Consider the following 72,089-nt stretch of genomic DNA (forward strand, 5'->3'; position numbering starts at 1 on the left):
CACTACTGACATATTTGTGGAATATAAATACAAAGTTTTATTTAAACGATTGTCCATTTAGATTTAAAGCGTATCTCAAATCTACTAACAAGGCTCAAGGCTACAGGAAGTTCAAATAAATACACTGGCATTTCTAAAAAATCCTGAACTTGTACCTTTAACTTTGCTGTTCATAACAGCGACTACATTTTACCTCAAACTTTTACCGGTGTGACAAATTTATTTTACAAAGAGTGAATGTACCAAAAAGAGGCAAGTATCAGAAAAGAAGCAGCGAAAAATCGGTGGTAAATACTAGGAAAAGGCACATAACATCATTTGTTTTTTGTTGTTGTTTTTTTTTGTCTCACATTCTTGGCCTACTGCCAAGTTTCAACAGCTGTACATGGTAGCTTGACGTGAACAAGAGAGGAATTTCAACAGCACGTGATATTTAACGTATAAATTAACTGTAGCAAATCCAACCAAAGCGAAGAAATATAAAATTAAAAAGTTTTTACAATTTTGGAAAGCATAGAAAGAAATACATATTATTTTCTTATTCATGATATTAATCTATTTTGACGATTCATTTGCAAATATAACAGAGCCACTTGAACTGAAATCTTTTAGATATATTTTCAAATGTAATATGTTTAAAATCAAGAAACCCATCACATTTTAAAATATATAACTCATTTTAGAAATTCATTAGAAACAATCAATTGATTTTCAAGGTAGATAATCATTTATCTATCAAATATTCGTATTGCAAGCTTAAAACACAAACCATTGTTGTGTGCTATAACTGAAATGCAATTGTTTAAAAAGAAAATAAGCAATAATAACTGACCACGTGCTCCTTTGTTAAAAGGAGTAGGGGGCAAGCATAAGGAATAACTGGTAAGTAAAAGAAACTTTTTTTTAAAAATATTCCATGTGGGGTGGCATGTTACCCTTCTGCCATTCCTAGTTTAGAGCCTATGTAGCTGATTCTCTGAAATAGTTTTTAACGGAGAGCTTGGATTGTGATATTAAACTTATGTAATATTTAGTACCAGTAACTTATTTACGAATGGCTTGCCCAACTGGATATTCTAATTATTTAACTTTGAAGCATAAAGCATTCTCTTAAGAATGACTGACTTCAATTTTTTTCTAAACAAACAAAAATAAATCCACAGAAAATTAACAATATCTCGTGACTTTGGGTAATTTTCCACAATACGCTTTTTTCCATCGTTTGGAACAGGGTACCATTGCTTGTTTATACTATATTAATCACTTACGCTTATTATATTAGGGTCAGATTCGATTTCCCTGATGGCGTTATTCTAGCATACATGAATTTAAAAAAACTTAAAATTACACCCACTGATGGAATTTTAAAATTCACATGATAGTAAAAAAAAACTAATACTGGTTCACAATGTTTGCGTTTTACATTTAGACTTAAGATAATCTGGTACGTATATCTTTCAGTCATTAAGTAGATAAGCCTGGTAAAACGTGTGTTGAAGAAATATGAAGAAAAGACCCACGTATTAAAAGTTTTATTATACAGGCTTTTGCCATGTCTTTTTTTATTTTTTGTAAAGGTGCTTCTCAGTTAAAATAGAAAAAAAAGTGAGAAATGTGTATTTCCATTCTACAGCACTGAGGTTTACATTGGTCCCTCATGTCATGTAGGATTATTTTTCAAATATTTCCGACAATATTTAGGTTCTGTACAGTAGATTTGGCGTTAGAAAATATATATCTTTATATACATCTGTAAGCAGTTACAGCAGTAATGAGGTCAGTGGCCGAAAGGATAATCCCTGAGATACGCTTTCACTGCGTTAGGAAGCTTTAGGCTATTAACATTTTGGTCTGTTATAACAACATTAGAGCTCAACGTTGGATTAGCCCTAGCCTGAAGCTGCTTGTTAATCGCTAGACGGCACTGGTGTTGAAGAGGCAGAACTTTTTTGTACAATGGTTGGTATAAGCGAATTGGAACGTCTCTTCTTCCTGTACCATCTAACCAAACGCAGGAAGATCCTTTGGCAGATTGACTCAGCCTAACATAATACTCAACAAGCTGTACTACACAGTCAAATAGAGGCATGAATATTGTTATGGATTCTTCAGAGTCTAATCTAAACTGACCGTCTACATAATGAATTCGTACACTTGTTGGTCCACGTTCAGTTTGCACACTAAGAGAAAACAGGAAACGAGGATCAGAGCTGTCACGCAGTATGAAAGTCCCAACAGGTTTATTCTGCAATAAAACCGATGCTTGTTGCTGAGATAAACTTTCATAATAATAACCGCTTATTCTTAGTTTCTGAACGGTCCTATTGATACGTTGAAAATCAGCATTAAGACAAAAGTCCATATCAGCAGTAGGCGTCGTAGGGTAAGGAACTGTGGGCGATTGGTAACCGTTAACCAATGGAGAACACTTCGGTGAGTTTTTCAGTTCCGGTCTTTCAGTTTCAATAAATGATGCTGATTCTTTTGTTGATACCACCTGAACAGTTAACTCAGCTCCAGGGAAAGGTACGATAAATAATCCAGGGACTGGGAGAGTATTCTGTGCGAAGGAATCCGGGACCGAAAGCCGGGTTAACATATCGGCAATTATACTGACGTTAGGCTTACTCGGCACCTTGCCTGTTAGGCCTAATTCTGAAAATTTTCAATTTTCAAATAGAATAATTATTTCAACAGCCTATTGGGATTATTTAACAATATAACATACGCGAATTAGAATAGAACTTCCACCACTTTATTATTGGAATTAGTGATGATATATTTATATATGAGTCTTTTAATCGTTTGAAGTTTTTGGCACGTGGATACTATACAATAAAACCTAATCTTTAAAAATGGTTTGCTAAAAAAGGCAGTATTCAATGGCAGTGTATGCCGTTAATAGCTCTACAAAAGCCACCTAAAACACACGTCACAATTTTTCGAAAGCTCGGTGACACACACCATATGATGTATTCCACTAGTACTAACGTCTGTGCACGGAACAAATTTCAGGTCATACTGTGTCTCTACAAACGCTGAAACATGAATGAAAGTACAAAAATTAAAGACAAGTTACATATGTCTTGTAAAATATTTCCATTTCACATACACAAATAAATCAAAAGTTTGCGAGATAGTGAACAACTCAATTATTTAACAACTCGTGACATAAATATTAGGTGTATTTGAATTATTGTAGTGTATTACATATATAGACACTCGATTTTGTACTGAAAATATAAAATTATGTATATGTAATCTTGGCATATGAATAGTGAAATTATATTTCATCTGTGTTGAAATGCATAAAAGTAAACTATAAATTTTAAAAATGAATAATTTTATCAACGGAGACGTTAAAGATTATAACATTTAATGACTAAAACCCTTCTAGTTCATCTAAATGATAGTAAAGTGCAGCAACTGACCTGTAAACCAACTAAATTAAGCTGTATTTCTACAGGGTCGAGCTGAGTATAAAGCTGTGTCAGACTTAACGAAATGTTAAACCATTTTTGTATGACAGATCTCTCTATATCTGATATACTGTTTATGTTTATAGGTTAGATATATATCTATGTATATATACATATATACGAATATTCACCTACCCATTAATTATCAGGAAATAACGCCAATAGAACTATTTGATATTAAGAACCTTCACATTTGCACAACTTCGTTTCTATAAACGCCATACAAATTCACCATTAAATATCACATATTAACCTTACTCCACGTACTTTCTGCGGATAAAACCTTGTTCGTAAAACCGAGAAGCGGGAAATGAAATACTTTAACATCGCACAACTACTCTTAAATCAGCAATTCCACAGTTAGAATAGCTGTCACGTTGCATGTTGAGCCCTTTACTTAGAATCTAGCTGGACTGCGAATACGGTGGCCTCCCGTTTCCGAGAATTCCTGGGAGACCACGGTTATTCGGCACCGAAACCTTTTCTTTGAACTGACTAGTTCTTTGTTATAGGCATGCGCACAACGTTTATATAGAGTTCTCGGTAATGACGGGCCAAATATGGTAACAGAACCACCCATATTTGCACGAGGCACGATATTTTTTGTTGATTGGTGGAACTGATGTTCATTCATATATCGCGCTTCACTATCCATGTCATACTATCAGAACTATGAGAGTAAAATATTGTGGTATGACTTTGCAGAAACTGAGTTATTAGTAACCAAATGCTGGTAACGAACTCTAATAAATATTACTTTATGAAGTTAATAATCTGAAAAATCATTAAGAAAATTATGAGGTTAATAAAGTATTCAAAATATCGATGCCCTACTTCTGTTGCTTGGTTTTGAATCGCGGTTATTCGCATCTGATATAACCGTAAACGATCAATCAAGAAGAAATGTATATTCTGAGTGTGTGTGTGTATGCTTAAACTGGAAGCGTCAATATACGAGTGACAGTATAAAAAAAAATCAATTATGTAACAGTTTGACAGGAGATGGATGTAAAGAGTGAAATTAAAATATTTAACACGAGGAAAACTGAAATGATTGAGTTCGTTTTTCCTTTTTTGTCGCGTTTTTATTGTTTAATTTTATTGTACATCAAATATTTCTTTATGTTCTCGTTAATCTTGTATTTGTTGGTAAAAACAGCGCTTAGCACGAAAACCACTTGTCTCTAATATGTATATTTTAATATTTTGAAGAATTTGTCAATAATCGGGCACTCCAGGTACAAGATCTCGTGAACTTCCTGTTGACTAACTTTAAAAGTGATACACCGTTTTTATTGTATCCCGTTATAATACAATGTTGTTGTTGTTTTTTAGGGCTATTCAAATTTTGTGAATTCGGTTATAAGCTAGACGTGTTTAAAAGAATGTGTGTAAAGGCTGGATTTAAAATTGTATTGAGTGATAACTGAATTGCTATCGTCCTGATTACCAACAGCCATTCTAGTGATGTGCTATTGTGGTCTATTCATATTGTTGTCTATGTTTTTAATTTAGACGATTATTTTTCTTATTTGGCTTGAGGGAAATTTGATGTCACGTAAATGAGCGCATGATTCCTCGTCTGGATATTTCTCCAAAGTTTAACAACAGCTTGAAATGGATATAAAAAATGAGTTAGTTAATGAATAATAAATACATTATGTATATTTTTTCGGTAAGCCGATTAAAAAATCAGTGCTGTACGTTTGGAGTTTCTATTAGCAACGAAGTACAACAGATAAGAAATTGGCAAGCATGCCAATTTCTGTTTAAACGATATTTTTATGTGAAACTGTAGGATTTATAGTCAAATAAATAAAATTTCTTCATTGCCTATAAGTGGAGTAAACCTTGCATTCTCATTTTTAACAAAATGGTCTAAAAGAGCTCTCAAAGCAGTATAAATCATTACAGTAATATATATATATTTCTTGAGTGCAAATATCATGAAACAACACAAATTTGATTATCTATCGATCAAAATATCTATATCATAGCCAAATGTCTGTCATGCTTTGTATCTCCTGAATGGTTAAAATAGAAAAAAAAAAAAGTGTATCAAAATGCTTACTTTCTAAAGTACGTCAAAGAAAAGTATTCATTTTTTGCAATTCCTAATATTTCTTATCGATACTAACATCGATCTGTCAGTCTTCGTATGTGCTGAACAGCCAGTCTAAGAAGAAGGAAAAAAGCTTATTAAGAACGAAAATGTTTCTCTTTGTGAGGGAATTTTTCGAGAAAAACAGACTTCATTTGTCAACCGAATCAAAGAAATATTTCCAAGATAAGAGCGTGAAGAGAAAGATACATCAAGAAATGTGTTTAAGTATATATATATATGCATATATTTGTTGCTGTTCGGTTTATATTTATTTTATTTTTCTTTGTATTTTTCCTGTCAGTATTATATGCATTCCTGATTTTATTCTACCGTGTGTAATAAATTGATTTGAATTTAACTGAATAACTTTCCATTGACATTTCCTGTAGAAATGACAACTGTTAAAAAGCGCTCACTTCGACAGCGATTTTTCTTTCATTTAGTAAAATTACAAGGAAAGGTGGCTACTTAGCGAACCTGAGTCCACTGTATGGACTCATTGCACCCAAAGCAAAGCACTTTTGGCTACAATACGTTGCAGTCAGTATCCTTTGCTTAGAAAAAAAAAAACGTTTTTTCTTATTGAAATAATGCATGGAATAACGAAAGATGGTTGTAAACGGCCCACTAGACAACTATATTGCTTATATGTTCTGATCCAAGGTATTGAGATTAATGCATATTTATTCATCACTATTTTTAGGAACACTGCCGTTGAATTATTTCAATGGTTATCTGCTAGTTATTTGATAATGTATTATTTATAATTTTTTTGATTCTGCAAATATATTCTCAACTTGTCACGAAGTCCGTACAGCAAGTCTGCTTGGAAACGTTTATTTCAGTTTTATAACTATAAAGGTAATATACTATATAATATTAGCATAAGAAATTGAATAATCTGTAATCACAAATATTCATCACTAGATATCATCATGTTCATAGTAAGTGCTGAGTTCCTCATTCGTGTGATAAACTAATGTTGATGGTGCAACTAAGGAAAATGTGTACTTAGGGATAGATTGTTTTATTTATTTTACTGACGAGGTTCACAGAAGGTATGTGTGTGTTTTCATATAGCAAAACCACATCGAGCTATGTGGTGAATCCACCCTGGGGAATCGAACACCTGATTTTAGCCTTGTAAACCCTTACATTTACCGCTGGAACACAAGGGGTTCGGAAAAGTTGTGAAGGTCGATATTAATTGTTGTTAACCAAATATAATTATTAATTAGAAAGTATTTAATTTTAACTTTTATTATGTTCTTATTAAGTTTTTTTATAATTAGATACTTATTAGTTTTGTTTCATGAAAACTAATTAATATATAATTATAAAAATGAAACAGTAAAATATATAACATTAAAGCTCGAAAGTAAATATTTAAAAAATGAATTACTAATTAATAAAAATGACAAAAGTTTGGCATGGTTAATTATTTATTTATATCTATATGCACAGTTACGACAGAAAGTGTTCGTTCCCCTGTGTCCCGAGTGGTTTTTTGCTCATAACTTAAGAAGTATCACGATCAAGCTAATATAAGTATAATATATTATAAATATTATATTAACACACATCTACATATTTTTTTATGTAAATTAAACGACAAATAAACTGTTTATAAACAAATAACCAAAAATAGGAGGAGCAGAAAGTGTTCGTACAGTTCAGAACGTGTGAAAAAACTGATATTCCCGTAAAAATTTTGTTTAGTTTAGGGAATCTACATTATACCATTCCATTCCAGAACTAGACACTGGGTTCATAATTATTGGAATTTAGCCAGCAAAAAATTTACTTCCGGCAATTTAGCGCCGTCTCCGTCATTATCTACTTGGTCATCATGGCGAATAGGAAACAACTGTCCATTGATTTAAAAAACCGAATTATTGTAAAATACAAGTCTCGTGTGTCTCTTTCCGGTATTGCTACACAACCTAATGTGCCGAAATCTACTGACTTCTCTGAGAACCTTCCTCTTGGTTCTCTCTGGAATTTTGGTGGGGCGTCCAGAACGAGGGAGGTTTGCAGGAACCCTCCTTTAACACGTAATGACGTACAGAAACTGGTGAGGGAAACGGGTTGAAGTAAGCACCTCTACAGTTCCGAACATGTTACGCTCTTCTGGGTTCAAAGCATGCCGTCTTCGTAGAACTCCATATTTAAAGCCTGTTCATTTAGAAGCACGATTGAGGTATGCAAGAAAACATGTAGATAAACTCTTTTCCTACTGGAAGAGTATTCTTTGGTCAGACGAGACTAAAATCGAGCTTTTCGGGCACAATGATATTCGCAATATTTGCCGTAAGAAGGGGGAACGTAATCTACCAAAGAACACCGTTCCCACAGATAAACACGGAGGTGGCTCGATCATGCTATGTAATTCCTTCAGCTCTTCTGTTTAGGCAGCCTTCATCGCGTCAACGGAATCATGAAAAAAGAAGAGTACGTTGATATATTAGTCACTTATATCAAGAATGATGCTCAGAACTTACGGCTTGGGCGTCGTTGGATCTTCCAGCACGATAATGACCCTAAGCACTCATCGAAATATGTGCAATCCTGGTTGCAGAGGAACCATATAAGCGTTCTGGAGTGGCCATCGCAGTCATCTGATCTCAACCTAATTGAAAACGTTTGGCATGAGTTGAAGACCAGGGTTCATCAGTGCCATCCGAAAAACATGCAAGAGATGTAGGTCTTCTGTAAAGAGAAATGGAAGGAAATACCAGTCGAGTACTGTTAAACAATCATGGAGGACTATGAGGAGAGGTTGCGCCAAGTAATTCACCTGAAAGGCTACACAACTGACTATTAAAGTAGACGCACGAACACTTTCTGCCCCTGCTATTTGTTATTTGTTTATAAACAGTTTATTTGTCGTTCAATTTACACAAAAAAATATGTAAACGTGTGTTATTATAATATTTATAATATCCTGTACTTTCATTATCGTAATCGTGATACTTTTTAAGTTATAAGGACAAAACTATTCACGACGCAGGGGTACGAACACTTTCTGTCGTAACTATATGTGTGTATAAAATGCATATTTGCTGGTTTCTTTGGAATTAGACACAAAACTACACAACGAGCTATCTTTGCTCTACCCATTGTGGCCTGGCATGGCAGGGTGGTTAAGGCACTCGACTCGTAATCTGAGGGTCCCGAGTTTGAATTCTCGTCGCACCAAACATGTTCGCTCTTTGAGCCGTGGGTGCGTTATAAAGTGATGGTAAATCCCACTGTTCGTTTGTAAAAGACTAGCCCAAGAGTTGTCGGTGGGTGGTGATGACCAACTGCCTTCCATCTAGTCTTACACTGCTAAATTAAGGACGGCTAGCGTAAATAGCCCTCGTGTATTTTTGCGCGAAATTCAAACCAAACCTCTACCCACCACGGGTGTCGAAGATCACTTTTTAGCGTTGTGAGTCCGTTGTAAGTAGGAGAAGAAATGACATCCAAGATTTACACGCACGTTGCTACTGATCGTATGTACTCTGGTGAGCAAGAGTGTTTCCCATATTACAATGAACAATCTATCACGTTTTTAAGTCTAGCCCTCAAGTGACACAACGGTATGTTTGCGGATTTATACTGCTAAAAACCGGGTTTTGACACTTTGTGCTCAGTAACAAACAACATCTTATTGTCTGAAATTTGGTCAAAGACATGACAGTGACTTCACTCATCTTCCTTAGTGAGCAAAGATCTTTGGATCGCAACACAGTTATGTAATTCTGAAATGAGTTTGAACGTCTTCGGCATTTGTTCTGTTAAATCGAATAAGACATTTTTCGGCACCTTAAAAGCCATACTTCTGTCTGAGTCCATACTGTTTTCAGTAAGATTCCGAATATTTATTTTAGCTAATTTCGTCTTTCATGTAACAACAAGTTATATTCCTGAAAATAGTTTCATGTGATTACAACTTTCATTTTATCATAATAAACCAATAAGCATTTTAGAAATTTTAAGAATTTCAGAGGGTACATGTATATTAATATGGGTGTATAATTTTACACCCCAAAATTCATACTTTTAATTCTAAATATTTCTAATTGTTTCTTTGCGAGGGTAATTTAAGTTAAGAGTTTTGTTATTCACATTGTAGAAGTGACATCTATTGATAGTCGAAGGAAGAGTAGAAAGTAGCCATTTTGATTTTTAGGTTGTTTGCGGTGATTGAGGTAATCCTTACGTGTTTTAACGAAGTATTGCTATTAACATTAGAATAATAAACAAAAATGGGAAGAAAAAAGAAGAAGCCTGCAAAGCCTTGGTGCTGGTATCCTTGAAAGTTTGTATAAGATTATATTTAAGGTTTAACTAAAAACATCTAATTTGTTATTTTATTTTATACTCGAAAACATTTTTACTTGGTAAAGTATTTTTGTGTACCGTTTTCTCTTCTTTTGATTGTAGCCTAGCTGCTGAACTAGTGTTGTACTGTATCATAGTTTATAGCAGTGTATATGGTATTATTACTAGTGTTACTGATATTAATATATTACACTGTACATTTTTTACGCAAGTTTTCTTTCACCTAGAAGTAGAACTAGTAGTTGTAGGTATACTGTACTAGTATAAATTGTACCTTTTAAACTTACGTCAGTTAGTAGTAGTAGAATCCTTGAACTAAACTTCACTATCACCAGCTAGTATCACTATCAGACCATACAGATGTTTAACTCTCACTCTCATCACAGTGAATTTTTATAGTAAATAAACGGTGAAATGCTGTGTGACAGACCATTTGACCTAATTATGATTAATATTATTATTTATTCTGTTAGTGCATCACATTACACTGCTATTGTACAAATACTGCTATCCACTGGATTATAATGTTATTACTTGTGTTAGTGGAAATAACAAGGTGTACATACATTTCATAATATCTGAGAGTTGACGATGTTTTGCTTTAAAATGTGATCAGAGGAGTCACTAGTTTGAATAGTCATCCAGGTCACCTGTGGAACAATATATGGATTGAAAACAATAATCATCCATACAGAATTCTCCCAAAGTATTTTTATAAGCCATTTTGACATAGTTTTTCAAGATTTTAAGAGTATATTTACTCAATTTTATTACTGTTATTGTTGCAAAGTAATGAATGGCTTGATGTTAAGAATAGCAAATGCCAGTGTTGCTCTTCCTGTAAATCAGGTTGTTTTGGAAGGTCTGTTATATTGGTTTCTCGGATACAATGATTGTCATTGACAATTGTTAGCTAAAGCCTACCTTCTAAAACATGTTTGTGGCTGTGTTAAATTTGTAAGTTTAATAATCTAATATTACTTTTATCATAAATTTTAACTACTGATTTTAATAAATTTGTTAAATGGGTACATGATTTTCTTATTTTATTGGGATTTTGACATCAATAGTATTTGGTGTCCATGGCAAACTGAGTCAGAATGACTTTAAGAATATTTGTTCAGTGAAATTCAACATTAATAAATTGGGAATAAGTCTTTTATTAGTAAAACTTTTTGCCATTTTCAATTTCTTTTTGACATACCTATGTCTAATGCATATTTTGATCATAATCCCACTGAATATTGTTTATAAATGAAGCTGGTAACAAAGCAATAGAATATGTTATAATTGAAAAATATGGTGTGCTTTTAATTTGTATTGCATTATGTTACAGCATATGTAGGTCTTGGTCAAGTTTGAGGAGTGTTACTTTATGAAATGGTTTGTTGTTATTCTGAACAAATCTTCAGGTATTGCAGTAGAGAGTTTGATGATGAGAAAATTCTTATTCAGCACCAGAAAGCGAAACATTTCAAGTGTCATATCTGCCACAAAAAATTATATACAGGACCTGGTCTGGCCATTCACTGTATGCAGGTATTTGTTTTTTACAGTTTTTATTGTTTTAGGTTTTAATCATTCAGAGTTTAAACATATGAAAGGTGCAAACTTCATGTATTTCATCTCATCCATGCTTGTCAAATTCATTTAGTAAAGTGCTATAAATTTCAGTTGTAATAGCTTTGTTACCTTCAGATTTTGAAATATAAACAATTTTTACATATTTATAAATGTAGACAATTTAGTAGCACAAGTATTTTATTTATTGAGAATATGATTGTGCAGTTCTAAATTTTTTTTTAGGAAACTATTAACATTTCACAATATTTAAAATTTATTTGAACATTATACATCCTTTTATATTACATTTCCAGATTTTTAGTGTAATTCTAGTTATCAAAGATTTTGAATTGCAACACAGTAAGTTAATTTGGAAGTTGGATTCTTATGAAACTTAAGGAAAAGTTTAGTGGGAAATTGGTTTCTTCACAAAACAAGAGAGAATTTTCAGTAGCCATGACATTTGAAGTTATTTAAAGTGGGATTAGAGTAAATTAAGCTATGAGACATTTTTCCTTTTTATTAGTTATACTTTTGTGTGCCAACAACACAAAATGTGAAGCACATAGTACTAAATTTGATTTTAGTTTTATGGCTGTGTTTATTTGGTTTCTTAGTATGTTGAGTTTTTGTTTTGTTTCATGTGCTGAGTCCCAAGAAATGATTAATGACAAATTAGACAAAATAAATTTTATTTTGTTAATCTTTAGGATCTCTACCAGCCTACCTTCAAATTAAAATTCTTTTAGGCAGGATTAGACTAAATTTATCTACGAGATCTAATATGTGGTCAGATACATGAATCAAGGGAGTTTGTTTTTGAGTTCAAAACTTTAATTAGATTTCAGATTGGTCAAGACATGACAGGGCTATGAGCTAAAAGTTTGTACTTCAAAAACAGAGAGCCATTTTATTAGCTTCTGTGCTGTGGCCAGAAAACAACAGCTTGTGATATGTTTTTTCTGTTTTAATTTTGAATGATTTAGCTAATGGGGACACTCACGAGTGTTTTTGAACTTTTATTGTTTATAAGTTATTTAAATACAATAGGTAATTTTTGGGCTGAAGTACTTCTAACTTTGAGTTTGATGCATTAAATCACTTGAGGTTGATTAGAAAGTTGCATTCTTAAGCAGCTGTATGATGTTCAGAAGCTTAGTTTCATGTTTGTCTGTGATGAGACATTTGAAGGAAATATAAACTTGTGGGATGATTTGTGTGATCAAGTTTTAGTTATTTTTTAATGTAGTTGAAATTTTGTGGATTAGATACTTTATATAAATAAGGGATAAATTTAGCTTTTTATATTTGTGGTTGATGGCCTTTATTCAAGGTAATAATACTGATTACAGAATATTTCATTCAAAGCAATCTTTACACAAATATAATACTTTTAAGAGTGAGTTAAGTGTTTCTGATATTGATGAAAAAGGAAATTAATTTCTCTTACTACCTATTGACTGTGATTAGAGGAACAATTTGAGGGAGAAGTAATTAGAACTGAAGATACTTTGAAAAGAAGAGGATGAAAAATTTCTATTATTAATATTGAAATGATGGAATAATTGTTCTTGAAGATCATACAAATTATTATAGAAACTTGTAACGTTGCTCTTTTTTAAAATAAAATTAGACTTAAATAATGCAACCTGATGCTAGTTACTTTACCAATGACAATCCTTAAACACATATCTGGCAATTTTTTTATAAATAGAAAGGGAGTACTCTCAAGTAGATCATCTAGTTTTGAAAATCATGGTGAAAATTAGTGTTAATAGAAAGCATTACTAGATAAACTTAAGAAATATGCATAATATGGTTACAAACATACTGCAATGCTTCTGTAAGTAAAGTAGCAATACAAATAATTTGAAGTAGTGGTAGATTAACAATGGTGTCAGAAAGAGACCATTTTGTTGTCAGTTTAAATTTTCAGTTTACATCTCATATTACATTTTTATTTGGAATATGTAAATATATAATTTTGCCTTTTGATTTTAATCTGTTTTTTATGTAAGTGTGCTTTTCTTTTTGGATGTTTATTGTGATATTAATTTTTTTCTTTGTTCTGTTTATTTTTTAAACATTGAATAATGTTTGAGTTGTAGTGCTCTAAGTAAAATTTTAAATCTTAAAAAAGTAAAAATTTGTTTCGATTGTTCTGATAGATAAAAGTTGACTGGTATATATTTGCAATATGCATTTAAAACCTTTTGTAAGTAGTACATAAATATAAGTTTGTGCTTCTTACACAAACAGAATGCACTTTAAGATCATTTTTGCTTTTTACATGTTTTAGAATGATGCTTAAGATTAAAGATTTGAAACTGGACATCAGTATAACTTGAAGAAAGCCAAAAGGCATTGGAATGTCAAATATCATTAATTTTATTGCCCAAATCTTTTGGGTGAAAGTGACTTGCATGACTTGAATGTTCTTAGCTGTAATCTTATGTTTCGAGATGCTTTTTTAGTTAGTAAATTTGTGGTAGGACATGTATATGGATATATTGTGTATTAGCATTATCTAGGGTCATCAGGTATTACATTCAGGCTAAGTTGTACAGTACATTACTTATCAGTATAAAAAATGTAGCTACGTTTAAGAGTTTTTTTTGTATGTGTATGGATATACAGGTTCATAAGGAGACTATAGACAAAGTCCCAAATGCTTTACCAAATAGAAATAATGTGGATATAGAAATATATGGGATGGAAGGAATCCCTGAAGAAGATATCAGAGAGCATGAAAGACAAAGGCAATCTGGTTTAAGTGAGTATGCTCACTTTAATTTTGATAAATTTGAAGAATAAAAAAAGTGTTACATATTCAAAAAAACATTTATTCAACCTTATTAAAGTATTGTTGAAATATTTGGAATAATTATCTGTATAGTAAAAGCCATTCTATTTAGGACATTTTCTTTGTTGGTGATGTTCAAATTGGCTTATTGGTTTTTTGAAGCAGAAATCTCAAGCTCGAGTGCTAATCAAGTGAGGATTTTATATAACTTTTTAAAATTATTTATTATTTTTATAGAAAGATATTACAATATTAGCAAAAACCACTAATGTATGAAATATATGTTAACATTTAATTATAAATGATGGGTATCACAGTGATTATAGTGCTTTATTAGCACATGAAGGTCTGAAGTTCAAATCCCAGTATAGTTGGGATTTGACGTTAATTTTTATTATATTTATTTTTTATATATTCCTTATCATTTATAACAAGCTCTCCAAATATTCAGAAAAAGATGAATGCAATTGTAGATTAAATCAGGGATATATTACATAAACACAGTGACTGTGCGTGTTAAAAACAATGTATATATATTTTCAGTACATTGGATGGCATGTTAATACATTATTATTGATGTTTTTCACCTTTGCTAAGAGATTTTTAAAAATTCAGCAAAAAAATTAAGCACTTTTAAACAGTGACACATGAAATATGTAATATCTTATGTGATGAATAAATAAGTGAAATAATGTATTAGATTCAACATAATGCAGGAAGTCAAGTAGAATTTGGTTAATTACTCAATGTTTTGCAAAGCCACTCTTTGATTCTGTGCCCTAGCCATTCCTGATTTTGATGTTAGGAAGGAAAAGGTAAACCTTGATGAATCTGCTGTTCACAATAACATTCATTGCATTTAACAATAAATTGCAGTCAGGCATTTGATGAAATATTATCTGCTTGGTCATAATGGTGAACAGGAAACAACAGTCCAGTGATTTAAAAACTGAATTATTGTAAAATACAAGTCTCGTGTGTCTCTTTCCAGAATTGCTACACAACTTAATATGCCGAAATCAAAGCATAATTGCCAAGTTTAAGCTTACAGGATCAACTGCTAACCTCCCTCGTTCCGAACGCCCCACCAAAATTCCAGAGAGAACCAAGAGGAAGGTTCTCAAAGAAGTTAGTAGGAACCCTCGTTTAACACATAATGACATACAGAAGTTGGTAAGGGAAACTGGGGTTGAAGTAAGTACCTCTACAGTTACGAACATGTTACCCTTTTTAGGGTTCAAAGCATGCCATCCTCATAGAACTCCATATTTAAAGCCTGTTTACTTAGAATCACGATTGAGGTATGCAATAAAGCATGTAGATAAACCTTTTACCTATTGGAAGAGTATTCTTTGGTCAGACGAGACTAAAATCGAGCTTTTTGGCCACAATGATGTTTGCAATATCTTCCAAAGAACACCATCCATACAGTTAAACACGGGGGTGGCTCAAACATGCTGTAGGGTTCCTTCAGCTCTTCTGGTGTAGGCAGCCTTCACCGCATCAACGGAATCATGAAAAAAGAAGAGTATGTTAATATGTTAGGCACTTGTATCAAGAATGATGCTCAGGACTTGCGGCTTGGGTGTCGTTGGATCTTCCAGCACGACAATGACCCTAAGTACACATTGAAATATGTGCAATCCTGGTTGCAAGGGAACCATATAAGCATTCTGGAGTGGCCATTGCAGTCACCCGGTCTCAACCCAATTGAAAATGTTTGGCATGAGTTGAAGACCAGGGTTCATCAGTGTCATCCGAAAAACATGCAAGAGATGTAGGCCTTCTGTAAAGAAGAATGGAAGAAAATACCAGTCGAGTACTGCCAAATGATTGTGGAAGGCTATGAGGAGAGATTGTGCCAAGTAATTCACCTAAAAGACTACACAACTGACTATTAAAGTAGATGCACAAACACTTTCTGCCTCTCCTATGTTTGGTTATTTGTTTATAAACAGTTTATTTGTCATTTAATTTACATAAAACTTTATGTAGATGTGTGGTAGTATAATATTTATACTATACCATACTTTCATTATCCTAATCGTGATATTTTTTAAGTTATGAGGAAAAAACTACTCACGAAGCAGAGGTATGAACACTTTCTGTCGTAACTGTAGTTAACCCTTGTACGAGGCATGGGTCAAAGGCCAAGTCATTACATTTGTTGACTCGCATTCTAATTTTAATCGAACTGGTATTTATGGATGTATTTCAATAAGTTTCATATCAAGTTTTAGTATAATCCATCAGTTAATTACTGAATTTATGAGAAATTATTAGAAAAGAAACCTTAAATATTGACTTTTGTGTGTCAAAGGCAGCATTGGTTTAATCTTATGTTTGTGATATCCAAATACAAAGTCTGTAGTTTCTTAAGAATTAGGAACTCAAATTACCAATATCGACAAGCTGTAATGTAAAATAACTTCCTATCTCTAATTTATTAGGATATTTCTCGAAGTACTGAATCAGACACAGCGACTCCACCCACCTCTTTCAATTTTTGAAAATGCTTATATACACTTTTGTCTATGACATGTGAATAATTAAATAAAAGCACAATTCCTCTCACATGGTTCTCTAAGCCTTTGCAAAGTATTTACATGGTAAACTTATTATTCTCTTGGCAGATTTCAAGTGATAAAGGTTAGTCTTTATTGAGCTAGAAATTTCATATTCCTTTAGACCCAAATATGGCATAGTTACTAAGCTTGATGAATTGTTGGGAAATTCTAAGGTATTGATTTAGTCATATATGATTTTTGGTTGTTTTGAATATATATATATAAAACTTTAAATTGTTTCATGTCCACAAACTTGATAAAGCTTAGCACCCTACAACAAGCAGCAAACAAGTTCAAATTTTGTAACTAGAAGAGATAATTATTTTCTAAAGTTTATTATGAATTGTTTTATATTTTGAGAAAAATAACTGGAATTGAAGAACTTGTTTTAAATAGTAATAGTGTATATATGTATATAATGTATTAAAACAGAATTGTGACTGTACAAAGTATTAGTTTGCTAAGACAGGCAAGACAGGTCACTTTGTAAAGGCCAGTCTTGTACTCTTGGGTGTAGTAATGGGAATGAACATATGCTGCATCATTGCAACATCTATAATGTTAACTAGTTACTGCTGAAAGTTTAGCATTATAAAAATAATAAATGTATATAAATTTATAATGTTATGAAATACAAGTATTTAGACTAAACATTTGTGTTTAGGGATTATAATTTGTAATCATTTTAGAACAACAAAAGCATGATTTATATTTCCTAATTTTTTATGGTTGGTGCAAGGTCAGTAAAATTAACAGATCCCTTGTAGCTAGTAGAGAAAATAACAGATAAAATATATAAAGTTTTATAGAGATTACACAAATGGTATTTAAGATTTTCATTATGAAAAATAATTTGTAATTATAACATGAAAAACACTTGGCACTCAGACCAGTGACAAAACAAACTGAATATATTTACAAACAAACTTTTAGTAAACACACTTCATTAAAAATATTTTTCATATACAAAAGACGTAATATTTACTACATACCTACCAAATTTTGTGAAGATACACACACTGCACTGTAAGTTACTATATAAACACTTAACACATGCAAATGTGTAGATGAACTTGTATATTTTACATTGAACTAATTGAAAAAGAGGAAGCACAAAAGACATGAAGTATGGCTTGCTAAAAACATTTGCAGTATTTGGGACAAAATATCTGACAGGGTTGTAAGATTCAAGTTTGACTAACACTTTCATAAGACTTTAATTTTGGGGAACCATTAGCTGACTTAAAAGTACTTTATTCTTCATATCATAAAAGTAAACAATGAAATATATATATATATATATATATATATATATATATATAAAGATGGTGGACTGAACTACGTTGAGCCACAATTTGAGGTTTACAACATTTTTATTGTATAACAAATCTACTTTGAAGTGGAATCTAGAAATTGTTTTAAATTACAAAAGCCTATGTACATAAACTGGTTTTAATGTTAAATGTTAAGATTATTTATCATTAAAATTATTGGTAATAACTTATGCAAACTACTGTGTTCAGACATTTACTCACTTCTTTTCTGCACAGCAAAGAGTTGTTGCCTTGCATGACTGCCGCAAAGATTTTTGTGTACACTACAAATTTTAGACAAAGCTCCTAACCCTACACATGTTGATGTGTGTTGCACCAGCCTGTACTGTAATCATCAATAGACTATAGCTCATTACCAATAAGGGAGTGGCATACCATCTATATGCAGTAATCCCATGAGAACAAACATGTACAAAAGTTTAATTTTTTCTTGTCACTACTTTTTCTCAGATATGTTTTGTTTCATTTAGGAATTAAAAGCAGTTTTTGCAATTACTACTTTAAATTTTCATTAATAGTTATGATGCCTTTATTTCTTTAAATTTCTTGATTATGAAAAAAAAATTAATACATTTTTTTTTCCTATTGGCGATGTTAAAAGTTCTCTGACAGTACTAGTTCCAAGTCTCAATCCAGTGTACAAATTTCATTGAGTGTTCTTTCATACCAGTGTCAAAGCAAGACCTATGCTTATGCATGGCAGACACACTAAGCCAATTTTTATTCCTTAAAAAGAACAAAAAACATTCATGTTTCCAGGTTTCTGACATCTACAAAAATTCTGTAGTCTGTAATGCTACTGTTATTGTGCACCAGATGATTGGTTCCATTCTGATCACAAATCAAGTATTCCTGATCTCCTGCTTCTGTTACTTCAGCTGAGTCTACCCCATTTAGTATGGGTAATACAAATGTTCTTGTCTTTTTTCCCTCAACCTCCTCTTTCTTTTCCTGATTGTCTTTTCACCACTCAGAATTTTCTGCATCATCAACACCTTTAGGAAATTATATGTGTGGGTCATGAATATCTTGGAACAAGTCATCAGTTATTCTTTGGGTTCTTATTACTGTCTTTTTGTCATTGCAAAGATGGACAGATTATTGGCATTTCTTAGATCTCTCATCTTTGAGCCAGCTTTTTGTCATTGCTTGTTTCAAGATGGTCAGTTTTCTCACTGAGATTGGTATTTTCTTCTGGGCTGTGCATGATCAAATTTGATGTTTTAGATGCTTTTCTCAACATCCTTGTTTGTTTGTCTGCTGTTATTTTTCTGGTTTATCATTGGCCAAAAGAATTTTCAAATCTGGCCTCTCCCTTTTTGGTTAGCTGTGACCCCCATACATTTTCATTTGGTTTATGTGTGTATTTGCATGAAAGACGTGTTTTTTAGATCTCTATTTCACTACTTCTTATAACTAGCTCCTCTTTCCTCTGTCCTATAGAGCATCCACATTTGTGACCTTCTTCAATTGCATTGCTTAAACTGGCTAGTCAGTTTCTCCAAGTCTGTTTTGATCACCACTTAGTATCTGATTTACTTGGGAGTCTTTTCCACTTATTTGCAGGGTAGACTGAACCATCTTTACATCTGTGAGACTTGGAGGTTCTATTACCAAGGCTGTTGTATCCTCGTCTGTTCTTGAGAAAGTTTCTGTTTCTTTTGGGATTTTTGACCTCACTGGAGACCCTTATTTCTCTCAGATGCACCTGCACATGTACCATTCAGTGGAACTTGACAGATCAGTAGGATATATCCAATGACTTTCTGCCATTAGTTATATCACTTCACTTCCAGTTGTCTTGATAGCTCAATCAGCCTTACAAAATACTAGACATCTCTTTCCCTCCACCTTACCCTGACTTGCATTTGTTCATTAATGCCTCTTTTTATTTCTGGGTTAGGTTCAGTTCAAGACACATGCCTTTCCAGGCTATGATCTTTAAAGGAGCATACCTTCATATCAACGTCAATGAGCTTTATCGGCAGGTTGAATGTCTCACATGAATTGGATCCTCCATATGGTCTGGTCTTCATTGTCTGATGTATTAGTGAATTTTTTCTCACTTTTAGAGTTCTCTCATAAATGCTTTTGCAATTTCCATAAACACCAAGCTACTTCTTTTGTGGTTACCAATTCTAGACTCTGCAGCTTTAGCAGTAAGTCCTTTGAACCAGGATTGGATCAGTCCTTTTCTTTTTACCTCATTTTTCCTAAGTGTTTTTATCAATTTTTACAAACTTTGGTTACAGTGTGGCTTTTTCAATGAGATTAAATTTCTTCTCTAGCTATTCTTATTACCTTTCTCTGTTTGTTTACTTATCAGTTGTCCTCCTTTTCCGATATTTCTTCTGGACTAAAACCTTTGTTTAGTTCTTCAGGTTCTCATATGTTCTTCATTCAAACCTTCAATCTCCTGTCATCTATGTATTTTTTATATCAAAAGTTGTTTTTTTAATCTTAGTTTCAAGGTGTATTTTCTTCTTATTTCTTGCAAAAAACATCACTGTCATTTTTGCTTCCTTAGATACCATACCTTCCATACACTTTAATACCAAGAAAGTTTGATATTATTCCATGATCACTACTTTCTCCCCAAGACTTTTTAGTTGCATTTTCCCTTTAATTTCTTCTCTTTATCTTCTGTACTGTGTTTGGGGACCTTAGTTATTATCTTGCTTGTACTAATTCTGTATGTGGCAGCCCCATAATCTTTTCTTATTGTGGGATCTCTCCTTCTCTTGTAACTTATCACTTTCCTCTTTGACATGTTGGGTTTGTTAACTCATCCAACTTGTTTATTCTTCAGTGGGAGAGAATGCCTGTCAACTTTATCATGTTTGTTATTTCATAGCTTCTCCTGCCTTACTGTCTCTCATTCCTTAAGTGGCAGTTCCATTTGCATTTGAGCTTCACTTTCCTCCACTTACCAATATTCAGTCTTTCCAGAGAGGTGTGTAACTAATTTGTTATTGATTTTTAATTGAAATTATTATACATCAAGATATGTATACTAGTAGGTGATGGTACAAAACCTTGCAATCTTTACTAAAAGTTTGACAAAATTTGTGAAGGTACACATACTGTATCAAAAGTCATAATGTAAATACTTAATGTGTACAAATGTGTATATGAACTCGTATATACTATACTGAGCCTGTAGTGAAAGGGTTAATAGTGGTTATATATTTTTTCTTGTGGGTTGTACTTCACAAGTGTGCGTGCACAAAACAGTAGGTGCTGATATTGATAGGATGGGTCACTCTGTAGAGTGTATGCTTTCTGATCACAACCGTTCTCTTTTCAATACTGGTTCTTTTACTTATTTCTATGCACCTAGTTAGTCCTTTACTGCTATAGATCTCTCAATTTGCTCCCCTTCATTATTTTCCCATTTTTCATGGAGGGTTGAGAATAATCCATGAGGCAGTGATCATTTTTCTACAATCTTGAGAGAGACTGGCCATGGTTGATGCCACCCGACCCATATGCCCTGGCCCTCTTTCACTGCACTCACAGAATTTGATCCTGCCATTGTCTGCAAGCCATTAATAGATGACTGTGTGGCAGCAGTAAGTGACTGTATTATACAAGCAGCTGCTCAATGTATTCCTAAAACCTCGACACATTTTCCACTATATCCCCGTCCATGGTGGAATCGTGCCTGCCACATGGCATGGAAGGCTCAAAAACAGGCCTGGGATACTTTCTGCAGATATCCCACGCTCTTGAACCGCATCACTTTCCAGCGGGCCCATGCACATGCTCGAATGGTAAGACGTCAAAGCCAGAAGGAATCTTGGATTCAGTTCACAACTGGCTTATCTTCTACCACCAGTTCCAAAGTCATATAGGACAAGATTCGAAAGGTTAGTGGGCAATATAATTCTGTCCCCCTCTTGATCTTGCTCTCTGATGATACTCTAGGTGAAAGCTTTTGCTAGGTATCTAGCATTTCTGCTTCTTCCACCTTCCTAACCATCAAGACTTGGGCAGAGCATTCACCTCTTTCCTTTTGAGCTGATTGTCTCTATGACTATAATCGTCCCTTTACACCTGTGGAACTCAAACTGGCCCTTCATCGGTCTGGCAGTACATCGGTTGGACCTGATGATATACATTATGAGATGCTGCACCATCTATCTCCTGCTTCTCTTGTTATTATTCTGATTGTTTTTAACCAGATATGGCAGGAGAATGTTTTTCATGATGCTGGGTGCCAAGCTATTGTCCTGCCTTTCTCCAAGCGTAGGAAGGAGCCCAAGATTCCTTCAAACTACCATCCAATTGCTTTGATGAGTTGTCTTTGTAAGACTTTAGAGAGGATTGTTAATATTTGTCTTGTTTGGTTCTTTGAATCAAACAACCTTCTCTTGCCACCCAGTGTGGGTTCCGACGACAGTGCTCTACCATGGACCACCTGATTTGACTTGAAATGTCAATCAGAGAAGCCTTTCTCAAATGACAACATCTTGTATCATTATTCTTTGACATGGAGATATGGCATTTTGCAAGACCTCCATATATATGGGTTACATGGCCATTTGCCCATTTTTATTAAAATATTTTAATGGACAGGAAATTCCGAGTTCTTGTGGGTTCGACACTTTCCCCTTCTTTTCTACAGGAACTTGTAGTCCCTCAGGGCTGTGTTCTGAGTGTAACACTTTTCAGTATGAAAATTAATGCCATCACTGAACAACTTCCTGTCACTGTTGCAAATGGGCTCTGTGTCGACGACTTTCACATCTTATGTCAGTCGTTGAACATGAGGTATATTGAGTGGCAGCTACAGACTGCCTTCAGTTGTGGACCACAGCAAAAGGCTTTACCTTTTCTTTCTCTCAAACCATTTGCATGCACTTTTGCCACCAATGGGGTATTCACCTTGATTTTGAGCTCCATATCGGTGAAGTTGTGCTGCCTGTGGTCTCTGAGACTAAGTTCTTGGGGATTATTTTTGACCATAAGTTAACCTTTATATCACACATCAAGCAGCTATGGGTCAAATGTACAAAAGCACTGAACATCCCACTTGGGGAGTGGATCGATGTTCTGTGCTAAAGATATATCATGCTCTTATTCGATCGAAACTCGACTATGGATCACTGGTCTAAGGCTCTGCCAGACCATCAACCTTAAAGATGCTAGACCCAATTCATCATCAAGGACTTCAGCTTTGCACTGGGGCTTTCTGCACTTCCCCAGTTCAGAGCTTATACATAGTCTAAGGAACCTTCTTTGCACCTCCACCGTTTGCAACTGTCTTTACTATGTGCTTCAAAACTTCTTCCTTACCAAAGCACTCCACCTGGGGTTGTGTTTTCCTTCCTCAATGAGCCATGCTTTTTTGAGACCAGACAGTCTGCCATTGCTCTTTTTGCACTTCGTATCCAGGTTCCGTTAGATGAATTGGGTCTGTCCTTGGATAACATTGCTGTATCCACTAGTCAGCCCATCCCACCGTGGCTTCGTACAGTCCCTAATTGTGACCTGTCTTTAAGTCATCAGAGAAAAGTAGACACTCCTGATTAGAACTACTGTCTACTATTTGCTGAACATCTTTCAAACCATCCTTCCATTCATATTTATTCAGATGGTTTGAAATCAGGTGATTGTGTGGGCTCTGTGTGGCTGCGTGCAGAATCCCCACTATAGCTTCTGTGTTCACTGTTGAATTCTTTGCCATTTCTCTTGCCCTGGATCACATAGAAGCTAACCAGTACTTAAACTGCACGATTGCTTCACGTTGGTTCACACCATGTTCTCGCTGATATTCAAAACCGACTGTCCCATTTATCTTTAACATTTACTTCTGTCCAGTTTTTCTGGATACCCGGGTAATGGTGGTATTCTCAGGAACAAGCTCGCCAACACTACAGCTACATCTATCTGCTCTGGCAGTATCACTGCTGTGCCTATCCCATACATGGACTGTGGTCCTGTATTCAAGGCTTGGCTCTGTGCCAGCTGGCAGTCAACTTGGAGTGAGCAATGTGAAAACAAGTTTTTTCCAAATAAAACCCTATATTGGACTTTGACTGTCTTGTTACTCTAAGGATCAGAAAGAGGAAATTGTTATAACTAGACTATGCATTGGTCACAGTTTTTAAACTCATCGTTTTCTTTTACCTCTAACTGATGCACCAGCGTGTGGTTTGTGTGACACTCAGATCACAATAAGCCACATTTTATTTTCTTGTCATCGTTTTTTATTCACAACGATGGCACCATTTAAGCATGTTCTGTCCCAAGGTTTGTCCATAACGTTAGACAGTGTTATTGGTGATGGTGACACTGTCCACCTTGATAATGTTTTTAGTTTTTCAAAGGCCATTAATCTTTCTAATGCCATTTAAGTTTTTTAATTTATACTTTACACCTTTTTAATGTGGCTCTCTTTTAAAAATCATAGTTCATCTAATTCAATTTGAAATTAGAAACTGACTGTAACATTAAGCAACTCGAAACCAGGACTGGAAAGGACAACTTCAGGTGACTGATGGTGGTTTTGAACTTACCTGTTAGTCTTCCTGGTGAGCTAGGATTATTACAGTCATGCTACAGAAAGTTCTTTACAACTTGAATTCTGTAGTTTTTCTCTTGATGTTGCAGACTAGATGTAAACATTGGTTTTATGCTATTTATTTCTTTATTTTTTAACTTTGTTTTGTTTTACCTTAATTTCCTTTCATGAATTTTACTGAATTTACTTTTACTCTCTTACCAGATGTTTGGTGCAGATAGGCTAGCAGCTTTGTACCATAAAACACTAAATCAACCAATCAACCAACTAATTCATGAAGAAAACCTACTAAGTAGAAACCTTTTTGCTCAGGGGATCAATCCAGGGCATATAAGGTTAAGGCTACTTGTTAGTACATGTTAAACCAGCACAAATTTTAACTTCTTAGAGGGGTAATTCCAGTAGGTCAACTCTATGCATGTAGGGTTAAAGTTGCTTGTTTTTATATGTTAAATCAAGAGGACTGTAAACATACTTGGGAGTTTTCAGAGTAATTGTGATAAACTTAATATCTGTGACAATTTAACTTGTGTTAATATTAATTTGATATTTGGTACTCATTTCAAAACCAATACTATATAATTACATTTTTGCATTTTTTAGGATTAAAAAATTAGTTTTTGTAGAGGAAAGTTGTGTATGCTTGCATAACTTCTACTGAAACATTTGCAAAGCTAGTGCATTAGAAGCCTTGCATTTCTTTTTATTGGTTAGTTATTGCATGTAACAAGTGAAATTTATTTGATCATTAATTTTTCCTGTTAAATACTAGTGGAAACAACCTTTTGGGTTTGGTATGGTGGCAGGATGCATATCATAGTAAATTTTGTGTAGGAATTTGTTTCTAATTTCAAGAAATGTAATTGTATGTTTATTTTTCCTTCTAACTTCTTGTTCTTGCTATCCAGTTAAGTGTTACATAAATCAAATATCTGGGAATGTGTTATTGATTATATACATCTTGTTCCTTTCTAGTTAGTGATGAAGGGAGCGATTCTGATGTATCAAAATCATTTTTCAACACCACAGTTGCAGGTGGTCTAAATGCACCCATGCCACCAGGTGTCATGCCACCTATGCCTGGGATAATGCCACCAATGCCTGGAATGCCTTTTCCTCAAGCTATGCCAGGTGTTCCACCAATAGGCCCAATGCCCCCTATGACTGGGGGCCATTTACCTGCATTAGGTAAGATTTGGGGACATTTATCAATGTTTAATTTTAAAATGGCCTAATTCTTAAGTGTTTATAATATATAATAATAATATATAATAATAGTATATATAATAAGTCCTTTACTTAAAACTCTGGTAAAAGTGAAAACTTTAAGAATGGTAGAAGTTTCAATTGGTTAACATGTGTGAAATATGTGTGAAAGTTTAATTACTTTCTAAGAGAATAGAAATATGTTCTAGATACTTTGTAATGTGAAACGTTTTCATTAAATACACTAACTGGCCACTTTGTTTAATATCTGAGTTTTTTTTTCATAAATTTAATTTAAAATCTTTAAAAAGTAATTAAATAATGTAAAGTAATGAATCACTTTTGAATATTTAAAATACTAAAACAAATGTTTCTTTTCCCATTTTGAGATTAGTAATTAGGAATCATGGTTTGTGTTTTTTCTAGTAATATATTTTGTATATCAATGTCTAAAGCTCAAACATTTAAATTATATTACCAACAATTAGTAAAGTATTTCTATGATAGGTCAGATGTGGCATTCACAACATACTGTGTTGTGAATTTCAGGATCAATCTTATAAGTGTGATAATTAAATACCATTATTCAATTAGAGTAGTCCATAAATTGACATTAGATGCTGTTAACCAGTTGGTATCCCTGTATTATCTCAGTTAAAGATTGTGGTTAGTTAACAGAGATAGCCCTTGGGTAGTTTTGCATAAATTTATGAAACAAAGAAAACACTACTGTGTTCTTGCTGTTAAAAGTTTTCAAAATCTGGTTGATAGTCAGTACATTGGCTTTTTGTAGTAAATGGAAGGTCATTTGCATTGCTCAAGTAATATATTTTAATTTTTGTATTACAGTGTTATTTTTATATTTCAGTGTTGATGTTTTTTCCTTGTTTTTAACAGGAATGGGTGTACCTTTTATGGGTCCAAGGTAAGTAATTTCACATTTTTATGTAGTTTCAAAGGTTTGAGCAATTATTTTTAGGACAAGCTGGTTTTGACCTGTGTGAAGGTACCTGTTACATTGTAATGTCTTCACACATAATGCTAATTAAACAGCAGAAACTTTAGAAGCATTGCTATACTTTTTCATTAACCATTTTAGCATAGGCTCAGTCCCTGGAACTGGTCATGTAATCATTTTGTGCTTGTTATAATTTTCATGCTATAAGTTTTATATCTGTAAGTTTATGTATGAAATTTGGGAGATTTTTAGTGAATATCACTGCTTTCATATGGGTCATTCCATGTCAAATCATCCAGGAGGCTGCAGGTGACCCCCACAGAATACCTTAAAAAAATTCACATGTGCTCATTTACCCATATAATAATAAACTGTCAAAGATTAGATCAATATCTCTAATAGTTTCTGATTTACAGCCCTGTAAAATTTAAGTAATTTTGTTTTATTTTTGGCAAATTCATTTTCGGGCAACTTTGGCTGCTTAAAGCTGCAAGAGTAATGGTGGTAGAAGGCTGAAATTTGCTGCACTGACTGAATTAATCTCATAGAATTGAAAAATGGTCTCAAACCAAGTTTATCTCTCTTAGGATGTGCATAGTGAGGCTGTAAAATCACCTCAAAACCCAAAATCATAAAAAAAACATTGGTTTATTTAATAAGCCATAGCTTTAAGACTTAATATGATACAAAGCTGAATTTTGTTTTCAAATGTCCTATAATATATCAGTTGATAAATCAGTAATTGTTGTAATCAAAAGTCTATTAGATCTCCTATAAAAAAATGTAGTTGCATGCAACTTTTTAAGATTTAGTTAAAAATAGCCCTGCTTCAGGCCACAGTTTGACCATGTCACCAGTTATTCAGCCTTTTCAGATTTTTACCATATATTCTTACATCTATGAATATGATCTACAAAAAAAATCAGGATGGTGTTTAACCTACTTTTTGAGTTATAATATTTTAAAGTATCCTCTGACCATACGTTGTTTACTTGGCAAAAAAAACTTTAATTCAGGTGTTACTGTGTGCAAATATATCCATATGCAATTTTGAAATAATTTGTGAATCCCATTGAAATATTCTAATCAGCCTTTACCATATATTCTTACATCTCTGAACATGATCTTCAAAACAATCAAGGTTGTGACAAATAATAAATTATAAAATTTTTAGTGTCTCTGATAAGTACCATTGGGCAAAGGACCACATTCAGGGCATTCAGTTCTTTCTTGTCAATCAGGAATCAGTCCTGCAGTATTGTGTAAAGTTTGGTCAACTTGAGTGCTATGAAAAATGCAAAACTGTGGCAGGTATTAGGTCACATCATAACTTTATTCCACACTCTACCAATAAATTGTATATGAGAAGGTTATCAGATGATGTGTACACAGTTGTAACTGTTGGTAGTAGCAGTGAAAGTGATGCTGCAGCAGCTCAAATAGGGTCTAATTATAGCAATGACAGTTATCAGCCAGGGAAATATGTGGCATGCATATATGATCATGAATGGTATGTGGGAAATATAAAAGATAGATCAGGTGAACATTCTGATGTATTGGTGTCATTTATGAAGAAATCAAGAAACGAACTGTTCTCATGTCTTGCAAGGTCACGTAAAGATGAAAGCTGGATTCCTTTCCAACATATTCTTTGTCTGATAAGTGTACCTACCATGCAAGCCAGTAGTGCTCACCACTATGTTCTAAGGCAAAGTGATCTCAACATAATCAAACTCGAATTTCAGAAATTTATTCAAGCTGTCTGAACAAACCAGTGTGTATTTGATGTTGTTAAGGCTAATTTATCGCCAAAGCAGTTTTTGTCACGATTATTGCAGTTTGGTGTGACTATAATCTTTCTCAGTTATCTCCTGGCGTAACACTGTGCTTTTTGTGTCTGATTTACCTTTGTATTTATTATATTATGCATCTTAAACTCAGCCATAATTGCACAACTGTAATGCATACACAATATATTTTCATTTCCATGTGATCTAACTAGTTATGCCATTAAACTTGTTCAAAAATGAAATTAATTCTTTCTTGTTTCTTACAACTTCATTATTTAACATTGTGAAAGGCTGGTTAGAATATTTCAGTGGGATTCATAAAATTTTGACAGGTATTTTTCAAAATTGTATGGATATATTTGCACACAGTAACACATCTCAATGGATTTTTTTTTAAATAACAAACATATGGTCAGAGGATATTTAAAAACAATTATAACTCAAAAAGTAGGTTGAACACCATCCTGAGTTTTTTTATAGATCATATTCAGAGATGTATGAATATATGGTAAAAATCTGAAAAGGCTGAATAACTGGTGACATGGTCAAACTGTGGCCTGAAGTAGGGCTATTTTTAGCTAAATCATAAAAAAGTTGCATGCAACTAAATTTTTTTACAGGAGATCTAATAGACTTTTAATTACAACAATTGCTGATTTATCAACTGATATGTTATAGGAAATTAGAAAACAAAATTCAGCTTTGTATCATATTAAGTCTTAGACCTATGGCTTATTACATAAACCAATGTTTTTTACGATTTGGGGTTTTCAGGTGATTTTACAGCCTCACTATGCACATCCTAAGAGAGAGAAACTTGGTTTGAGATCATTTTTCAATTCTGTGAGATTAATTCAGTCAGTGTAGCAAATTTCAGCCTTCTACCACCATTACTCTTGCAGCTTTAAGCAGTCAAGGTTGCCCAAAAATGAATTTGCCAAAAATAAAACAAAACTACTTAAATTTTACAGGGCTGTAAATCAGAAACTATTAGAGATATTGATCTAATCTTTGACAGTTTTTTTTATATGGGTAAATGAGCACATGTGAATTTTTTTAAGGCATTCTGATGGTGTCACCTGGAAAATTTTCCAAAATCTGGATGATTTGACATGGAATGACCCATATGTAAAATATCATACTTTTTTTTTTATTAAGTCTTAAGGTTTGTTAAGCAATGTTTTTTTTACTTTTTTATTTTCACATGCTGCCTATCTTACATGCAAAGTAATTTTTATTTTATAATCTTAAAATGCATCAGAAAAATTTCAAATTTCACATGCAAAATCCTTGTCCAGATAGTTTCATAAAACATTTGTGTTTTCACAAACAAATCTCAGTATGGCTTCAGTGAATTTAACTAATCTCATAACCATAGTATAAAATTAGGAAACAAATATAAATTTGTTTTTTTCATTCTACAATGACTGCAGATTATAAAACAAATGTAAATATTTAAATTAAGTAGCTTAAATCTCATAACATTATACATTTAATAATTTATTATTTTTATCATATTGACCTTTCAGCTGTGCCTGGTTAACAATACAGAAACTACAATTATTTGGGACATGTGCACTCATGTTACCAAATCCAGTAATATAAAATGTTTTACAAAGTGACCTATTTATCTTGGCTGTGTTTTAGTGGACTACCCAGTTATAAGTTGTATATGTATATACATTATTACTACTTATTAACAAGTTTTTAAACTAGTTTTTTTTTAAACATGGAACAGTAAATAAAGAATAAAGCACACTATCTTTTGTAGTTATGATCTGTTGCTGCTTGTCTTAGCTTGCTTGCTATAAGCTTTAAGAAATTTCATACGTGGAGAACGTGAAACAAAATAATTTTTTTAGGATTTATATGTACATATGAATAACCAAAAAATTGTAAATTATTCCATTTATACCACATAATGCCATTATAATGTATCAAGTTTAGTAATTAAGCTGTATTTGTATCAAAAAACATGAAATCACGGGCAATATAAATATTCAACTTACTAGCTTGTAGGTTTGTATCAAAGGAAAGATAGGAAGTTATATTTAAAAATGGCTGAGAAAATCTTTAAGGGGACATTCTGAGCTTCTGATTGATTATTCACATATCATATACAGAAGTACATGTATATAAGGGACCATTTCAAAAAATTGGAAGGTGAGCAGAGGCCACTGTGTTTGATTCACTAAATATAGTGATAACTCAGCAAATAGAAAAGATAGAAGGTTTTTGTTTTATGTTCTAGCTTTTCAATATTGGTAATTTGACTTCCTAATGCATACAAAACTATAGACTAAACAAGGTTATTGCAGCTAAAAACTGGTGTACTAGAAATAAACAGATTTAGAAATAGACAATAGTTTGCTAAAAGAAGCTCAATCTGCATTTGGTTTAGTTTATTAATAACACTATGTAACACAAATTTTGTTCCTGAATAGTATGTGTTATTTCTTAATTGTTTATGTTGTAAAAGTACAGAAAATGGCCATTATTCCTTTCAGACTTTGCTTTTGTGACCATGGAGAATTAAATTTAGAAATTAACCCATTTTCTATGTAAAACTGGGCAAATTTGCACATTTTCATTTACACCTTACATTACAATCACAAGTCTCAAAAAACTATTCACTTCTACACATTTTTATTCACTTTTGTATAACTTTATTATAAATACATGTAAATCACTTTCATGTATCAGCTCCAAATATAGTCATCCCATCATGTTTTTGTTATACACTCCCAGGTCAGAAAAGCAAAGTTTGAAGAGAAGATTGGTCTTCTCCATTTACTTTAGGCATAAGCAATTGGGAAATAACACTTTCTGCCCAGGAACAAGAAAAAGTAAAAATTTTGTTACACAGTGTAGTTGTAGATTACACGAAGTGAAGTAATTTCAATAAACACTACTTACCATTGGTTTCACCTATTTTAAGACTTTTTTACTTTCTCTGCTGCAGAAAAAAAATAGATACTGTTGTATTTAAATATACTGATGGCCAAAATCTTAAGGCCAATAAACATGAAGAAAAAATATGCATTTTGCATTGTTAGACTCAACCACTTATTTGAGTAGAGCTACAAAAGATGAAAAATAAGAAAAGGAAAATAAAAATAAAATACCTTTTTATCATTTAATTAGGAAAATGTGAACATATGAAATTAACCTAAATACTAGCTGGTCAAAAGTTTAAGATCATACCAAAAAGAAGTCCTAAACAGGGTAGAAAATGCTCAACAAGAGGTCTCAGTAGTGAGTTGCATGGCCGTTATTGCGAATAACTGCAAACATTTGCTTTGCATGGTCAACATAAGCATTTGCAGAAGGCTGGCTGGAATGTTATTCCAAGTGATGAAGATGGCTTCACGAAGATCATGCACTGTTTGTAATTGACGTCCATTTCTTTAGACTTCCCTTGCCATCCACCCCCAAACATTTTCAGTGGGATTCAGTTCGGGCTTATACGCTGTATGGTCCAAAAGAATACATTATTCGCGATGAAAAAGTCCTTTGTCCTATGGGCATTGTGGATTGCAGTGTTGTCCTGCTGAAGATCTAGTCATTTCCACACGAGCGAGGGCCTTCAGTCAATAAGGATGCTCTCTCCAACATGCCAATGTAGCCAGCTGCTGTTTGATGTCACTGTATAACCTGAAGCTCCATTGTTCCTTGGAAGGATAAAGCACCCCATATCATGATGGAACCTCCTCCTCTGTGTCGTGTAGAAAATGTCTCCGGTGGGATATCCTTATCATACCAGTAATGTTGGAAGCCATCTGGATCATCCAGGTTAATTTTTTTCTCATCAGAGAACAAAACCTTCTTTCACTTTTCTACATCCCATGTATGGTGCTTCTCAGCAAAGTTTAACCGAACTGTTTTGTGATGTGGAAGGAGGCATGGCCTTTGAAGTCATTTATGGTTTTTAAAGCCTTTCTCTCGTAGATGCCGTCTTATTTTTCTTGAGCTGCATTCTGCGTCTGTAAGGGCCTTAATCTGGTTCAACGATCGGCTGGTGTCTTGCCAGATAACTCGTCGAATCCTCCTGCTCAACGCCAGCAAAATTTTTGTGGGCTAACCACTTGAAATTCTCATTCCATATCTCTCAGGGTCTTTTAAGAAATTTGCAACAGCAGTTTTACTATGCCCAATCTCATCAGTGACGGCACGTTGAGATAGACATTGCTTTTGCAGCTTGACAATTCTGCCACGTTCAAACTCTGTCAACTTTTTAGCCTTTGCCATGTTTTTACCCAATGTAACACAGTAGATGTCAGTGGAATATGTTGACAACGCTAATGCTTGAACATAAATACTATATTTCATTACGTGTTTACCGATTAATGCTTCATTACAGTATGGTCTTAAACTTTTGACCAGCTAGTATTTTGGCTAATTTCAGTGTTCACATTTTCACTATTAAATGCTCAAAAAGTTTTTTTATTTTCCCTTTTCTTATTTTCATCTTCCGAAGCTCTACTCAAATAAGTGGTTGAGTCTAACAATGCAGAATGCATATTTTTTCTTTATGTTCATTGGCATTAAGATTTTGGCCAACAGTGTATATTACAGTACTTTCTTGATAGTGTAGTGAAGTTGTCACATTACACATAGCACACCATTGTCCTGTTTTACCATTCTCAAGTAAATGCATTTTGTATAAACTTTGTTATCAAAAAGGTGGCTATGACTGTAAATATCATTTCTACTTTTTAGAATTTATAGCAGAAACCTAGTCAATTGTGTCATCAAATCAAGTGGACAACATGTTTCATGCTTCATACATTATGATCTTTGAAGTTTCCTTATTTTACTAGTGAATATTTTGTGTGCAAGTGTAGGCTCTTGTATTATTCTATAATCACTTAACCCTTTCCAGATGGGTTACAGGTCAAAAGCCATGTCATCATGTTTGTTGAATTGCATTCAAAATTTAATTCATCTACTATTTTATTAATTTATGTTAATACATTTGGTATTAAACTGTAGATTATAATTTAAATTTTAGTATTAAATGTTATTCAATTCCTTAATGTAAAAGTAAATATTAAAAAAAAACGTGAACATCAATTTTTTGACACCCATTGTTTATTCAATGCAACACTGGTTCAGTTTAGATGTTTGTGATATGAAAATACTAACTCTATAGTTTTGTACAAATTAGGAACTTAAATTACCGATGTTGACAAACTAGAATATAAAATAAGGACTTCTTATCTCTTCAATTTGCTGAGATATAACTTATGTACTGGGTCAAATAAAGTGGCCTTGCTCACATCTTTCCATTTTGGGATATGCTTCCTTATTTACACTTCTCTACATGACATGTGAGTAACTAGTCAAAACCTCAGAATGTTCTTGTGGCTTTCTCAGCCATTTACAAATGTCATGATGCCATCTTATTCTTTTTAAACAAAATTTGAAGAGGTAGGTTGAGTTTTTAATCTTTTCAAAATGTTTTTAAGACCAAAATACAGTTTAGTTACTAAGTTTGATAAATTATAATGCATTCTGTGGTATTTTGGTTATTTAACTGTATGTGCAAAATCTAAAAAAAGTTTGTTTTATATTCTCCACATGCAAAATTTTAATAGACTTGTTAACTGAGTACAAAGGTTATAACTAAAAGAGATAATTGTTTGCTTTATTTCTTTATTTACTGTTTTATGTTTTAAGAAAAATAAGTGTAAGAACTTGTTTGTAAATAGTAATAACCTACATGCCTATACAATGTATAATAATTGAATTGTAACTGTATTTTACAAAATATTAGTCCACTAAAACACAGTCAAGACAGATCACTTTGTGAAAACTAAATGTCAGTTTTTATAGTACTGGGTATGGTAACATGAGTACACATGAACTGTGTCATTATAACTAGTATTGTTAGTCAGCACAGTTAAAAGGTCAATGAAATAAATATATGATGTTACAAGACTTAAACAATTTATATTAAACATTTATGATTTTTTGTTAATTTGTAATCATTCTAGAACAAAAAAGGTATAATTTATATTTATTTCCTTATTTTTTATAATTGTGAAGAGTTCAGTTGAATTGACCAAACCCATTAATTATCTGAACATCATAAATATTTTGCTTGTGAAATTTGAAAATTTTCTGATGCATAAAAGTATTTTTAATCTTAAAATTAAAATTACATGTTAGATAGGAAATGTAAAATGAAAAAAGGCATAGGAGTAGCATTCTTTAACAAACTTTAAGAACTAAAAAATCTGATAATTTGTGTAAGAAAGCCTTGTAATATTTACTAATAATCTGTCAAATTTTGTGAATTTATGCTTATTTAAAAGCTATGGTACAACAACTATAACAAGCACAAAATAGTTATGAGGTTGGCCCCAGGGACTGAGCTTGTGGTGAAAGAAATAATAATGGTAAAATATGTGAAGATAACTAATCTCACATTTTGCTTTCTGCTTGTTCTCATTTCTTCTCTGAAGAACAAATTTCTGACTTCAGGAAGCATTGGTTATTGGATGCATCTTAATCTTTTTATGTTTATTTACTTTTTTTTTGCACTTGATTATCTCTTAATTTAGCCTCATTCTCTCTAATCTAAATTTTTTGGGGAGTATTAAAAATGTTGAAAAAAACTAATGAGACACATTAGCATTTAGTTGTGAAGTATACTGGAATTATATTTAAGGTTTAATTACTGATATGAAAGAAGTACTTCCTAGAAATACTGGCTCAATATATTGCTGATTTTTGTGTTACATAGTTATGTGAAGCAGGCCTAACAACTGTTGTCACTGCTGTCATCTGAAAATTAGACATAATGACAGATTCAAGAACAAATCCAAAAAACACAAACAAACAAAAAAACTTGCATATGAGAAAGAAGAATGCAGTTTAACCTTTCTGTATGTCTACAATTAGAGTTATTGATAAGATTGTGGAAAAATGAATGTTAAAGTGTATTTGTATTGGCATTGATTTTGTTAATTGTCTTTGTAGTAGAATGCCTCCTGTGACCACTATGCCAATGGGGTCAGTGGCTACATCATCTATGCAACCAGGACTAAGGGGATCACCACCTGTAAGTGGCATGACTACTATGATAACTGGTCAGACTCTTGCAAAACCTCTTTTTCCAGCTGCTGGAAAGGTTGGTATATCCAGATGAAATATTTATTTTTATGAAAATCTATATTAAGTATCTATTACTATGAGTTATTTAGGTACAGATTAAGGTGGTAATTTTACAAAATGTCTCAAACTGGATTTTTTCTTTGTGCTAAAATGTTGAAAACATCAACATTTATCATTAAAAAATTTTTTTATGTATGACTGTTGAATAAAGCTGAGAATATTATAATTACAGATAAGTGAAGTACTGTCATTCTTTAATTTTTTGTTTTTTATTTTTATAAAAGGTGCAGTGGTCAAAATTTATTTTCATATATTAAAAACAATTAAGTAAAACTATCAAATACATTAAAGAAAGAAAATGGGGGTAAAAAATAGTCCATAATCCTTTATTTGTCAAACAATTCCCAATTTTTGACATTTTGGTCATAATGCAAGTGTAAATCATATTTCCATTTTTTGTCATAAAATGTTTAAATTTCAGATGTATGTTTTGTAGTATGGAATTCTGGTGTATTATGTTAATTACTATAACATTTAGCTTATTATTGACTTGTTAAATAGCTTCTTAAGAGGAAACAGCTCTAATTGCAAAAAGTAAAATTTGGTGAACGTTTCAGAATACATGGAGTTGATATCCCATGAATTTCAATAATTGTATTTTTCCAAGATGTACTCTTCCTGTGGGTCAGTAGTAATTTTAGGACTTAATAACTAAAATTCAAAGGTGCAGGTTCCTGTGGTGGACTGAGTACAGACAGCCCACTGTGTAGCTGTGTGCTAAGATGAATGAAATGATTTCCAAAAAAATGGTTTTCTTGTTAAAGAAACAGCATACAAACTTATGTAATGTCATATACACAGGTGCAATAAAAATGCATAGTTGAAAATAAAATCCACAATAAAATTTCTCCACAAATATATCTTGTGTGCAATTTCAGCCAATATTATATTATTCCAGACCCTTTCCAGACAGGTCGCGTGTCAAAGGCCACGTCATTTCATTTGTTCACTTACATTCAAAGTTTAATACTACTACTATTTTATGAGTTTATCTCCTTTAGATTGGTATCAAACTGTAGATTGTAATTAAAGTTTTCATATTGTACATTATTTCTTAATTTAAAAGTAAGTGTTAAATTAATATTGATGTTTGTGTATCACATGTTGCACGGGTTCAGATTAGATGCTTGTGATGTCAAAATACAAAGTCAGTAGTTTTGTATGAGTTAGGAACACAGATTATCAATAATGACAAGTTAAAAGATAAAATAATCTTTTATCTTTTGTACTGCTGAAATATTACTGTATATAGTGGATCAAACACAGTGACCCATTGTTCACCTCTTTCCATTTTTGGAAATGGTTCTTTGTATACACTTCTAAATATGATGTTAATTATGAATTGGAAGCTATGAATGTCCCCTTAAGGATTTTTCTCGGCCATTTTCTACCTTGCATAAATCTGTATTTGGGTCACCTAGTTCACAATTCTCATTTTTAAGTATGAAAAATGTTCATGCATCATCATTATTAATTCCTTTTATAATCTTAAGTGCTTCAATCAGATCCCCTCTAACTCTTCTTTTTTCAAGAGAAAAGTTTTCAGATCTTAATCACTCTTTGTATGATAACCTCTCCATCCCAGGTGCCATTTTAGTAGCCCTCTGAACCCTTTCCAATAATTCAATGTATTTCTTAAAGTAAGGAGCCAAAAACTGATCACAGTACTCCAAATGTGGCCTGACCAGTAACCTATACAAGGAAATTATGACCTCTTTACACTTGTATTCAATATTTCTGTAGATATAACCTAAAATTCTATTTTCCTTACTACTAGCAGCAGTACACTGCTCGGATGGCTTAAGAGACTGATAAACCATTGCACCAAGATCCTCCTCTTTATGACACTGATAAGGTTATTCCAATCCGAATTATTTTTAAAATTCAAATTATAACCCACATGTAATATCTTGTAATTAAAACCTATCTGCCACTTATTTGCCTAACTTGTTAAATGATCTAATTCTTTTCTTTTTTTTTTGTAACCCCTCGGTGTGGATTCTTGAACGTGGTGAGGGGACCTCCCAGGGAAGGTTCTGTTCTGTCTGGTTACCTTCTCTAGGATCTAAACATCCACCCACGTGTTTGCCGTGTGTGGTGACCCATGAATGGGAGGAGAGGATCCTGGTGGTTGAGGGGTCCAACCCTAACACACCACTTTGGCCTTGAATTCCTGTAGTCGGGCAGCCTTTGGGTCAATCGGCCGGTCCACTTGGGCTAGAGTCACCAAGTACCAGTGTTGGAAGTTCTCAACGGGTGTTGTGGACATTGTGCCTGATGCTGGTGTTTGGGTATAGTGCTCACGAAACCATGGCGTTGCTGCATTGTCCTTGCATGACATTGTACTGCGTCCCCTCGTAGGGCTTCATGGTGGGTGGGGTCAGTGGGTACCAAAATTTTTCTTTTTTCCTATAGATCCTCCTTCAAAAAATTTAAATAAAATAGTGATAAAACAGTCAATAGGTAAGCAACCACGTCTTGAAGACTCTGAGCAGCAATCTTCGACATCTGTAACACACGTACCTCATTTTCTTATATTACATTCTCTTTCAGAAAAACCTTTAGGGCAATTATCTCCCTTTTTTATTCAGAAGGGACTAGAGGGTCTTGCTGGCTCTCCAAAGTCAGTAAAGAAGCTTCGATCTGGAGACATATTAGTTGAAACATCCACAACCCACCACAGTGAACTCCTCTTGAATTCAACGGCAATTGGGGATATACCTATTGAGGTTACCCCTCATGCTACCTTGAATTCATCATGAGGAGTTATTGTTGAGAGGGATTTGAAGAACGTCCCCGAGTCAGAGATTCTTGCTGGTCTCTCCACTCAAGGAGTTTCTGCAGTGAGGTGCAAAGATGGAGTTACACTGCCAACAAATACCCTCATTTTGACATTTACATCATCACGTGCACCTGCCACCTTCAAAGCAGGTTATCTAATTTGCAGGGTACAGCCATATATTCCAAACCCTCTCCGATGATTCCAATGTCAGAGGTTCGGCCACTCAAAGACATCATGTCGTGGTTCCCTGACATGTGCTCGTTGTGGTGGCAAGGACCACAATGCCTATGAATATGACATGGACCCACATTGCGTCAACTGTAATGGTTCTCACCCTTCCTACTTTTGTTCTTGCCCAAAATGGTTGGAGGAAAAAGAGGTGCAGCGTTTGAAAACGACTCGTAACATTAGTTATCCTAAGGTTCGGAAATTGCTGCCTGCCACTCCATCTCAGACACATGCTGCTGCACTTCATTCCACAACTACAGTGGGAGTGCAGACAGATCTCTCTGTGCCTCCAAGAGAATCGTTTTCAAAACAAATGAAAAGCCTTTTGACCTCCATGGTTAAACAGGTTGATGAATCGACTTCCACACCCATCTCTGTTCCTCCCATACATTCCAACAAACCTCGAGATCCACATCCTTCAGTTTCAAATACAGGCGTTTCTTCTGATACATCTTTTTTTCTGATACATGAGATATATTGAGCAGCAACTACAAACTGCCCTCAATCGTGTACTGAAGTGGACTATGGTGAACGGTTTTACTTTCTCTCTCTCTAAAACCGTTTGCATGCACTTTTGCTGCCAACGGGGTGTTCACCCTGATCCTGAACTTCATATTGGTGAAGTTTCGCTGCCAGTGGTCCCTGAGACCAAGTTCTTGGGGCTTATCTTTGACCGTAAGCTGACCATTATACCACACTCAAAGCAGCTACCTCTCTACTACCAGTTGGGGAGCAGATCGATGTTCTATGTTAAAGGTATATCGTGCTCTTATTCGATCAAAACTCGACTATGGATCAATGGTCTGTGGCTCTTCCAGACCCTCGGCCTTAAAGATGCTAGACCCCATTCATCACCAAAGACTTCTCTGCACTGGGGCTTTCTGCACCTTTCCAGTTCAAAACTTGTACGTTGAATCTCATGAACCTTCTATGCACCTTTGCTGTTTGCAACTATCTTTACTATATTCTTCAAAACTTCATTCCTTACCAAAGCATCTCACCTGGGGATGCATTTTCCTTCCTCGGTGGGCTGTACTTTTTCAGAACAGATGATCTGCCATTGCTCCATTTGGCCTTCGCATACAGGCCCAATTGGATGATTTGGGTCTGTTCTTGGATAACATTGCAGATTCCTCAGGTCAGCCCATCCCACCATGGCTTATTACAGCCCCCAAATGTGACCTTTCTTTCAGTCATCTGAAAAAGGCAGATACTCCAGATTGGAAGTACCGTCATTTATTTAATGAACATCTTTCAAATAATCATTCCGTTCCCATTTATACGGATGGTTCCAAATCAGGTAATTCAGTGGGCTCTGCTATGGTTTGCTTCGGTTTGGTGGTTGCGCGCAGAATCCCCTCTACAGCTTCTGTGTTCACTGATGAACTGTATGCCATATCTCTTGCCATGGATCATATTGAAGCTGAGCAGTACTCTAACTGCACTATTTATACTGACTCGCTTAGTTCTATACCGGCCCTGGAATCGCTACACGTTGGCTCACACCCTGTTCTCACTGATATTCAAAACCGACTGGCCCATTTCTCATTAACTGCTACTTCTATCCAGTTTTTCTGGATACCAGGCCATGTTGGTATTCGCGGGAACGAGCTTGCAGACACGACAGCTAAATCTGTCTGCTCCAGCACTATCACCACTGTGCCTATTCTGTACATGGACTATGGTCTTGTATTCAAGGCTCGGCTCCCTGCCAGCTGGCAGTCCACTTGGAGTGAGCAACGCGACAACAAGCTTTTTCAAATAAAACCCTATATTGGGCTTTGACCATCTAGCTTCCGTAAGGTTCGGAAGGAGGAAGTTGTTCTGACATTGGTCACAGTTTTGTAACTCATTTTCTTTTATCTGGAACTGATGCACCAGTGTGTAGTTTGTGTAACACTCAAATCACTATCAGCCACATTTTACTTTCTTGCCATCGTTACGATTCTCAACGACGGCAATATTTTAAACATGTTTTTTCCCAGGGTTTATCTGTAACATTGGACAGTGTTATTGGTAATGGTGACTCTGTCCACCTTGATAAAGTTTTTTTAGTTTTTTAATGGCCATTAATCTTTTGAATCTCATTTAAGTGTTGGATATTTATTCATTACACCTTTTTAATTGTGGTTCCCTTTTCACACTTTCATTCTCTCTAGTTCAATTTGACATTGAAAAATGGCCAGAACATTAATTAACTCGACACCAGGACTGGAAAGGCCAACTTCAGGTGACTAACGCTGCTGTTTGAACTACCCGTTAGTCGTCCTGGCGAGTTGTTATTCCAGTTTTGCTGCATGTCTTTTAAACTTTTATTACTTTACCTTTTGGTACTGGCCATAATGACACATAACCCAGAACCAGGACTGGAAAGACCAACTTCAGGTGACTGACGGTGGTTCTGGTACTTGCCTGTTAGTCTTCCTGGCGGGTTATGATCATTACCATTTTGCTAGAGTAAGTACTTTACAACTTCTTTTACTCTGCTTTTTCTCTTACCATTGTTAACTAGGTGGCAACATTTTATGCCTTTTCTGTTTTTCAATGATGTTTTGTTTTACCTTCATTTCCTGTTCTGTATTTTACTAAATTTTTTTTTACCTTTTTACCGGACGTTTGGTGCAGATAGCCTAGCTGCTTTGTTTCATAAAACACTAAATCAATCAATCAATCTTTTTGTAAAGCAGCAGCATCTTCTTCATAGTCAACAACACAAAAGACCTTGATATCTTTAGCAAATTCAAGTAATTTATTGAACATTCCTACATCTATATCATTAATGTAAATCAACGAGAGCAATGGTCCTAAATATAAGACTGAGCCCTTAGATACACCACTTGTTACATTAATCCAGTTTGACTGAATTCCATTTATAATAACACCCTGCTTTCTTCTGTGAAGCCATTCTTTAATCCAATTAGTTAATTTATCCCAACACCTATATATATGTTTCTTTATAAGTCTTATATGTGACACTTAGTCAAATGCTTTCTGAAAACAAAATACACCAAATCTACACGTTTACCCTCATCTACATATGCAATAACATTTTCAAAGTATATCAAAAGATTCATAAGGCACAGTTTTCTCTCAGTTAAACCATTTTGACTATCCAATAAAATTCTGAATTTTGTTAAATGACTTTGCAACGTATCTTTTATAAGACTTTGTCCACGACTGATATAAGATTAATAGGCCTATAATTACTGGGACAACTTTTTTTTCCTATTTTGAAGATAGGAGTGACATTACCTAATTTACATTTTGTTGGTACTTGTCCAATATTAAAGGATATACAAAAGAATTCTGTTAAGTGACCTACATATTCAATCCTTGACATCCTTTAAAGCTCTTTGGGGAATGTTATGTGAACCAGTAGCTTTATCATATTTTAAACTTCCAAATTTTATTTTAACAAGCTCAGAATTTATACAGTTGTCTTTTTCAACTTTGTTTTCATCAATGTTCAAGATGAATATAACTACATTGAATAACATTTCTTTCAAAATGATTTTCAGTTACATAATTTATGTTAAAAGTATGAGATTGTGCAATTTTAGACACACATATCATTTAATACCAGTGTAATTGTATCTTCATTTTCTCAGAAAAATGAACAAAATATCCAGATATTTGTTTTGTGGTTTTTGAAGTTAAGAGACCAGGATCTCATTGATGAAACAGACAACATTTGGAAAAGATGAGTCTGGTAGTATATGCAGTGGTCCATGCATGAATGTATATAAAGTTCTATACTTTTAAAATACAGTATTTGTTAAGGATTGGTCAGTATTAGCTCTAGTGCTACTAGATTTGTACAAGTATTCCCTCATTATTTCATGAAATGACCAATTTGTATGTTAGGTTAGCTGTAATTTTGGCCATTTTAGCATGAGTTAGTGGTATAAATCCACTTTTTACTGACTATCCAAGCAGTAAATATTGTGGATACTTGGGATCCTAGAATAGTCTGGAATACACCAAAGAACATGTTCCCTCTTTTCCTGGTGCCATTTCTGGTTTTTATAATCTGTGACCAAGTACAGGAGAAGTTTTATTTGCTGTTCCCATCCTTGTAAAATACATCAACAATAATTGTTATAAGCTGCAGTAAAGCAGAGTAAATATCTTAAAACTTACTATCCAGAAAACAAGATTGTACTGATGAAAGATGTTAACAAGTAGAATCAGAAAGATGCATGATAAGAAAAGATAGTTGTTTGCATTTAGTTAGCAGTATACGAGGTCTGTTAAAAAAATACGCGGACTGACGTCATAAAACAAAATGTACTTTATTTAGAAGTTACAGGTCTGGGACCCCTTCAAAGTACTCTCCTCCCCAACGCACACACTTATCCCAACGGTGTTTCCACTTGTTGAAACAGTCCTAGTACGCTTCTTTTGTAATGTCCTCCAGCTCCTTCATCGCATTTGCCTTAATCTTGGGAATTGTCTCAAATCTTCTTCCTTTCAAGGGTCTTTTGAGTTTGGGGAACAAAAAAAAATCGCAAGGAGCAAGGTCAGGTGAGTAGGAGGGGTGGGGAAGAACAGTGATTGAGTGTTTGGCCAAAAACTCACGAGTTCAGAGGGCTGAATTTCGCAGCAACGCAGTGCATCTTCAATTTTTCGGTCAAAATCTTGTAACAAGATCCAACTGATATCCCACACTCTTCAGCAAGCTCCCTGACAGTCAGACGTCGATTTGCCCGCACCAGGGTGTTGATTTTGTCGACGTGTGGGTCGTCAGTTGACGTGGAAGGACGTTCAGGACGTTCATCATCTTCAATGGACTGTCGACCATCCTTAAAACATTCATGCCACTTGAAACATGCCGTACGCTTCATAGCAACATCACCGTAAGCCGTGTTAAGCATAGCAAAAGTTTCAGTTGCAGATTTTCCAAGTTTAACACAAATTTCACAGCAAGTCGTTGCTCCTTCAGGTCATTCATTCTGAAATCCACCAAACGAAAAAAATCACACCTCACTTAAAACCGCATAGCTAATACACAAAACAAAAATATCTTCATTCTTTAAAATAAATTTCATAATAAAATGATGCAACATTTTAAGAAGAGTGCTTTCTTGAGTTAATTATTATATTTCATCAGTGTACCAGAAATTTTGCAAAAATGAATTACTAATTAATTCATAAATCTTTTCAGCTATTTCAAAATTCCATTTTAGAGCAAAAAGCTTCACATAAATAACCTAATTATGTTTCAAACTGATAAAACATTTTTAATTTAATTTAATAATTTCTACTGAGTACTTCAGTCGAAAATTTTTTTTTGTTTGTTTTAAAGTTGACCTCATGCACAGAAATGGGTTTACTAGTACATGAAATTAAATATTTCCCCACTTATCTTCAACCTACATTTATAGGAGAGAGAATATGTAAATGTAAACCAACATTATATAGGGTCAAAGTTGTAAACAATCTAATTTACTAAAGTAGCATTGTTTGAGAAATTTGCATATAGCTAGTTCAAAGAAGCACTGTCTTTGGAGAGATTTTCTTTTATTGTAAAAAATGATTTGTAAAATATCTTGAGAAGCAGAATATTAAAGACTTAAAATCTATATTAGTAGGCTTTAATAAAGCTAAGGAAAATAAAGTTATTAAATTAGACTTAAAAGCTTGAACAGATCTATTGAGAAATAGAAATTTGGGGATTATTTAGCTACTGCAATATTAATAAAATTTGAAATATTTTGTTCACCTTGAGGTTTTGTTAATTTAAATTTTAGTTTAACCTGCAATATAGCAGTTCACAGAATGCCTCTGAGGTTTGTTTTTTCTTTCATATACAAACTTTTATCTTGTAGCTCAGTCATCCCTTGACCAATTTGAGGTTTAATTGCAGTTTTGGACTCAGGAGGTCAAACTATCTTGATGTATTTGACCACACCAAATATGTTATAGGTTAATTTACTTTAATCCTTCTTGGAAGAAGTTGGAGGTGGGCTGGTAGGGATGCTGTGAGGGCCTTCATGGCCAGGTGGTTAGGGTACTTGACTCATAATCTGAGGGTCGCAGGTCCAAATCCCTGTTGCACCAAACATGTTTGCTCTTTCAGCCATGGTGGTGTTATAAGTGACAGTCAATTCTACCATATGTTGGTAAGATAGTAGTCCAAGAGTTGGTAGTGGGTAGTTATGGCTAGTTGCCTTCCCTTTGGTCATACACTACTAAATTAGGGACCCTCATGCACCTTGATGCAAAATTGAAGAAAACAAATGGAGATGCTGATGAGTAAAATCAAATCAGTTATTGTTAATAAAAAGGTCTTGTAGATTTATTTACTGTTAATCCTACCTGAAAAAATTTCAAGTGCAATGGCTGTTGAGAATTCCCTCTTGTTTAGAATTATCTGAACCTCTAATCTTAAACATTAATTATTAGTTATCTTCTCCACTGTCAAAAGTAACATTTGGTTTTTACTTGTTATTAATCATTGTATTAACATGAGATCTGTCAATATTTTATTGATGAAATGATTACATGAAAAAACTTTTAGATAGTTTTTTATGGCACTATAAAGTATATTTTTTGAATTTGTTGATTGACAGTAATTATATATATATAATCTAACTGTTGGGTTAAATCTCTCAAAGAGCTGTGTTTTCTCTATCAATAAAATTTTTAAGTGTACACTAAATACCATTTCAAGTAAATTTTTCATATAAGTTTTATATTTGATTTTGTGAAATGGATATATGAAACATAGACTTTGTGTCTGTTGTTAATTATTCTTATAAAGCTATTTCACTTCAAACCTTTCTTGTTGTAGTTTTATAATGTTTGTTGCTCAACAATTAGGCTAAAGTTACTTCATCATCAGCTCCTGTTGGCACAGATTTTAAACCATTGAATAGTTCCAGTGTGACATCACCTTCCACATTCCAATCTCATGGAAGTAACTCGCTTAGTGGCTCCTTAACAGGTATGTTAAAACAGCATTTTTTAATGTTTGTTTATTAGTGCTCTTAACTGTACTATTTTGTGATACACTGTTTAATTTCATAAAAATGCTATCCAACTAGAATTATTTAAATGTTTTAATACTTCAGAACATTATTATAACTATACTTAAAACTGTTAAGAATTGTAAATATTGTTTTAATAATAAATTGTATTTTAGTGTGCAGTATAGGAGTCATCAACAACAAAACCAAGATATATTTTAAAGTTAAATTATAACAGATAAAAGATATTGTATTCTTTGTATGTGTTATTTTGTATGTGTAATTGAACATTTGAAATAAATTTATTTTAAAGTACTGACAATAATGAAAATCATTTTGCACTTGGAGCAGTCCATGTATTCACAGATAAATTGTTACTGAAAATACTTTATTAATCGTTTTTTATTGTTTGTCTATAAATGACTTGATAAACTCTGAAAGCTTGTAAAAGTTTACCAACACAAAAGATATTAGAAGTTATAATATCAAAACTCTACAAGTCAATTTTGGTTCATAAACTTGGCTGATTTGACTGAGTCTGTAGCAAGTGAGTTAATATGAAAAACATCTTGTTAAACTGTTCAGATATTGAAAAAGACAACAGATCTGTAAGATTACAGATAAATATTTTGGAAAAATAAATTGAACAAGTCTGATTTTTGTGCACAAAGACCTCATAATGTTTATTGTATACTTCCCAAAATTTATGATAATATACTTACTACATTGAAAGTTATTGTTAAAAGGTTGTTCAAAGTAAATGAGCTTGTATTATGAAGAGACAGTACTTGTGTATTAAAATACATGTAAGATTGTAAAACAATCAATAATTTGTTTAATTGTTTGAAATATTTTCTCTTTGTGAAGCTGCTCCATTCCAGAAGCTTAGTTGATAGACTGGAACAGCTACAATGAACACTAAGTATGTCATTACTCAGGTTAGATCTAATTGTACAGACATAGTAAGGGTCAAAAACAAATCTTTGTGTGAAAATTTTTATTCCTGCCTACTTTTTTTTTTTTTAAACAGAGGCTACATTGACTAAAAACACTATAAGCACAAAACCTAGTGTTGGAAATTTGTCTGAAACTAAGAAAACAGAGGTCATTAACACCACTGGGGCAACTAGTAAAATAATGCATCCAGAAGAAGATATTTCACTGGTGAGTGTGAACCTTTGTTTTGCTACTATGAAATATGTCATTTTTAACTCTGGAATCAGTACATAATTGACACATTGTTCTTTGTGTTTTCTCAATTAATGTACTTAGTATATTTGCATGACATTTGGTACACACAACTGCAATGCAATATTGAGTTTGTTCTTGAAAAAAAGGAGTTAATTTTGTTTAGTTTCAATAGTACTTTAGGTTATAAATTTTTGAAAATTTTGTTGTAAAATGGTGTCCTTAAAAATAAAAATATTTCATTTTGTATTTTGTTCTTTATGTGTTTGTATGCCTAAACTCTTTTAAATTTATCCAAGAGTTATTTTTTCTGTTACAACTATTATTGTGTGAGTTGTACTTAAACTCATGCATACAGTGAAATTATGAAAAAATTAGATGAATTTCTTCTATTATTGTTGATCAAAATGATCCATTTTATGTATTGATTATGCAAATCAGTTATTTGTATTTCTTATTTATCTGTACATGTTGAAGTAATATCATAGATGTGAAGATACTGTAAATACAACTTGCCCTTTATCCTAGGCTTTCACTTATATATATATATATATAGTGTTATTCGAACTGTATTTTTGGTCAGACTCATCTTCTCTGTAATAGTTATTTGTTTTCAGTAACTAGGTTATTCTTGTATTTGTAACTGCTGTTTGAGTAGTAATAACTTTAGTAATGTACTAAGATTTAAAAAAAAGGAACTTTTGTGTCATCTGCATTGTTTGTTCTCCCAAACTGTTTAGCTTACCATATGCACAAACCCTAAAATTTCTTATCTGTTGTGTTGTCATAGAGGAATATACTTTTAGCTTTCAAACTGCCATAAATTTATAATGTTCTCACAAAAAAAACTTTAAAATATCTCCAGGTTTGTTGAAATAAAAATGCTAATGGAAAATTAGGGTCACGTGAGAAAAATATAAATGGATAGTTGTTTTAAAGGACAGTCGTTCTGAGTAAAAAAAAAAGTATAATGTTTTTGTTTTTAATTAATACCTCTTGGAATTGTGCAGAAATAAAAAGTTCAATTTTTTTTTTATAAGTTTCTTTGTGAATTACACTTAATAAATTTTACAAATGTTTCTTAAATATTTTTCCAGGAAATGAATTATTGAAATTATATATTTAAACTTAAATTATGTTGATTGCAGTAGTCATCTTTCCCAACTATAAATAGTAAGAAACAAACACACACACATACAAAGATGTATAAGTGACCTAAGGCCTGACATTTCAAAATGGTGTCAGGTCAGGCAACCTAATTATTTTTTCTAACAGTATTTTTGGTCAAAGTCATTTTATAACTAAGAAATATATAACTTATTTAATGTATGTGAAGTGTTTGAACACATTATGGTTAATAATCATCAACATTTTCTAAACCTAGAAGCTTACTTGATATCTTGTAAGAGGAGATAATTGATATAGCTTTCAAACAAAAATAATTTAACATGATAACATTAAGGAGGAGCCTGAAGAACAATCAAAGAGACTATTATAAATTTTCTTAGGCATCTAAATTTCACAATAAGTTCCTTTATTCCTCTATGCAGAAGCTACATCAAATTACTGTTTTAACTTCATACTGATGTAAATACCTTATAATCTATTTTTACCAGTGGTATTTAATTCTTTCTGTATGGCATGGTTAAAGTATGCATGTCACAACCTTTTTTACTTATTACATTCAGAATTTAAACAATTTTGTTATCAATGTATGTCTTTAGATTTGGTATCAAAATATAGTTTATAATTCAACTACTTGTATTATTGAAGTTTTAATTTTATCCTAAGAAAATATTTGAACTCTCAGTCTTTGTGTTTTGTTGCCCTCAATTGGTACAGCGATATGTTTGCAGACTTGCAATGCTAGAAGCTGGGTGTTGATATGTGTGATGGGCAGGGCACGAGTAGCCCTTTATTTAGCTTTGTGCTCACTGCAAATAGGCAAAAATCTGTATTGCATAATGTGGTGCATCTGGTACTCTGAATACTTTCATTTTCTGTTTTCTTCTTAGCTTTTCCTATTTATTTAAAACACAAACAATAAATATTGATAGGCCAGAAAATACAATAATATCCTCTTATGTTCTTAGTTTACTGAGAATGAATAAAGTTGTCCTACTTACAAATAAGACTCTTCTCGTATCTTTATCTTTTAAGTCGTGTCTGTAATTCTCTACTCTGTGTGACATTGCCATTGGACATTCGTGGCCATCTTACAGTTGCAGCTGACCTCATGCTCATTTCCCCTCATAGTCTAGCCTGTCACATTTCCAGATGTTCAGATAGTGTCTGTCTGTGCATGTGTCATATATTCACACAAGATCATTGCTAATTCTTCTGATTTAATTCACTTGCAAGCTATTTACTTATAGCACTGATATTGTAGAACTCAAGGGGGAGGATGTTATGACTTTTTTTTTCCATGGTTTCTGAAACTAGGGGTTGCTATATGTTCAAGATCACCCTATAATCAGACCAATAGTGTTTTTTTTATCTTAAGGAATACCATCTTTCACTCACACTGACTCTATAAAGGCTTTGTAAATTCACAGAAAACTGGTAAAAACTAACTATGATCTGCAAAACGCACTGATTTTCATGCCATTTGGTTGAATTTTCTTAACTATATCATTTTTGTGCATGCCATTTAATCTACAGTTTCTTTCAGGCTTTATGTGTTAGATTAATAAATCCTGGTCTATGTGGAAAACATTTGCATGGTCAGGTAAACAAATAATAAAGTATTGGTATTTTTAATTGTGTACAGAGTATACAACAGTTATGAGTGTTTAGTGTATGACATGATTTTAAGAATTGAAACGAAGAAACTCATTAAATAAAACCCATTGTAAAGAGAAAGTAGCTGAGAACAAGTTGCAAAGTAAATGTAAAGTTGTAATGAAGGCAAACTTAACTGAATATGCAGGAACCGAATACATGCATGTTCACAGAGTGATAAGCATGTGGTTTTGAACAAACCATGCATATTTTAGACCTAAGTTAGTCAAGAAAGTCCATAGAAACTATTCAGTGTAATGTTTTTTGGTTTTTTAAATAAAATACATATGGGTTAAGTGTTTGTGTGAAATACCTTATAAAATAAGAAACTGAAGTCGAAAACAAAACCAGTTGTCATGTGATGACAATGATATTCTACCATCATGTATCACACTCATTGCATTGAAATGTGTGAAAAACTTGGCATGGCATTATCATTAGAGTGATCAACTCAAAATCTTTGAGCCACAGATTTGAGTGCTATCACTAAACACGTTGCCCTGTCATCTGTGATGGTGTTATAATGTGATGAACAGTCATAGTATTTGATTAGAGCAGCCCAAGAATGGTGGTGTTGACTGGTTGCTTTCCTTCTAGCTTGTCGTTTGTAAATTAGGAATGGCCAGTAGCTTTGTATGAATTTCAACAAACAAGTGTATAAATGTATATAAGATAGGCTGTCTGATTACTGAGTAAATTGGCATACAAATAATTCAGTATGTGACCATATTACACACAGCATTGTAAAAACTCTAATAGAATATATGTAAAATCAAGTAAAGATGCATTAGTAGTATTAACTAGTATATATTAATTTGAACAAGTGAGGTTTAATAGGAATTATTTAAACATGAAATGGAGCAACAGCATCAGACATTTAGTTGGAAATGAACTTTCAAACATATCATTGAGACCAGAAGCTATATATGCTCATATTAACTTAATTAAAATAGTTTAAATTAAGGTTTATGTTTGTTTTTTTGTGTTTTGTGTGTTCAAGTGTCCTTATTTTCAAGTGAACCGATCTGTCCAGTGGCAAATGTTTCTTGGTGTATTTCATAGGAAGAGAAGAGAGCACGACTTCCAAAGTACCATGTAATACCTGGAGTTACACAACCAGCAGTGAGTGGTGTTATGATGCCTTCCACTTCTGTTGGCAAAGGTGTTGTGGGTGGGCCAGGTGGTCCTGTTCCACCCACAACAAATTCTATGATGAACGGTATGAATATGATGAGACCTCCAATGGGGATGATGCCAGGTAGGTGGGTTAAAATTTGTGAATGAGAAAGTTAAGGATCCAAATGTAAGTAAGTTTGTCAGTATCATATAATTCTTAGTTGCTTTTCAAATTAGTATATTTAATGGTAATCTAGTTATTTTTATCCTTTTTTTTTTATAATCATGATACTGACAATTTATTCCAGAGAATAAAATAAGAAAGGTTGTGTTTGCGACATATTAAAGAATCACAATGTTTTAAAATGTACCATGGTCGGTGGTATGTTTTTGTTTAATTGTTCTCACATTCTATAGTGGTAGGCTTTAAAAATATCCCCAAATAAGTATTTTTCTTTAACAACATTAAGTTTCTATAAGATTTTGTTTTTTATTTAAACCATAGGCTTATCTGATTGTGAAATAACTTATGCTGAACTATTTATTAAAAATTCATCAATTACTTTGGCATAAGTTTACTCTGAAAATTTTACAATGGAGCTTGATAGAAATAAAATATTGTATATTGTTTATCTCTGTGGGCTACAGCATGATGCAAAACTTGTTAGTTTTTAAAAAATAAAGTTTAATTAAATACTTGTAATGGAAGATTGAGTCTGTTTCATGTAAATAATATATTTTAATGAGTCCTAAATATGAATAAAATGTACTGCACTTTCATCCATTTCTGATGGCTTAATTTTATCCCCCCTTTCTTTTTTACCTTGTTCTTGATGCAAATTTTCCAGCTACCATTAAGGATTTTTTGCTTCATTTCATTTACATGCCCATTAATACTTGGTAGTTCATCTCTGATGGTAGGAAAGTAATTACTTTTTCTGTCATTTTGAAACACTGATTCAAACTGTACAACTTAAGGGTTATACGTTTTATGTAATGAAATTTCTCTACAATAAATTTATAGGATTTGTTTACTTAAGGTTTGTGTGTTTTCCCTGATGAAATAATCTCTTCAATAAGTTTATAGGATTTTATTACTTAAGGTTTATGTATTTTCCCTAATGAAGTATGAGCTCTTCAGTAAGTTTATCGTTTTTTTTGTGATAGTATGATCTTTGTATTTCTTTTAATCCATTTCCAATCTGTGAAGATTTTGCATTTTTATTCATCTACTTGATATCCAGCCTTTATTTCTTTCCCCAGATTTGTCTTTTGTTTCAAATATAGGTTGCATTTCATTTATTGTTTTCTTCCTAGTAATTATCTTGTTAAATTTTAAATGAAGTTTGCATGATGTTTATTTACACAGAACATAAATAGGATTTAGAAGTAATATACTTATGTTTTATTTTGGTTTAGGAATGGCTCCTGTAAACTCATCCATGGGCATTCCCTTTGCTAATCCAGGTCCTATGAATTATCCTCAAGGTCCCATGCCACCTATGATGCCTCGAATGATGCCACAGAGTGGACCACCTCGTCCATATTAACATCCTTGACAGAAGTAGTAGTTTTTCAGATAAGTGATTGTGGAATTAGAGGGATTTGTTTTTAGCGTGTGTGATGGAAGTTCTGTCTCAAGGTGTAGCCAAAAATACATTCTTTTTGAGTATTTTACAAAAAATATAATGTAGTTTAGCCAGAAACTTGAATTAATGTAGTACATTTAACATTGTTTATTGAGTTTTGTCAAGGCTTTGATTAAAAGAGGTAAGTAGGGTCATTTATGGCGAAAAAGTTGACAGAATGTGAGTACTAAATTACATTTATTATGATTTATGTCATTACCTAAAGTCTTGTTCAGGTGTTTCACTTTGAAAGGTGAGCACTAAAATTTTCTGAGAAATCTCAACTGTTTGTACTAATTGTAAGTTACCACATTGAACTGTATGTGTCACTTCTATGAATAAAGTTATGTATCATGTGATGTGGTCTAACTGTTGAGAACACCTTTGTAATTTGAAGATTGACAAAAAAATTTAAAATATGATTTTCTTATGTTGCTTGGTGCATTGAAAACTCAAATAATACAGTGTTATATTGAAATATTATAACTGTGGCTAACTTTGTAACTAATTTAATATTCTGGAGTTTTTTTCATGTATGTATAATCTTCATAATTAAAAATATTTGTTGGCCTCTGTATTTTCAATAAAAGATTTTAAATGCACTAAAGTTCAGGTTAAGATTTTTGATTCTATGAAAAGGTAAGATTTATGGTGTCACCTTTTTCATATATTTTTGCACTGGATTCTAATTCTGTGGTTCATTAATGTGATTGTTTAGGATGAAGCAAATTAAAAAAATTTAAAGAAAAGTATTAAGAAATTTTTTTTTTCCCCTTATTGAAATTGTCAGCTTTCCATCAACTTGATGGAACTTGATTTTAAAATTTTGAACCAAAACTCATTCTCCTTAAATGTTACATCTTCATAAACATCTTCAACAATACCTCCTGTATTGTTGTGATGTTTATGTGAGAAAACAGGTGAATTATTCACATACATTTCTTAATTTCACGTGAAGAATTTCAATACAATTTGCCTGGAAGTTTACAACAAAATACTGTAAGTACTCCTTATGTAAAACGTGTTTGCACTGTCAAATTATCCAGTTATCAGTAAAAATGCTGGATTGCATTGGATCTGCCTTTTTGAAATGTTCAATGTTATAAATCTGACTTGAGCTAAATTAGTTGTTGAAAATATGTGAAATGAAAAAAAAAAGTGCATTGTGTTTGGCTCATTTATACAGATGCAACCTGCTCTTCCAGAATTTTTACTTTCAGGAAACTACACATATCTTAAATAATCCTTTTTAGTATTGTAATCTTCTAAAAGGTGAGGTTTTAATAGATTTATGTTAAATTTTTATTTGTATAAAATATAATAAATATGTTTCATCAAATTATTTTTTGGCCATAAATTATCCAGAAGTATGAAGTTTTGGCACCCATAACATGTGAGGTAATTTTTCTTTATGTAAACTTGTTTCACAGTGATCCTTATACAAGGCACTGTTGGACTTAATGCAAGTCCCCAACTTCTTAGGGAAGTTTGGTGAAACTGTTATTTTGTCAATTGTGTAGTTGATATGTTACATGTTAAAATAAAATCCTTCAGTTTTGATTAACATTTATGAGACTGAGTTTAAGTTTTTTAATTTCATAACAAACTGTTAAATGTTTGTTTGGAAATACTGGGTATATTATGGACTTCCATTTCCTTTTATAATTTCAGTAAAAACTTTTTAAAAAGTCATTTATATTTTCCTCATTTTCTTCACCTCAAGCACATTTTCAGATAAGTGACATACACACAATCTTGTAATTTTTTTTTTTAGTATGCTGAAAGAATACTTGCTATCCTCATGATAAAATTGATAAAAACAGTATGTTGAATCACCACTTCTGAGGCTATTGTATTCCTTCCCTTTCGTCTAAAAATAATGTTTGTTTTTCTTTGCTTTTCACTGAGTGCACATTGTACGTTATGCATGATGTCTATATCTTTTCATTGGGTATTCCTTGAAAGTGGAACAGACGTTAGAAAAGTGTGAAAAACATTTTGGAACTTATGAACATATAACCAAGTACATAAAGATCCTTATGAAGAAGGGTGTTTATGCTGTAAAAGTTAAAGTAGAATTTGTGTGTCAAAGAAATGGATTATCTTAATGTAAGCTATAACAGGTGAGGTAAAATAAAAGAAAAAACGAAAATAAACTGTAACCCTTTTGTAGTGGGTCATGGGTTAAAGGCCATGTCATTGTGTTTATTTAAAAAATGTTATTGATCCACTATTTTATGAATTTGTCAGTAAGTTTGGAATCAAATTGCAGATTATAATTCAAACTTTTGATATTATATGTGAGTTTATTTCTTAATTTAAAAGTAAATATTAAATAAAACATCTAAATATAGATTTTTAGTAAGTTGCATGATATTCAAATCCAAATCTACTTAGCAGTTGTTTAGGTGTTAAATCTCACAAACACTTTGGGAGTTTGTGATACAGCCTCGGGTGCTCATGAACTTTTGTTTCTCTTCAGCCCTGTGTGCATTGTGAGGTTGAGTGTTACCGAACATGGTATGTTGAATGCAGTACTGTTTAAAATTAGATATTTGTGATGTCAGAATAGTAAGTATGTAGTTTTGTACAAATTGGGAACTCAACTTACTAATATTGACAAGCTAACATATAAAATAAGATTCTTATATCTTATTTTGCTCAAATATGGCTTATGTACTGAATCAAACACAGTGGTCCTGTTCACCTGTTTCCATTTTTGAAAATGGTCCCTTATATACACTTCAATATATGACATTTGAATAACCCATCAAAAGCTTAGAATGTCCAAAGAGTAGTTTTCTTAGCTTTTTTAATATGTGAAAAGGCTACAGTGTTTTTTTTGGTCCAAGAATTCAAGGGAATAGGTTGTCTTTAATCTGCTTGAAGTTTTACATTTTTTAAAAATGTAAATGCATCTTAGTTACTAAGCTTAATAAGTTGTGGTATAATTTTGTGGTATCATTGTAATTATTTATGATTTGTTGGTTATCCAACTGTATGTATAAAATGTAAAAAACAATTTATCCATGTGCAAAATTTTAAAAGGCTTAGTAACCTATATAAAGTAGCAACTGAGTATAAAAGTGGTAGCAAGAAGAGATAATTCTTTACTTTTTTATTTACTGTTCAATAGTTCATGAAAAATAAGTTTAATAACTTATTCTAAATCAATCACTTATCTAAATTAGTCACTTTGTATAAATATGTAAAATTTCTACAAAGTAATGAATATTGGTTAATATTTATCTTTTTGTACTTAAACTGAAACTTATTGTACTTTCATTTTTAGTAATATAATGTAATGAAATCCCCTATTATTTTTATCCTATAGATTTTCAAACCATTCTCATTTTATGCTAATTATTAAGTACTTTTTATAATATTTTAGAGGAGATACCTTTTTTACCAGTAAAGCATAAAGCACTTTATGAAGCTAGATTTTATATTTCTCAATATTTTATAAACTTTCAGTATTCAAGTTTAGTTTTTAAACATCATAAAGATCTGTTTTTCTTTCAGTTTCACTAATTCTGTGTTATTTCTTCACGTGTATTGCATAATAAACACAAAAGTCTTTGGAAAGACTTTGTAAATATAAATATTAACTGGCAATTTGAAACATCATATGCAAGCCTATAAATGTTAAAATCCAGCATAATGAGATTTTAATGTATCAGTTTCAAAGATGCAAGTTTCGTTTTGTTTTTTAATTTTTTTATGATGCCCATTTGAAAATGAGTACAATATTTCAATATCTGAAAACTAAGATATGGGATGGGATTGTGCATTTCTTTGTCTAAGGTTCTTGTATAATTAGTAAGATTGTATCAGGTGATAATTCATTGAAAGTTATCTCTTCTGTCTTAATAATGGCATCTCTGTTCTCACATTATATATCATTCGTAATATAATTAATAGAACAACCTCACGAAGTATTACTTTTTTTTTTAGTATTATTCAATGCTATTTTTTTGCCTTTATTATTTTTCAGTTGGACATTTTTCTATTAACTTTTAAAACATTGATCATAATATATCTGCAACATTTACTTTTAATGAGGTATGTTGTTGACCAATAAACAGTTTCTGCTTTTAGATTATATAGATTTTGAAAATTAAACACAAGGTTAAGTTTTTGGTCGAGGTAACCTTCAGACATTTGGGTATACGAACAGTAGTGAAACCCACAAAAATAAGTTTACACCATATTAGAATTATGTTGACAGTAAGTTTTTGTCTTCTTCTTGGTCTGTTAATCAACCAGAAATTGGGCCAAAAGTTTTTCTAGTTAGGTTTTAATTTTTTGTAAGTATTTATTTCATGCATCTTAAAATTCATTTTGTGTTCTTATCCAATGTTTGTTTTAGAACAAATAATAATAGTTGTGATAATACAGTAAAACTGATTTGCTCTTCTAATGTCTGTTTCAATTTTTAGGAATTTCATTGTGTAGCATTATGTGCTACCCAACATTCAAAAAATGTGTTTAATAGCTGAAGTGAAAAACATAATATTATTATTACAAAAACATTACATATAATTCAACCATGAATACTTTTTTAGATCAGATATTTCTCAGATTGGTAAGAAGTTTAGACAGCCCTCTGTTAAAACCAACTTAGCATATACAACAATGTGCTTATCTTGTTGAACTCAAATAAGTGTGAAAACAGGTTAATAATAATATAAGTGAATTGAAGTAATATGAATATTATCTGCCTTTTCAGCAGATAGCCAGATGTGGCTTTGCTATATAAAAAAAACATGCACTTATACCTTTGTCTATGAACTACCATAACAAGTACTTGTAAGACTCCATATTCTTTAATTTAGTCTTAGTGTATTGCTGTTGGTCATGATTTATGTTCAGGAATACAAAGTATCTGATGAGTAAATGGTCTTTAGTGACAAAATAATTTTGTGTAGTCGGTGAAAAAGAATTCCTAGGTTGTTTAAAGTTTCTTAAATGCAAAAAAATAACTTAAATATTAAAAAATTATGACGGACAAAATGTTTGAGAAATCAAGATAATTGAATTTTTCCAAAAGTGCAAGTAGCTTTAAAATTTCTCGAACTTCTCAAAAAGTACCAAATAATAAAATAAGTGACATTAAATTTGTGCAGGCTTTTCACACAGTAATGTAAAATTACATTTTGGACTGCTTGTGGCCTTGCAATATGTTAAGTGATGTAGTGTTATATAGATAAAGCATGTCATAAGATGGTATTTTATTTATTTTTTTTATTTTTTTTTTTGGTGGATTCCTTTAGGAATTGCTGAGCCTCCAGAGGACTCCAGTCTTTTCAGAGTGGGTGTTTTTATTTTTCTGTTTTTACTTTGTGGGTTTCACAGCAAACAGGCTGTTGGACCTCGGGTCCCTAGCTTCCTTTAAGTGGGAGGTTTGGCGAAACCCTTTAGTTAATTTCTTTAGCAACATGTACAATAGTGGTTGTGTTGATTTGATTAGAAATATATAAGAAAAGTTGGTATTCCTGACATTTGAAAATCTATGATGAAATGGCTAAACCAAGTTGTTAATCCTCAGCATACAAATAAATATTCTCACAGTTTAAATACCACACTTTTGCTGAGATATCAGTAAATTTGTTAAGGCCACCAGAAAAGACTCAGATCTCTCTCTTTCAAGATAATTGTATAATTACTTGTATGTGTTGTGGACTTATTTATAAAGAAAAAAAGCTATTAGGTCTTTGGTGTAATTTTTACAACTCCTTTCATTTGTGCTTATGGTTGTACCTAACCTAATGCTCTGATCGGTTAAGGAATTTTTAAACCTATTTTAGTAGTTTTGGGTCATTTTATTCTAACAACTTTTTTAAGTTATAGAATGTCTATACAAAGGCTAAAAACATTTTTTGACACCCAAATTTGTTAAGGCTCAATGAAACTTACCAAAAAAGTCTGCATTAGTGAGAAAACTGTGTCTGTTATGTGAGTACTAAATGCAGTTTTTTATGTATATTGTTTATAGTAATTGAAATGTATAAAATTAGAAACTTCTTACATTTGGTTACAAACTGAAGTAAGATAAGATGTTTAAAATTTACCAAGCTCAGTTGATGGGGAAGGTAAGTTCACTGTATAAACATAAACTCAATTTGATAATTTGTTTTCTGATCTTTACTAGAAACATCTAAATGAGCTCCTGCTGTGATTTATTGCTTTTCACATGTAGTAGTGGGTTCAGAAAACATCGATAAAACTATAAAAATCAGAAGAAACCAGATGTAAACACATTAGAGAAGTTGGGGTTCTGAAGATATTATAATTATTTGTTACAATCTGCAGTCATTATTTATTTTATATCATATTTTTTAATTTTTTGTTTGTCTCTATTAATTATTTCACTACAGTTAGTTTCAGGGTTAAGAAAATAAGGTATAAATTTTACCAAAAACAACTTGTTTGTTTAGGAGGATCTAATAGTTATATGAATGAAATATGAAAACTTTAAGGTGAAATTAAGTATTTTTATTATTGGCATGAAAATCATTCAGATCAATCCAGTACAGGTTTTGTAAGTTTGTAGATGTATCTTTAGTAGAAAATAATATATTAAAAAATCTAATTTGTTTATGTATAGCAAATTTGAAATGTTTTTAAAAATTTGCAGAATTTCATGAAGGTACACATAGTAGATTCAGACTTGTAGTATGTTTACCTTCATGGATATAAAGTAGTTCCAAGGTGGGTTGCATTCAGCAACTTTATACAAAAATAATCTTTTTTTCTCAACACTTTAGGGAAAAAACATATTGTATATATTTTTTAATTTTTTTTTGCCATTTGGTTTTACTAATGTGTGAAGTTGTTCATAATAAATGTTTTTAGAGTTATAGTGAGGACAAAAATCTTAAAGGAAATGATCGTCAAAAATGTTTCATTAAAAGAACTCTCCATTTGTTATGTAGAAAACTAAATTAGTTTGTGTTTCCAAAAGATTAAATGTTAAAAACAAAATACTCTGTGTGTTAGAAATAATATACAACTGAAAAAGACAATTTCAATAATAAATTATTACACAACCAAAAGGAATATTTACTACAGTACTGTGCAAAAGTGTTAAGACAATGTCAAAAATTAGATTTCAGGCCACTTTCAAAGAACAGTTGAAGATAAATCACAGGTTACATGTCAGAATGCTGTTATCCTTCATATTCAGTATGACAGCAGCTCAGTGGAAATACCCGAGTTCAACAAACAGTTAATATTCTTTGTGTGCCCTTATGCTTTAATAACTGCAGACAGTCTTTAGGGCATTGTTGCAACATATTTAATCAAAGTGTCCTTTGTTATTTTACACCATATGTGTCTAATACACCCTCATAAGATTTCTTTGGAATTCACTTTTGATTTGTCAAGTTTTTGATCCATCAAATATCAGATCTGCTCAATTGGTTTCAGATTTGGGTTTCATGGGGGCCATTGCATCAGTTGATTGACTCCAGCAGCTTCTTTTTTAGCTAAGAAATTTCTGCATAGTCTGGATAAGTGTTTGGTTGTCATTATCTCCTTGGTAATAGATCTTTTTACAATAATATGCAAACTACTGGGTATATAATGATGATTCATTTTCTGATTGTACTTGTGCTGGTTCATTATTCCATTTATTCTGGAAATAACTCCTGTTACCTCAGCAGAAAAACACCCCCAAACCATCACATTGCTTTTTCCATGCTTCATGGTAGGTGCTATGCATTGAGGTATGGAATTGTAGCCTTCCTTCTGCCATATCTACAACCGACACTTTGAACCATGATATTTTATACTTGGACTCATCCATCCATAAGACCCTTTTTCAGTCATTACAAGTCCAGTTTTTTACTTTTTAGCAAATTCCACTATATTGACATTATTTGGAGCTTTGAAGTAAATGTTTTTTTTCAACTGCTACACATCCAAATAGTCCTTTCTCCTCCTGTCTTCTTGATACTGTAAAGTTGGACACTTTTTCTCATTTGGTACATGGTTGTTTATCTCATGCTTGTGATCAGTAGCAGTCTTTGTGTCCAAAAGGCTACATGTATAAATGGAGATACTAAACATCAGTGTCATTGAGTTTGGGTTATTCTGGCAATACTTACTAGTTACATCTTGAATGCCTAGTGAAACAAAAGTAAGCAAAATATTTCTGAATAATCTTTAAGTATGTTAATATCACTGTCATTTGATTCAAATGTAAATGATAATGTTCATGTTGATAAAGTAATAACATTATCCTCTTAAAGAATGAAAAATACCAGTTACAGTTTGCTTCACTCTTTTTCTCTCACTATGTTTTATAATGTACACATTGTATACAGTGTATTTTAAATATAGTAAAAATGTTCATGTTTGTAATGTAATAATAATATTATAGAAGAATAATGAATACCACTCATAATGTGTATGCACTTTACAGTTTTATTTGTGTTTTTACTTAGTTTATATCAGTATTCCTCATCAATACAAATGTTATTTGTGTAGTTATACATTGTGTATTTTACTGTATAACCATGGATTTTTCAAGCAAAGATTGTAACTGGAAAGAGTTGTGCTAAAGTTAATTAGAAAATTGAAATTTGTGAACACATTGAGAAAGGTGAAAGTTGCCATGTTTTTGGTAAGAGAATTTCATATTGGTTCATCAGCTTTGTATGATATACAGGCTCAAAAAGAATAGTTAAAGAAATGCTGTACTGAATTGGAATCAGGGGAATATGTGAGAAAAAGAAACTTAAGGTGGAACAGTTAAACCCTATGCTCAATGAATGACTTAAGTTAAAACAATTGGAAGGTGCACTGATTTCAGGTACAATGTTGATTGAGGAAGGTTAAGAAATCTTATAACCAAATGGAATTTACAGATAGTGTTTTTCTCTGATGGCTGGCCTGGCTAGCTGGTGGCTTTAAACTTTGGCATGGCATTAGACGGTTAGATGTTTTATGTGAAGGAAATCAGCAGTTTGTGACATAGCTGATAATTATTGTAGCCTGTTTTCAACTTTTTATGAGAACCAAAACTTATCAGCTGAGCAAGTCTATAATGCAGATGAAGCTGGTTTATTTTGATATTTTTTGCTTAATTCCACTTGCTGGTTTGGTGCTTCTAGATTTAAATGCCATAAAGGTGGGTTTAACAGTGTTGACTTGAATAAATGTTACTGGCACTCATAAGCTGAAATTGCTTTTTGTTGGTAAATGTAACCATCTTAGTTCGTGTTAATCATTTGCCCGTGTTTTGTAACTGTTTTTCAGGCATTTTCTCATGATCTGGTGGAAGAAAAAACAATCTTTGAAACCCAAAAAATATATGAAGTGTTTTCATAAAATCATAATAGGGCAATAAATGCTTTTTAAACCACTTCACTTCAAGTAGTATCTAAAATTAGGTGTTTACATTACTTGTAAAATATTTAAAGGCAGTAAAAAAGACAATTGAGTTTCATTTACCTAAAAAGGGAGTACCTTGCATATCTAGTTGCTGTTGAATTGGTTTCTGTCTTTTGTTTTTAACCTTATGAAAGTTAAATCCTAGTTCACACATGCAAGTTATTGTCAATGACAGTGAATACAAAGCATTTACATTACTCAACAGTAGATAATCTCTGAAAACAGTGATAAAAAAAATGTGGCAAATTCAATGATTTATGGAGTATTTTCAATGTGATGCCATAGATGAGTTGCATCATCTCATTTTATTATTCAGGCATCAAGTTTAATTTAGCTTCATTACTGATTCAGGATTTGTGAAAATGAAGGGATTTTTCTCCCAACTCTTCTCTCCATTTCTCAAATTTTGAAATCTCTACACTGGTGATGTTTTCTCAACATATTGTAATAGTGTTGAGATAATGTATTATCTTGGGCAATTACTTTTCATTTAAGCTTATCACAGTTCTAGTTACTTTTGGAACATTTGTATGAGTTTACAATATCAAAATACATCATATCCTCTTCATTGTAATAATTTTAAATTAAGTTTTTGTAAAACTGGGAGTGTCAGTTAGATATGAGAACTTTATTAACCACCTGTCATTGTCAAAAACATTTGCTAAGTTGGGCTGTTTCTCTTATAGAAAAACCTGAAACTCATTCCTGATTCATGCATACTGATAAGCACTCTGCTCTATAAAAGCCACCATATTTCTGTGTGAAACAGTAACTGGGTGTACTCCATTTCTGAGTATAACACATAAGAAAGTCAGCTGTTCAGTGAGTTCTCTTTAATGGAATTGACCATTTTCACTGTCTTTCAGTACTGCCATAACATCAAGTAAAATACCCTTGGCTGCCAGATTTTATTGTGAATAAAACAGTGATTTATAACAGCTGGTTCAGTTTTTATTTTTTTTTCTACAACCCTTTTGTTTCTTCCCATCATATTGGTCTCATCATCACTTGTAACTCCTTTGCAATTAGCCCAGTCCATCTTGTATTTTCCAATTATACAGTCATTCATTACTTTGAATGTCTGTGGTCCTATTGATATTAAAGTTGGACAACACAGCAAATCTTTCATGAAATCATCTACATGCTACATATACCTCATATGAACTAATAGTGTTGTACACTTTGAAATATCCATATTCTTGTTAAGCTGTATAGCAAAATCCTGAGCTGAGTAGTGTAAACAGATAACAAACTGGATTTAAATTTTCTGTATTATCATATGTTTGTTGAGACATTGTTTTATCATTGAAAGGAATACATTTCAATTTTTCAGCAGGATTCATCAAATATCATAAGCACCATATATAGAGATGATGGAAGAATAAGTTTTTTGGCTACTGTATAGGACATTTTCTCTTTTGTTGCGTGGTATGTAACCACATATCTGTTTGTGCCTTATCATTCAAAATACTTGACTGGCTGAGAACTTTCACTGATATCTTAAGTCCTCTTTGATTTATTTTAAAATATTCAAGAGGCTTATCTACATACTTTTTTCCTAATGTCTATTAAACTTCAGTGACTTTTTTAAACTCATTTAAAAACACATTACTGCAAATAACACAAGGCTTTGGGTCTTAATTTGCATTAGCACAGTTAATGAAACTATTTCAAAGTACACAATTTTTTTCTTTTTCGTAGTGGTCGGATGGCATTGACATGACAGGTGTCTGTTCATTTTGCAGTTAGCATACCTACACTTGTTTATTCGTTTTCCAATATAGGTGGATTTGATAACAATGTTTTCAAATTTGTTTTCCTTACTACAGATTTTTCTTTAGATTATTGTTATTTTATTTTAAAAGTGTAATGAATAGTATTGTGAGAGATCTTCTGTGATCCAGTATTGGGTTGCATCATGCACTTTTAATGTGCCACTGGTGCATAAGACATGGAACTATGTCTGTATGGATAAAGAAGTATTTTGTGATTGGTTCCAGCACTACTTTGCTCAAGAGATGAAGGAGCATTTCTGGAAGAAAGGAATAGAAGAGGGTAACAAAGCTATTCTTTTGTTAAAGAGTTACAATTTTCACCCTCATGAGCCAGTACTAATTTCAGGCAATATTTTTACCACCTACTGATGTGACTTAATCCAATTTGTTACTCCATGTATTATCCAGAATATGAAGTGCTATTACAGAAGTGATTTCCCCAGAAAATTGGTCATTATTGGGGGCAGTGTGAAAAAGTTCAAGCTGGCTTTGACATAAAAGATGTGTTCTTTTTAATCACCATTACCTGGAATACTGTAAAGAATATCTAAAGATAGTTGTTGCAAACAGTTGTATTGGCAGAAGAATTTGAAGGCTTCAGTAACACTGGTTTACAAAAAAATATTTTTTGTCTGAGGCAAGAATGTGAATAGGTGTTTTTTACTAATTTGGGTGTGCTGAATTCAAATTTATAAACAGTTTTGCTCTATCACCTCAAGTTTTCTGGCTTTTAAATAGTCTCATTTTAGTATATACAGAGTATATAAGTGCTTATTTCAACAGTTGCAGCAGCTTATTACAGATAAAACAGGATAGATAAAGAACATTGACGGAATAAATATACTTGGATGACACAATGTACACAATTCATAGTACAGGAGACAGTTAGAAGTGTGTTTTCTTAGATGATCTGGTGTATTTTGCCTCCGGGATGTCACGCAAGAGCATCCAGCAGAAGTCTCCCATCATGCTGGGGTTCCACTTGCCTTGGTAGTTGCTCTCCATCTTCGTAATGTCTTGGTGGAATCTTTCTCCGTGCTCATCACTCACTGCTCCAAGGTTTGGAGGGAAGAAGTTGAGGTGGGAATGGAAAAAATGAATTTTGAGTGACTTTCGGCATCCCATATCCTCATAAGTCTTTAGCAACTTCTCAATACAGGCTTGGTAATTTGGTACGCGTGTGTTACCAAGGAAGCCACTACAGACTGACTTAAATGCTTCCCATGCTCTCAGTTCCTTTAAGGTAAGAAGCTCCAAAAAATCAGTATCCTTCAGCACTTCTCGGATTTGAGGTCCGACAAAGATGCCCTCTTTGAGCTTAGCAGCACTGAGACCTGGGAACACAGTAGACGAGTGTTGGAAGGCAGCACCATTTTTGTCCATGGCCTTCACGAAATTCTTCATCAAACCAAGCTTGATGTGAAGAGGAGGAAGAAGCACCTTCTTCATGTCAACAAGAGGATTCTCCTTGACGCTGTGTTCGCCAGGAATGAAAGTGCTTTTAGACCCCCAGTCTTTCTGCTTGTAATGCTGGGATACAGCTCGACTATCCCAGAGACAGAGAAAGCAACAGTACTTTGTGAAGCCCGCTTGCATACCCATAAGAAGACCAATGACCTTGAGGTCCCCACACAGACTCCACTGGTACTGGTTGTACTTAACAGCTTCTAAAAGAAGCTCCATATTGTCATAGGACTCCTTTAGATGGACAGAGTGTGCAGTGGGAATGCTGGGATATTTATTCCCCGTTGTGCAGAAGCACAGCCTTGAGACTTCGCTTGGAAGAATCTATGAAAAGACGCCAGTCTGAAGGATTATGTGGCAAACCAAGGAAAGTGAACAAGCCAGGTACATTTGTGCAGTAGCACAACTTGTTTTCCATGTCGAAAAATGAAGCAAGGTCTTTGTTCCGATTCCTGAAACTGGTGATCCTTACATCTTCCTGGACTAGGTTCCACTGTTTAAGCCGAGAAACCAAGAGCTCTGACTGCTGTTTTGACAGATACAAATCACGAGCAAGGTCATTCAGGTCTTCTTGCGTGATCCAGTGTGACTCGTTGCCACTTGTTCCTGAATAAGAAAAGTCAATATCTTCGGGAAGAGATTGACTTGGCAGAATCTTCCCTTGGAAGCATTTCTTCATCTGATGAGGAAAGAAGATCCTTATTTACTGGAGGTGTTGGGACAGGAAGATCATCTGAATGGGGAACGGGTCTCATAGCAGATGGAAGGTTGGGATATTTGATCTTTTTTTGTAGAAGATGTATTGAAACCAGTTATATTTGTTAGACAAAAATAACAATCATCTGCATGGCTTCGTGGCTCTCTCCAAACCATCGGGACTGCAAAGTTGAAAGCCGCTTTCTTACCATTAAACCAAGCAGTTAGTCCATTGTAGCAGGGTTTACAACAGATGTGTGGAGCCCAAGATTTGTCCTGATCACCAATTTTACAGTCAAAATAATGAAAGTAGGCAGTTCTGAGGAGGGAAGTGATGGTTCGACGCTGTGCAATTGTCGTGAAGTCCCCACACACGTAGCAGAAAGAATTGGCCTTGTTGAGGCATCCTCGGTGTTTTGACGAGCTTGAAGCCATTGGAGAATCTGAAAAAAAACAAAGTAAAATTAAATCATATGTAAGGCAATAATAATTATGTGCGTCATTGGAAATTGTAATACAAATATATACCCAAAAGATTGTGTAACATAATTGTCGAGGGACACCAACCTCCTGCGCTGACTGCCAGTGCACTACTGGCTGTTGATTGAGATGTGTTTGGTACGCTTAACTGCCAAAATCCGTCTTGATATATAGCTATATATATATATAATGTAATGCTATCACTTACATTTATTGCATAGTAACTAAAAAAGAAGACATAAGTCACACAATATTAGAAATTAACCCTGAATGCATATACGACTTTATGTACAGTATGTGTACAAAATGTACAGTATGCATATCTAAAAAACTAGAGGTGATGAGTAAAAACGGATTCCAAATCTGAATTCAGCACCCCCAAATTAGGTTAAAACAGCTATTTTTGTGCTTGCCTCAATTTCTTTGTAAACCAGTGTAATCATTCAAAAAAAAAGTTTCCATCATTATGGAATTTGTAACAAATACATCAACTTTCAGTACAATAGTTAACTTGAAAATTGGAGAAGTTCAAGAATGTCTTCATGTTGATGCTTCTAGCACTGAAGTTACACTGATAAATAGACAGTGTTATCAACTCCAAACACAAGTAAATGAAGAAGATGACTCAGAAAGAGAAGATGCAAGAGGAAAAGATTACAATCTAATGGGCTGAATGTGATAATCAGTGCAAGGTGGCATCAAATTCTGGAAGAATAAAAACCTGTTTTACAGCACAAGAGGTAGTGTACTTGAATTCTCTTTAAAAAAAATCAGAATTTTACAACACAGGGCATATATTCTCAATCTGTTCAAAAAAGCAACACTGATAAAGCACCAACTGGCATTATCAAGAGTGTCTCTGCAAAATTGGTGTTAAGATTTCACACCATGAATTTTAAAGATGTTTATGCTGTTTTAAAATGAGTATTTGCAACCTGCATTTATCAAGGTAATGTTTTATGACTGCTTTTGTTCTTTAAATACAATGATATGTCTACACTGTGATGCTTTCTTTGCCTTTATTATTTCTTAAGATTGTTATGATTATTGTTAATATTGAAGTATCACCAGAAATCTTGCTTTAAAAAAGTTCAATAGTTTCATTAATATGGTTATTTATTTATGCTGGATTAATCAGCACTGCCTTGGTTCCATGGTTGCTGAATAAAAAAGATTTTATTCTAGTGATACTATAGGTTTTCAATCCTTATAATAGTTAGTTCATATGTTGATTTTCAAAATAAATCCACACTAGTGATTATAACTTATTATTATTCTTGACACTTTTTTTGTCATGAAGAGTATTTTGAAAAAAAAAAGTTTTCCATTGTAAATTCTTAAGTAATTAGCTTGAATCATCAGACCACAACTGAGAAGAAAATGAAATTTTTTAACTTATTCTTTATACCCTATTTACATTGACTTGTTTTAGCCATTTCACTCTTTACTAGTTTATCAAGATTTGTTGTTGAAATGTATGTGTAAAGGTCATTTATCACTTGTAGTTAACACTGATAAACTATTTCTTCTAATTGTTCTTAATTTATAGTAGTAATTAAGCATAAGAGCTCATTCTAATTATAACAGTAGAATAGATCCATGAAAACATGTTTCTTGCATTTTGCAGGAATGATGTGGACAGTCTACAATACAAACAAAGTGGGTGATATTTTTGCTTTTAGGTTATAGTTGTATATTCCTATGGGTTTCAGTGTAGTTTTAACTCTTAAACTTCAGTCCTCACTCTGTTGGTGAAACCTTTGGATATGTTTAATCAATAATAGCAAAGCTAATGGTAAATAAATACCATATTGTCCTTAATTGTCCCCACTATAACCAGGGGTATTTTTATAAAGCTTAACCTTGTGTGGCAGTAGGAGTAATCCAACATATAATCCACATTTAGTATCATAATTTTGATTTGAAAGAAAAAGAAAACGTAAACACTTATCAGCATTGAAATCAACAGGTCACATATAAAAAGAATAGAATCCAGAGTGCACAAGTACAGTAATTAGCCCCCTCTCTTTATCACAGTTTGCAATGCCCCCATAGGATGTTAATTGGAGCAGTATGGTATGTCGTAGTTTCATAAGTTTTTAAAGTAAAATAGTATTGCAAGTAACACCCTTACTTTTTAACCTCTCTTTTCTTCACAGGAAGTAGTAGGAAAATACAGAAAGTATGTTTACCATAAAGGTATCTTTATTCATTTTAGACTGGCAGGGTAGTAAATTGTTGAAACATCTACTCAGTATTTTGATAACATTTCATGTGGTATGGTTTGTGTTAAGCATTAACACCTTACCATGCTTTCAAGAGCCTAGTGGCCTCTATATGATCTAAGTCAAAATAAATTATAAAAGTTCAATGACCATGAATGATAAAGCTACTGGGACAGATAATATTTCCTGGGGAAGGGGTTTAAAGGAGGTCAAAGATTAGATAAGTGAGCCACTTGCCACAATTTTATGTAAATCCTTGACTGATGGACAAGTACCAACAGATTGAAAATTAGCTGATGTCATTCCTATCTTAAAAAGAGGTAATAAAAGTTGTCCCAATAATTATAGGCCTGTTAGTTGTGGGAAAAGTTTTGGAAAGCCCGTGAAAGATATTTAACAAAGTTTAGAATTTCACTGGATAGTTATCATGGTTTTACTTAGGGGAAATCTTGCCATTAATGAGTTAACTAATTGAATAGAAGAATGGCTTGATTGAAGAAATCAGAGGGTTTTTATAAATAGAGTTTGTTCAACCTGGATTAATGTTGCAAGTGGTGTACCTTAGGGGCCAATCTCAGGACTATTGCAATTTTTTATTTACATTAATGACATGGTCAATAAATTACTTAAATTTGAAGATATGAAAATTTTGGGTGTTGCTGGCTGTGAAGATGTTGCTGATTTACAGAAGGATTTAGATTATTCAGCTAGTTGGGCAAATAAGTGGCAGATGAGTTTTAATTATGATAAGTGTAAGATATTGCATGTGGGTTATCACAATTTAAATTTTAAGAATAATTTGGATGGGAATAACCTTAACAGTGTCATGAAAGAGAAGGATCTTGGTGAATTGATTGATCAGTTTCTTAAGTCAAGTTTGCTAGTGGTAAGGCAAATAGGATTTTAGGTTGTATTTACAGAAATATTGAACATAAGTGTAAAGAGCTTATAATTTCATTGTTTAGGTTATTGGTTAGGTGACATTTGGAGTATTTTGTTCAGTCTTAGGCTTCCTATCTTAAGAAAGACTGAATTGTTGGAAAGGGTTTTGAGGAGGTTTACTAGAATGGTACCTAAGATGGAACAGTTGTCATATAAGGAGAGTTTGAGATCCTTAAAATTGTTTTCTCTTGAAAAGAAAAAGAGGGAATCTGAAGTGTTTATGTTTGTAAAAGGAATAGATAATTATGATTGATGCATGAACATTTTTCTTAACAGTGAGAATTATAAAACTAGGGACACAGATATAGATTAGGCAAGATAGAATTCACCTTCAGCTAAGATGATTTTACTTTTGAAATAAAATTGCTGTCCTGTAGAATAGATTGCCTTAGGATGTTGTGGAAGCAGTAAATTTGAGTGAGTTTAAAAGAATGCTTGATAAATATATGAATGATAAGGGCTGGCTTTTAATGTGTGTTGTTGTTGTTCAAATTTATTTATTTAATAGCTTTAGTTTGGCATAAAGCAGTGGTTCCCAACCAGGGGTGTGAGATAACATTTGTTTTGGCCACCTTCACCTTTATTCTTAAATAAATAATTACTGTGAGGGGTACGAGAACATATTAAAATTTGTTAGGGGTGGGGGCATAAAAAAGGTTGGAAACCACTGGCATAGAGGATGGGACAGCTGAGATAGACCAATAGGTCTCTTGTTGTCCCTGAACATTTTGTTGTGTTATTATAGTTCATACTATCAAATAAGGGGTAAAATATATACTTGAAAGATCTATCTAGAATATTGGACAACCTTCACCTCACTTTCACTATAAGAAAAGTCTGTTCATGCTGTGTCTCTTGCTTACAGGTACACTTACAAAGTTTAACTGTATAACAATCTGTTAACAACCTGCCTCAGCTGCAGAGAGCTATTTCTGTTGGCAAATTGACAATACATCTTTTTCATTGAAATTGCATAATTAAAAACTTGAGGTTCTGGTTTTTGTTGCCTCAATTTGAGGTCACCTTACCTGGTTTAATATTCATACTCAACCACAATTTGTATTTGGGGATCCATTTATTTGGCTAATTGACAGACAGATGACCAGTTGCAAAATGTATGCTGAAACTGTGGGTATCCACACAACTTTCAAATATGCATACTTCTTAAAGTTCATTATCAGGTGCTTGAAAAGGGATCAACATAGAGGTAGGTTTTGAAATATTTTGGCATCTATCTTAACGGTGTGAAATGTTCATCCACATCTTCAGAATTAAATAAAATAGACATATTTCTTTCATTGGATTTTGTGTTTAAAATTATTTACATGGAACCTAAATTAGATATAGACAAAGAAAGTTGGGGGAAGCAGGTATAGTTCAAAATTATTGAAATTCAATAATTGTGGACTTTTTGATGCAAATGAAAACATTAAGATCCTTTTACATGTCAAAGACTCCAAGTTATATTTAGTTATGCATGTATTACAAGTTAATTTGTATACATTCAAAGAATTTGGCTGTACATTACGTACAGTACAGAATTTATAGACCTCATAAAGTGTTACATTAAATTTATAACGTACATATTTAGCATATGTGTTTTTGAGCCAAAAAACATTAAATTTTATATAACATTAGTTGCAAAAATTCAGCATTTACTTTTCATCCTGATAGTAAATATTGTGATTACTTATTGTCTCAGAATAACTAGAGAGGACATATTGGCCAAAAGTTTCATTTATTGTTCTCATTCCTGGTTAAGAAGTTAAATATAGATTTTTATTACTATTTTTTCAGTGGAGTTGATTATGTAAGAACAGAAGGTTTTGTCACTTATTACATTTTATTGTTTGGCTTAAGTATTTTTAAGTATTTTTGGAAAGTGTTTATATGTTATAGTAATTTTATTTTCTTGCGAGAGGATACAATTTGCTATTCCCTTAAGTTTCTCGTGAGAAATGGTTAAAAAAATTCAAATTATTTGAATTAACTGTTGTCAACATTGTTTTACAAAAAAAAAAACAAATTTCATAACTTTTGTAGACAAATCTAGAAATATTAAAATGAATTGAAAGTAGAAGAATCAGTTAAAATCAAGTTCAAGAGAAAAACAGCTATCAAACAGGAACACCAGTATGTTTATTACACATTTTTCTCAAAGGGCTAAATAAATTCGAAATTCTAATATTTTTGGTTCTACTAGGGAAATCAGTAGTAATATATTTCGGATTTTAAAGAAATTTACTAAAGTGATAGCAATTTCTCACTAAACAAATTTCTATCATATTAAGAAATAGTGTGGCTATTCTTCACGTAGAAAGCTTGGTTTATAAAGTTAATATCTTCAAAAACGTTAATATATGGGTTTTATATAATTTTCTAGAATTTATTTTATTTTGACCTTATCTAGATTTGGACAGTTAAACGTAGAGTGACTACTTACACATTGATATGTAGTTGCTTTCAATAAAACGTTTGTCGTAGTAAATTTGAATGAATTGTTTCTTAGTTTATGTAAGTTGTCTAAGAAACTACAGTTTAATATCTATATACTTGTATTTCTGCTATAAAAAAAGAATTCA

At 32.8% G+C, this 72,089-nt stretch overlaps 2 protein-coding genes across 4 annotated transcripts; one reads left to right on the forward strand and one right to left on the reverse strand.

The window, feature by feature from the left end:
* Nucleotides 1–13: 13 nt before the first annotated feature.
* LOC143232762 (suppressor of cytokine signaling 2-like) lies at nucleotides 14–3,883 on the reverse strand. Of its 2 annotated transcripts, none has more exons than XM_076468575.1 (2): nucleotides 3,747–3,883; nucleotides 14–3,038 (listed from the first exon to the last, which is right to left on the reverse strand). In XM_076468575.1, exon 2 carries the CDS (start codon nucleotides 2,597–2,599, stop codon nucleotides 1,778–1,780), a length of 822 nt encoding a protein of 273 aa, XP_076324690.1. In that variant the 5' UTR covers nucleotides 2,600–3,038; nucleotides 3,747–3,883; the 3' UTR covers nucleotides 14–1,777. The 2 variants fall into 2 exon arrangements, with proteins under 2 accessions (XP_076324690.1, XP_076324691.1); XM_076468576.1 differs by lacking the exon at nucleotides 3,747–3,883 and adding an exon at nucleotides 3,432–3,570.
* A 5,839-nt stretch (nucleotides 3,884–9,722) lies between these two features.
* On the forward strand, nucleotides 9,723–59,386 carry LOC143232764 (BUB3-interacting and GLEBS motif-containing protein ZNF207-like). 2 transcript variants are annotated; one of them, XM_076468577.1, is made up of 11 exons: nucleotides 9,723–9,877; nucleotides 11,325–11,451; nucleotides 14,113–14,248; nucleotides 25,681–25,893; nucleotides 26,809–26,836; nucleotides 35,644–35,794; nucleotides 45,671–45,794; nucleotides 46,847–46,980; nucleotides 50,848–51,043; nucleotides 52,321–57,840; nucleotides 58,681–59,386. In XM_076468577.1, exons 1-10 carry the CDS (start codon nucleotides 9,837–9,839, stop codon nucleotides 52,449–52,451), a joined length of 1,281 nt encoding a protein of 426 aa, XP_076324692.1. In that variant the 5' UTR covers nucleotides 9,723–9,836; the 3' UTR covers nucleotides 52,452–57,840; nucleotides 58,681–59,386. The 2 variants fall into 2 exon arrangements, with proteins under 2 accessions (XP_076324692.1, XP_076324693.1); XM_076468578.1 differs by having other exon boundaries at nucleotides 35,647–35,794.
* The last annotated feature ends 12,703 nt before the right edge of the window (nucleotides 59,387–72,089 follow it).

Source organism: Tachypleus tridentatus, chromosome 11, assembly GCF_004210375.1.
Source record: "Tachypleus tridentatus isolate NWPU-2018 chromosome 11, ASM421037v1, whole genome shotgun sequence".
In the NCBI taxonomy this organism is placed as follows: domain Eukaryota; kingdom Metazoa; phylum Arthropoda; class Merostomata; order Xiphosura; family Limulidae; genus Tachypleus; species Tachypleus tridentatus.

Coding starts and splice junctions, on each gene's coding strand:
- LOC143232764 (XM_076468577.1), top strand. CDS start 9,837: ATGGGAAGAAAAAAGAAGAAGCCTGCAAAGCCTTGGTGCTG. Junction 14,249..25,680: donor ACAAAGGCAATCTGGTTTAA/GTGAGTATGCTC, acceptor GTTCCTTTCTAG/TTAGTGATGAAGGGAGCGAT. Junction 25,894..26,808: donor GGGCCATTTACCTGCATTAG/GTAAGATTTGGG, acceptor TGTTTTTAACAG/GAATGGGTGTACCTTTTATG.
- LOC143232762 (XM_076468575.1), bottom strand. CDS start 2,599: ATGTTAACCCGGCTTTCGGTCCCGGATTCCTTCGCACAGAATACTCTC.